General features: G+C 32.4%; 5 protein-coding genes across 8 annotated transcripts in view; 2 read left to right on the forward strand and 3 right to left on the reverse strand.

Moving 5' to 3' along the window:
* Positions 1-13,912: 13,912 nt before the first annotated feature.
* On the reverse strand, positions 13,913-14,365 carry LOC116033273 (phytoene synthase, chloroplastic-like). Its single transcript, XM_031276025.1, has 2 exons — positions 14,162-14,365; positions 13,913-14,074 (listed from the first exon to the last, which is right to left on the reverse strand). The coding sequence occupies exons 1-2, from the start codon at positions 14,363-14,365 to the stop codon at positions 13,913-13,915; spliced, it is 366 nt and encodes a 121-aa protein (XP_031131885.1).
* A 1,723-nt stretch (positions 14,366-16,088) lies between these two features.
* Positions 16,089-22,287, reverse strand: LOC116033515 (programmed cell death protein 2-like). The gene is made up of 11 exons (XM_031276261.1): positions 21,982-22,287; positions 20,282-20,535; positions 20,101-20,184; positions 18,724-18,857; positions 18,534-18,631; positions 18,186-18,274; positions 17,951-18,047; positions 17,394-17,539; positions 17,249-17,319; positions 16,958-17,072; positions 16,089-16,428 (listed from the first exon to the last, which is right to left on the reverse strand). The coding sequence occupies exons 2-11, from the start codon at positions 20,528-20,530 to the stop codon at positions 16,267-16,269; spliced, it is 1,245 nt and encodes a 414-aa protein (XP_031132121.1). The 5' UTR covers positions 20,531-20,535; positions 21,982-22,287; the 3' UTR covers positions 16,089-16,266.
* A 6,424-nt stretch (positions 22,288-28,711) lies between these two features.
* On the forward strand, positions 28,712-31,180 carry LOC116033680 (pyrrolidone-carboxylate peptidase-like). Of its 2 annotated transcripts, none has more exons than XM_031276436.1 (5): positions 28,712-28,842; positions 29,453-29,774; positions 30,086-30,190; positions 30,278-30,325; positions 30,795-31,180. In XM_031276436.1, exons 2-5 carry the CDS (start codon positions 29,508-29,510, stop codon positions 31,032-31,034), a joined length of 660 nt encoding a protein of 219 aa, XP_031132296.1. In that variant the 5' UTR covers positions 28,712-28,842; positions 29,453-29,507; the 3' UTR covers positions 31,035-31,180. The 2 variants fall into 2 exon arrangements, with proteins under 2 accessions (XP_031132296.1, XP_031132295.1); XM_031276435.1 differs by having other exon boundaries at positions 28,832-28,946.
* A 740-nt stretch (positions 31,181-31,920) lies between these two features.
* On the reverse strand, positions 31,921-39,590 carry LOC116033679 (shaggy-related protein kinase alpha-like). The gene is made up of 13 exons (XM_031276433.1): positions 39,431-39,590; positions 36,787-36,944; positions 36,601-36,693; positions 36,068-36,127; positions 35,667-35,939; positions 35,046-35,120; positions 34,514-34,570; positions 34,256-34,396; positions 34,125-34,175; positions 32,853-32,948; positions 32,675-32,758; positions 32,493-32,595; positions 31,921-32,395 (listed from the first exon to the last, which is right to left on the reverse strand). The coding sequence occupies exons 2-13, from the start codon at positions 36,898-36,900 to the stop codon at positions 32,313-32,315; spliced, it is 1,230 nt and encodes a 409-aa protein (XP_031132293.1). The 5' UTR covers positions 36,901-36,944; positions 39,431-39,590; the 3' UTR covers positions 31,921-32,312.
* Positions 39,591-52,269: 12,679 nt separating this feature from the next.
* LOC116031345 (ATP-citrate synthase alpha chain protein 3) overlaps positions 52,270-53,931 on the forward strand; it is a 7,868-nt gene continuing 6,206 nt past the window's right edge. Inside the window, exons 1-2 of one of the 3 annotated variants that reach the window (XM_031273503.1) lie at positions 52,270-52,418; positions 52,561-52,676. In XM_031273503.1, coding sequence (XP_031129363.1) covers positions 52,578-52,676 — 99 coding nt within the window. In that variant the 5' untranslated portion in view covers positions 52,270-52,418; positions 52,561-52,577. Of the gene's footprint in view, positions 52,419-52,442; positions 52,677-53,931 lie in introns of those variants that run through there. The other 2 variants (XM_031273504.1, XM_031273502.1) reach the window with 2 other exon arrangements.

The raw sequence follows: 53,931 nt of genomic DNA on the forward strand, positions 1-53,931 counted from the left end.
CATCTGTATTATTTTGACAATTGACAGTATGCTTCCAATATAAGGTTATTCGTTATTCATCATTTTGAATTTAAAAATTCTGTTTTTTTTTTCGGATTTATGTTTTACTTATTACTTCGTAATGCAATTGTATATCTTTTTTGTGTATGGATTTTGTCTCTGGCAGTATTTATTTATAGAGGGTTTTGAAAATTTGTTGTGGTTTTTTTTTTTTCTTATTTTTATTTTTATAGGATTTATGTTTTACTAATTACTGTTCGCAATTCAATTGTATATCTTTTTTGTATATGGATTCTGTTTTGTTCTGTTTTTTTTGTTGTTTTTATTTTTATAGGATTTATGTTTTAATAGTTACTGTAAGTAATTCAATTGTATATCTTTTTTGTATATGGATTTTGTCTCTGGCAGTATTTATTTATATAGGGTTCTGATAATTTGTAATAATTATTTGTGGGTTTTTGAGTTCCTGAGTCAGTAATGATTTATAGAGGGTTCTAATAATTCGTATTAATTGTTTGAGGGTTTTGGAGTTCCTGAGTCCATCGGGACAGTCTGCTTTCAATATAAGGATAGAGGGTTCTGATAATTCGTATTAATTGTTTGTGGGTTTTTGAGTTCCTGAGTCCATCTGTATTATTTTGACAATTGACAGTCTGCTTCCAATATAAGGTTATTCGTTATTCATCATTTTGAATTTAAAAATTCTGTTTTTTTTTTTTCGGATTTATGTTTTACTAATTACTTCGTAATGCAATTGTATATCTTTTTTGTGTATGGATTTTGTCTCTTGCAGTATTTATTCATAGAGGGTTCGGAAAATTTGTTCTGTTTTTTTTCTTATTTTTATTTTTATAGGATTTATGTTTTACTAATTACTGCTCGTAATTCAATTGTATATCTTTTTTGTGTATGGATTTTGTTTTGTTCTGTTTTTTTTCTTATTTTTATTTTTATAAGATTTATGTTTTACTAATTACTGTTCGTAATTCAATTGTATATCTTTTTTGTATATGGATTTTGTCTCTGGCAGTATTTATTTATAGAGGGTTCTGATAATTTGTAGTAATTATTTGTGGGTTTTTGAGTTCCTGAGTCAGTAATGATTTATTTATTTGTGGGTTTTTGAGTTCCTGAGTCAGTAATGATTTATAGAGGGTTCTAATAATTTGTTGTAGTTATTTGTGGGTTTTGGAGTTCCTGAGTTGATCTGGTAATATTTTGACAGTCTGCTTTCAAATACTGTTTGTAATTCAATTGCATATCTTTTTTGTGTATGGCTTTTGTCTCTGGCAGTATTTATTTATAGAGGGTTCTGATAATTTGTAGTAATTATTTGTGGGTTTTTGAGTTCCTGAGTCAGTAATGATTTATTGAGTTGTGGGTTTTTGAGTTCCTGAGTCAGTAATGATTTATTGAGGGTTCTGATAATTTGTTGTAGTTATTTTAATGATTTATTGAGGGTTCTGATAATTTGTTGTAGTTATTTGTGGGTTTTTGAGTTCCTGAGTTGATCTGGTAATATTTTGACAGTCTGCTTTCAATAGATAATTCGTTATTCATCTTTTTTGGTGGGGTTGTGTGCTTTGATCAGTAAGTGTTTCAGTTTTGGATACAACTTGAATAGTTATAAAAGATGAATTGTTATGGATTCTACTTAATGGGCCTGTGTGCTTTTGATAAGTTGTTTTTGATGTAGTGAATTTAGTTATGTTTTGATACATTCTGCCGTAACTTAAAGGTGAATTCTTGATTGAGGCCGGTGTGCTTTGATTAGTTGTATTTGATGTAGTGAATTTGGTTATTTGACACATTTTGCTGTAATTTAAGGTAAATTCTTATTGATTTTTTATGATGGGTCATGTTCTTTTATCATTATTTGTTCAAATTGTTTTTGATATATGTATTGAATTGGGTGAATTGTTAATGACTTTTGGTGGTTTTAAGTGTTCTTTTTATTTTTGAAATGATTTTTAGCGTTAAGTATTTTTTTTTAGTTATTGAAAGTGCTTCACTGTTATCGAACCTTATTGTTTTTGTTTTTTTTTTTTTTAAATATAGATTTATCTTCTTCTAAAGTATTTTAGTTCCAATGAACTGTAACGATTATTGGACATATGATAATTTGTAGTGTCTCTTTTGAATTCGTGATTCTGTTTTCTTGGGTTTATCTTTCCCTAAATATTGTTTGGTAAATTCAATTGTATATCTTTTAGTGTATGGGTTTTGTTTGTGGTATTGATTTATAGGGTTTTGTTAATTTGTAGTAATTTTTTGTGGGTTATGGAGTTCCTTAATTTATTTATTTATTTTTAAATATTTAATATAGTGTATCGTGCTGTTTTGACAGTATAGAATTTTTAGGTAGGGCCTTGTGTGCTTTGAACATGTTTTATTTTTGGATATATTTAATCGTTTTATTTTGATAAATTGTGCTGTAACATGAGGGGAATTGTATGGATTCTAACTGATTGAGGTTTGTGTGTTTGTTATTAACTCTTTTAGTTATTTTTGATGTAGTATATTGGGTTATTTTGACACATTTTACCGCGAATTCTTATTGATTCTTCTTGATGGAGCTTTGAGTTCTTTGATCATTATTTGTTCTATTTGTTTTTGATATATTGAATTGGGTTATTTTGACACTCTCCAGGTATTGTAGTGAATGGTGTATGGTTTTCAGTGGTTTCCAGAGTTTTTAGTTTTTGAAATGATTTTCAGCATTTTAAGTATTTGAATGTTCTTTTTAGTTTTTGAGATGATGTTCATCGTATTTAAGTGTTCTTTTTTATTTTCAAAATGATGTTCAGCATCTGTTTTGAATTGTTCTTTTTATTTTTTTTAAAAGTGATTTTAGTGTTTTAAAGCTTTTTTTTGTTTTTAGAATCATCCTCACTGTTTTCAAGTATTATTTTTAGTTTGAATGGATTCCATGATTATTCGACCTAATGATACTTTGTAGTAAGTCTGTTGAATTCAAGATTCTATTTTCTTGAGTTTATCTTTAACTAAAAACTGTTGGATTCAATTGTATATCTTTTTGTCTATGCGTTTTGTCTCTGTTGTTGAAGTGTTGATTTCTATTGTTCTGTTTATTGTATATTCGTAGTAATTATTTGGGGGTTTTGGAATCTCTTTGTTAACTTTTTTTTTTAATATAATTTGTATATATAGTGAATTGGGTTATATTGACAGTGTGTTAAAATATGATGTGAATTGTTATTGACTCTTTTTTGGGTCTTTGTGCTTTGATAATTAAGTGTTTCATTTTTCGGGGTGAATTGTTATGGATTTTTTTTTGATTTAGGCCTGTGTGCTGTGATCATTAATTTTTCAGTTGTTTTTTATGTAGTGAATTGGGTTATTTTGACACATTTTGCTGTAATTTAAGGTGAATTCTTGATTTTCTTGATGGAGCTTTGGATTCTTTGATCATTATTTGTTTCATTTGTGTTTAGGTATAAGTTGGGTTGGCACCCTGCCGTAAATAAAGTGAATTCTTCTTTAATTTTCTTCTTTATGGAGGCTTGGTAGTACATTTGTTTCACCTGCATTTAAATGTCTAGTAAGATGACTACTAAGCAATTTTAGGCATTTAACATAGCATTGCTTTTTGCAAAAAAAAAAAACTTAGCATTGCGTATAATATATAATCCATGTATGCGTATTTGCTAATTGTCTGATTTCTGGGCATTTAACTTAGCATTGCTTTTTGCAAAAAAAACTTAGCATTGCGTATAATATATAATCCATGTATGCATGTGGTATTTGCTAATTGTCTGATTTCAGGTTTGCAATTTTTTCTTTCATGTACAGAGTATCCATAGTTCATTCTCATAATTTTTTACTAGTTATAAAAAACTAGTGAATTTCTGGTTTGGCACGAATTTTACCCTTCCTAGTTTTTTGTTTTTACAGAGATTGTGGTTATCATCTTTCATGTGTTATGTGTAGAGGTGGCTTGTAAGATAGAAACGGTATAGTTTTATATGAATTGAAGTAATATTATACTTGTGAAAGGCCTTCCTCAAAAAAAAAAAAAAATACTTGTGAAAGGCTTGTGGTCAATCAAGTAGTATAGTTGTGGTTTCTCAAATGAGAGGTCTTAGGTTCAAATCTTAGTGCGGGGAGCCGGGGACATTGACTCTATTTTAGTAGGTTGAGTCAATAGTACTAAATACAAAAAGTAAGATTATGCGTACTTAGTTTCTTATTCATTTTTATTTTTCCATTGACATAAGTGGCATATATGTATGTTATTACTCTCTTAGCCTTTTCTTCTATTAATAATAAAAACACAATGCAATTTAAATTAAAAACGAACTACGACCATACAAATTAAAGATGAAAAAGGGAAAATAATAAAGGAGACATTAGAAAGGATGATTTCAACAGCGATGTCACTTAACCAAAACTAGAGAAGACGAGACGGGCATTGCTTATTCGGTTTTTGAGCTATATATATTCTATATATTCTATTGTGCGATATTTGTAAATTCATATTCTCAATGAGATGGTGGTGATATTCCACATTCACTTTATTATGCTTACTAATTAAAGTAACATTATAATGATCGATATCAATTATACTGCTTTTTGGAGACTACAAAATTTTAAGTATATGTTATGATGTGGGCCCACAATTAAAGTGACATTATAATGATTGATAGAATCAACCTAAGTTCTATGTACGTGGTCTCTTGAAAATTCCTAACTTAAAAGTTAGGTAAAATTAAGTTTTATCGAACATGTAATCATCTAGATATACCACTTATATGTTTTGCACTTATTTTGCACTAACTTATCTTTCAGATTTACCTTTTTAAACAAATCAAAACAAAAATAAAGTTTTACTTTAATGGATAGCCTGCCATACATCAATAGGTCATAATGCATTACCCATGTAATCTACGAAGTAAACTATAACTGAAACGGAACAAGAAACAAGAAACCCTACTCGACCGTGAAAGCATTTCTAATTTATGGATTTTTATTTATTTTATTTATATGCAAAAATTCTTGGAGCCCTTTGTATTGCTTCTTCTCCACTCCTTCAGCTCCGGTGGTAGCTCCAACTCCATGTTCTGCACATGCATCGATCAAAACAGAACTCCCAATTTTTTTACTTTAATTGTTTGTGTTGAATTTAGTAGTATATAGAAGGGAAGGGACTAAAAATTAGAGAAAAGGATAGAACAAAGAATGTTTTATTATGAGAGGTATCATCTTATATGTGAAATGTGTGGCGTAGCTCATACAAATAAAAACAACCACGTCTTATATACTGAGGTAAAAAAAATTATAGACAATACGATACATAAGGATGATAATAAAAGAAAAATAATAAAGGAAGCAATTAATTTAATTTTAATTTTTTAGCATATGTTGGATAGTGATAGAGTTAATTCAATACAATGATTGATTTAAGACTTTAGGAATTTCAATTATAGTTAATTCAATTAGAAATATAGCATACCACTAATAATAATGCCCAGATGCTGCAACCCCAAAGATTATATATGATTTTAGTTTCTACTTTAATTTCTTATACTGTAGTTCCTACTTTGTAAAAAATAAATGATGCATATACTAAATTAATTGAGAAATTTTCACGACGATGAAGAGTTTTTACTCCCCATGTCAATATTGACAAGCGAAGGAAGAGAGCATCCTTGTCCTTAAAACTCAAGGATATAATTAGTTTGCAAATTAAATCATTGCACATAAGAGAGATAAATCATGTGCAACATATCAGATTCCATAAAAACTCATATATACAATGCTATGACCTTAGTGATACTGATATGTGGGAGAATAATTGAGTAGTGGAGATTGGGAGGTAAACATCTATTTATATCAAATGGAAAACTTAATATGCAACTTTAATTTATGTAAGTGATGTAATAGAATGCTTTGGAAAGTCACAAGTCTAACAGCTAAACATGATAATATCCTTATATAGATCAGACCTAGATTCTAAGTTTATTATTGTTCTCTAGCTTACTAGTTAGGTAGAATGTTCTATTAACTAAGCATCAGGTTGTAGATCGAGATTAAGCTAGGAGCATCTCAGCTAGATCCTTCATGATTGATCCTAGATTAACCTAGCCAATTGGTTAAAGAAATGTATTATCGAAACAATTTTAATATGGTTGGTTATTGAAAAACAAACTAATACCATATATAGATGGTTAGAAATAATTGTTTATAGATTTTGATGATGATATATAATTACATGTATTAGAGATAGTGGAGCCCTCAAACTTTCATTCTTGTAAATCACAAATTTGTCTCATTTTCTATCGGAAGAATCTCAGTCGGAAGAAGGTGTGTCCGAAGAAGCTAAGTTGTACCGAAAAGAAGTGCATTCAAAAGAAGCAAGTCAGAAGGAATGTATTTGACACAAATGGAGTGAATATCTTTTGACCTGTCGACACACACACCACTTGTCAAAAGAACATCTAATCCCTCAATGCATAATGAATGAATCAATCTCGAAAGGAGTTAATAAAAAGAGTTGTTAGACCCATTCTAAGTTATTTGACACCTATAAAAAGAGTTGTTAGACCCATTCTAAGTTATTTGACACCTATAGCTTTACGTTAAAGGCAAGTGTGTGATAAGAAGCAAACAGACTTTTTAGGACTAAAGACCATTTATTACATAGATAGGGAAATGATATTTACCTTATGGTCCATGGCATGAATCAAGGATTGTGAAGGTGTCTAGTAAGGATAAAACTAATATAAATTTATACGTAGTGACGTACCTAATATTATATATACAAACCTCTAGTTTCTTATTGATCATGTTTTACTCACAGTATATATGGTATGTTTTAGTTCATCCAAAAATAAAAAAAGAAGTGAAAATCAAGTTATATAGGATGAAATTAGAAAATTTCCATGAGATTGAAATATTATATTTCATGTGTCATCATGTGAAGGTCCCTCCTAAAGATAAAAACGGTATAGATTTATACATAGTGAGGTATGTAATATTATCCAGGCTTCTAGTTTCTTATTATTCATTTGCATATATGGTATGCTTTAGTTCATAAAAAAAAAAAAGAGTGAAAATCAAGTTATATAGGTTGAGAAAATTTTCATGAGATTGAAATATTATCTTTCACGTGTCATCATGTGAAGGTGCCTGGTAAGGATAAAAAATGGTATACATTTATATGAAGTGGCGTACGTCATATATAACTACTTTGAAGTGCATCAACTTTGTGTCTAACACGACGGCACAGTTTCAAATCTCATTTGGTGGGTGAGTATGTTGGCCATGCTCGCCATCAACTATCATGCACTCAAGGAAGTTAGTTGAGCTTTGCCATCGAGCAACATTGGTAAAACAGGGTCACATCATAGGCTCGAGCAACCACCATAAAAAAAAATGAAATTGAATTTTATTAGCATGTAATCAACTAGATACCACTTATCATGCACTTATTTGACACTTAATTTGCACTAGCTTATCTTTCACATTTACCTTCCAAACAAATCAAAACAAAATTAATATACTTTAAAAGGAAGCCTTCTTGCCAAAGGCCTTGTGTTTAAGTGGCATAGTGACATGAAGTGATTCTCCCAAGTGGGAGGTCATGGGTTCGAGCCTCAGTGGGGGCAATGTTGACTTTGTTGGGCTTCAATAGGTGGGGCAATGCCCTAGCTAGCTAACGCTTCTTCTTCTCCACCCCATTTTTTAGTTCTCTTAATTGTTTGTGTTAATTTTAGTATATAGAAGGGAAGATGCTGAAAAGAGAAGTAAGACAAGAAAAAAGGAATATTTTTTTATGAGATTGAGGTAATCTTACATGTGCAATGTGTAAACGTAGCTCGTGCAGATAAAAAATGAATGGGTTTTATATATTGAGATTTAAAAAGTAATATATCAAGGAAGACCAAGGAATTAATTGTTTTCAAATTTGAGGAATTTATTTTTTTATCGAATAATTATCCATCAACTAAATACATATTTTCAGTTAATCAAACGTGCCATAAAAGTTTTGACCTTTGCTATATAATTATTAGTTTGCAAACTACTGTACATAAGAGAGGTAATCGCATTAGGAAGATTATGTATGTGAAACAGATTTCATAAAAACTCAGATATACGATGCTTCTTCTTCTCCACCCCATTTTCTGCACCATTTTTTAGTTCTCTTAATTGTTTGTGTTAATTTTAGTATATAGAAGGGAAGATGCTGGAAAGAGAAGTAAGACAAGAAAAAAGGAATATTTTTTTTATGAGATTGAGGTAATCTTACATGTGCAATGTGTAAACGTAGCTCGTGCAGATAAAAAATGAATGGGTTTTATATATTGAGATTTAAAAAGTAATATATCAAGGAAGACCAAGGAATTAATTGTTTTCAAATTTGAGGAATTTATTTTTTTATCGAATAATTATCCATCAACTAAATACATATTTTCAGTTAATCAAACGTGCCATAAAAGTTTTGACCTTTGCTATATAATTATTAGTTTGCAAACTACTGTACATAAGAGAGGTAATCGCATTAGGAAGATTATGTATGTGAAACAGATTTCATAAAAACTCAGATATACGATGCTTCTTCTTCTCCACCCCATTTTCTGCACCATTTTTTAGTTCTCTTAATTGTTTGTGTTAATTTTAGTATATAGAAGGGAAGATGCTGGAAAGAGAAGTAAGACAAGAAAAAAGGAATATTTTTTTTATGAGATTGAGGTAATCTTACATGTGCAATGTGTAAACGTAGCTCGTGCAGATAAAAAATGAATGGGTTTTATATATTGAGATTTAAAAAGTAATATATCAAGGAAGACCAAGGAATTAATTGTTTTCAAATTTGAGGAATTTATTTTTTTATCGAATAATTATCCATCAACTAAATACATATTTTCAGTTAATCAAACGTGCCATAAAAGTTTTGACCTTTGCTATATAATTATTAGTTTGCAAACTACTGTACATAAGAGAGGTAATCGCATTAGGAAGATTATGTATGTGAAACAGATTTCATAAAAACTCAGATATACGATGCTATTACCTTAGTGATATACGATTAATCGGCGTCTAGACGCGATTTTTGCAACACTGTTAACTAATCATCCATACTACTTTACTAAAAATCACAACCACTCACAACTTACATAAAATTACAAATCAAAACTTGATAAGTTCAAGACTTCTGATGCATGAAAAATATTACTTTCTATAAATCTTTAACTTTTAAAAGCCTATTCAGCCCCCCTAGAATTTTACTTGCTTGGGACTGGCATGGATCGAATGATAAGAAAAATAATAAAGCAATGGAAAGGAAGATTTCATCGAGTGATATCACTTCACCAAAATTAGAGATCATATATGCATTTGACGGTTGCAAACTTATATTTCCAATGAGGCGGTGGTGGTGTCCCATTATAACTATGTATATCGGTGAGTTGTGATGCTTTGGGGGGAGGGGTGGGGGGTATATGAGAGAATGTAAGGATAAGAAAGGTTACAAAGTTGTATATACGCATGTATTGCCACCGCCTTCAACATTACCAGAAAGAGTAGTGTAAGCTTTCTGAGAGTTTCTCTAAAATTTGTGAACTTAATTAGATGACAACAATCATGATGTGTTGCTTTACAATCTAAGCAGAGATTACTTCCCCTGTATATATGTGTTTGATGCAAATTAAATTTACCTTATTAAAACCCAACAATGAATTGAATCACTTTGGAAGATAATAATAAGAAGGCTTTATCCAATAAAATTAAACATTCATCCATCCATGATAGATATCTCAAACTTTAGCCATATAACTCCAACAAAAAATGTTTTTTCCCCCGCTCATAGGGTGACTGAGACATCAATCACATAAATATAATAACATCATTGTTTGTCAATATGAATTGCTAAATGTTTGTACTTACTCCAACAAAAAACTCTTAGTTGGAGAAACAACTTAAAACCAAGGTTAATTACCAAGCATCCTTAATTATTTATTATTTATTTTTTGAAAGTGATGGATACGACATTATATTCCAATTAAAGTATATTGGATTGATAAATACTTCAAAACAATTGTAATTTCTAATACACTAATAACAATCAATTACTTACATAAATTATACCACACAATTCAACCAAACACAAATCTTTAATTTAAGATTAAGCAAATTATATTTTAAATGAATGATATATACCTCCAAAACAACCACTTTTTGCTAAATTAGAGGGAACCTTCAACAGTATATAACATTATTTTTCATCTTCCAGAATCATAATTATTGAGAGTGTTGAACATATAATATATAATATAAATATATAATCCAACTATTAGCTTAGTCTTTTAGTTGAGATGAAATACATGCTTCAATTTGGTATCAGAGTCAATCGCATACCAAAGGTCATGGTTGGGTTCAAATCTCTGCGTCACCCAAAAAAAAAGGCATATATATAATGTAGCATTTGAATACTATAGTAATGGAAGTATCTAAAGGATAATTTGTGCAAAAGGGATTGTTGAGTGGATGAAACATGAGTCTTATATCTAAATGTCACAAGTTTAATTAGTTCTAGTAACGGTTCCAAGCTTTTTTCTTTATTAAAAAAATAAAAGAATGGCTGCAGGCTGGAAAATTTTCTATTAATGACAGCTACTAAGATTTTCTTTAATATAATATTTTAGTAAATTAAGGAAAATCAGTTACTGGTTTTATATAAGGTTATTACAAAATAATGTTTCGGAGAATTCCACAATAGTTGTGTTGGATATTTCTATGTAGGAGTAGAATATAATGAGTTTGTATTGGGCCATAAGGCGTAACTAAATATACTGTGTCCTTGTTTTTTGTTTTGTTTTGTTTTTCTATTTTTACCAATAATCATGTAATTAAGTGTATGTATGTATGTATGTATGTATGTATATATATATATATATATGTAGAGAGAGAGATGAGATCTGGTGCGAAGAGTCTCCTAGGTGAAACATGCGGTGAGATTTGAGCCATTGATCAAATCTAGATTAACAGTTCAAATCAAAGAAAATTAAAAAAAAAAAAACATTCGTCCGGGAAGGCAGAAGCTATGCGTAAAAATGACGCACTTTAATTAAGTGTTAGAAAGACGCTCCTTAAGTGTTAGAATTACGCACCTTAAGTGTTAAAATTGCGCACCTTCAGTGTTAAAAATAGTGCGCTTTAAGTGTTAAAATTGCGCACCTTCAGTGTTAAAAATAGTGCGCTTTAAGTGTTAAAATGACGCATCTTAAGTGTATAACTGTAGCACCGTAAATGTTAAAATTTCTTAGTTGTGGAATTATATGGAATGGTATTGAGTTCTCATGTTCATTCTGTTATATTTCTTGCTAATTGCATATCATCTTCTGTACATTGGTGCTATAAAATTTTCTTTTCGATTGATACACTAGTCATGCCCTGAGGTGAAATGTATTGTTAACTGTTAGTTTTGGAATTTTCAGGCTTGAATTGAGTAAAATCTTCTTGCGGTGCAAGTTATGAATAGTCTTTTTAATTAGGGTTTGTATTTTCTCTACACAAGCATAGTTAAGATTGTTGACGTACTTGCAGTGGTGCTACTCCAATGAAATATTCATGTTTAAAGGATTGGCAATTTTTTGGGGCACCTAGGGTGTAATTAGATGCGGTTGTAAGGTCCATAGCAAATATTTTGTTGACATGTCAAATAAATAAATCTTTAAACTACTCACTGCATTTCTATTCATAAACTAACAATGCTGGAATTCTTAGGTTTTGTAATTTTTCCACATGCAATTCTACTTTAATGTTGGTTAAGGTTTGATTAAATTTTGGGACATGGGGTGTAGTGAGAGACAGTTGTGTTTTATGATTGGTGTGTTATAAATCAATCTTTAAATTAAACCACTTTCTGCATTTCTCTTCATGAATTATATTGAGGTTGTTACAAGTCCTAAGGATACTTTTGTTGAAGGTCGACAAGTTACCAATATAATCTTAATTGTGAGATCTTGGTGTTGCATTGAAGTAGGCACAATTTAGTGGGTGTTAGCCGAATGTTGACATTGAAACTGCAAGTTAGCTCCTAGGAGAGGGGAGCCAGATGAGGCAAGGCAGGTGAGCTTTTCTTTCACTTCAATCAAGAGTTGGTGAAGCTGGCAATTAGATTATATTGCTGCTTGCACACAGTTAGTTCTTTTTGTTTCTCTTCACTGTCATTTTCGTATATATTGTCGCGTCTTGTAGGAAACAAACATTTTTTTCCTTAATATTTTGATCCTCTGCAGGAGGATGACATTGGCTGCATTTTGTAGAGAGAAGATTGCTCGCTGTTATTTATTTCGATCTTTTTTTTTTTTTTTTATCATATATGATCTTGCATATTTGCTTCACTTTACACATGGTAAATCCTTTTGATGTTCAAATAATATTTGATTTAATGATTTTTAATTTTGATAATTTCAATTATTCGATACTTGAAGAGCTCAATGTGATTTGTGGATGTGACATGATGTTATACTGGAAAAATTTATGGATGTAATATTCTATTTATATACTGTATTTTTTACCACACTTATGGTAAATAATTCATATTGAGTATCACTGGTTGAATCGAAAAAAATCTAGTACAAAAAGAGTTATATAGTTTCCAAGGTTGAAAAAATTGCTAGGCTTTTCTCGGGTGTGTGGGAGCTGCTTAGGCGTCTTTTTTTTTTTTTTTAATTTATTTAAAAGAATTATTTAAGACTTGTTAATTATAAACTATTTAATACATTAATAGTTAGTATTAAAATATTAAATATTAACTTAAAAACATCTAGAATTGTAAATTGTATAAAGATTTAAAGAATCAAAACACAATACAAAGTATTAAGAGTAATACTTGTGTTAGACTGTCTTATGGGTTGGATATTTAATTGGGTTGGATATTTAAATATTTAATTAATAGGTCAGATCTTTGGTCTTATTTGAAGATTCGATCCGTCTCACACAAGTTTTTGTCAAATATTAATATTAGAGTTCCTGATTTTGAAAATTTTTATTATATTTATTAGGATTTGTGATGGATTTGAACAGTTTAAGGTTATTTCACTAGAAATGACATCGGTTTGAGCGAAATAATAAAAAAAAAAAAAACAAGAAAAATTAGCTAATCGGCAGTCTAGATCTTTGAGACGTGTCGGATCTTTAATTAATTGGTCGGATCTTTGGCCTCATTAATTGAAGATCCAATCCGTCTCACAAAAGTTTTTGCCAAGTATTAATATTAGAGTTCCCGATTTCGAAATTTTTTGTTACATTTACTTGGGTTTGTGACTGATTTGAACAATTTAAGGTTATTTCATTAAAAATGATATTATTTTGAATGAAATAACTCATTTAAGAAAACACAAAAAATTAGCTAACTGACAAGTCTAGATGTCCGCCTAGTCCGCGTTTAGGAGGGCAGCCGCTTAGAACGGCGATTTCGCTAAAATTTTACGTATCCGGCCACCGTCTAGCGCTTAGGTGCAATTTTTACAACATTGATATTTTCTATGTCAAGGTAAGATAGTTGTGTTTTATAATGCATTTTGTAAAAAGGAAAAAAAAACACTTGAATTATAGTCCTAAACAAAAAGGTGTAGTAACTAGTAACTAAAATCAATATTAAAGAAAATTTTCAAATATTTTGAGTGAAATACTCGGTATGGTATAGAATCACAACCTTGAAAGGGCAATAGTTAGTGTAAGAAATGTATTAGGTAATAATTAGTCTATGATCTAATTAATATCACTGTCATTCATGTGAACACTCACAAGAAATAAATTTTGATTTAATTCAACTGTAAAATTTACTTTGATCCCTTAATTATTAGAAATTACTAATTATTAGAAATGAAAAGGAATGGGAATGATTTATATGTATAAATGTTTACTTACAGCCATCTAACTACTACTAAAATGCCAAACTGGGCAAAGATTGAGCTCTACTATAAGCTAGAGGCAAAGTAACAAGCTTTCCCAGCCTCCCAACATATGCCCTCTTAGTCAAGTTATCATACTCATTCTCCTCAATGGCACCAAGAATCTTTCTGTACAACATCAGGGATGCCCAAACCTGCATTTATTATTTTTCAGTTTAAACTTTGAGTTGAGACGAAACTAACATACACATCCAATAATATTTAGGACTTTTACTACTTACCGGCAAATGACTAGCCTTGTCAAGGTGAGAAGCACCCTCCTCAGCTAGATTAAAGTAGAATCTTGCCCTTCTGATCTGCTCTTTCATGAACTCTCTCCATTTATCACTCACTTTCCCTGCGAAGATATCCTCGTCGCTCAATCCAAATCTTGCTAGCTCATCTTGAGAATTTACAGAGAGATAAACAATTATTGGGAAAAACATGCATTAACGGCTTGTTTGTTTGGCGTGAAAGAATTAATAATGAATTTTTGACACGATAATTCTCATTGGCAGAAACCTGAGCAAGTGAGCATGTTAAATACAAGCTAAATGTTGATGCGTTTCTTCGTACTGATACGAATCATACGGGCTTGGGCTGGGTTCTTCGAGACCATCACGGCAATTTTATTTCAGCATGTTCCTTGGTTCGTGAAGGTGCATTACAGCCTAGAGAAGCTGAAGCTCTTGCAGTTCGGGAAGCTTTAAGTTGGCTTAAGACCAATCATTTGGATGGTGTCATTGTGAAGACTAATGCTGAAGTTTTGATTACAAATCTCAACATGCCGAATCTTTCTCCAATCCTTTCGGTCTGGTTTTAGAGGATATTAATTATTTACTATTAAATTTTTAAGATATTGTGTTTCGTTTTGTGCGTAGGTCAGCCAATACGGTTGCTCATCTGTTAGCTACGTTTGCTACTCTTTTTTTTGAAAGTTAAATTGTACTCCCTTCGTCCCTAATTGTTTGTCTCATTTACTTTTTGCACGGTTTTTAATACAACACAACAAATGATACTAACTTTCCAATTTTGCCCTTCAAAAGTAGGTGTTATTTGTACAAAGTACAATTGTACATTTGTACTTATCTTATTAATGGTCTAAAAAGTTGAAAAGTCAAAAGGGTAAATTGGGAAATGTAGAATGATAGTTATGTTCAATTTTAAAAAGTGGATACTATTTTGGGACAAACTAAAAAGGAAAGTAAGACATGTAAAATGGGACGGATGGAATATTAAAATAGAAAGCATATTATATTAGCGGGTTTGACCAACGCATTGTATCAATGATTAGTAAAATTAAATATTTAGGTTAGCGATTAATATGTAAAAATAACTTTAAAGGTATACATATATTTCAAAATAATAATAATAATAATAATATTATTATTATTATTATTATTATTCTTATTCAATGACAAAAATAAAATAAAAAGAATTAAAAAAAAAAAGGGTGGAGCCGAACTGGTTTGGTTCGCGAAAAATATTTGAAGGGAAGTAGAAATGAAATTCCATGGAAAAGTAGATACCAGAAGATAAATTCTATTGTTTGGTTGGTGGAAAAGAAGTTGTTGGGAAGATAAATTCTATTGTTTCGTTGAATTTAGAATGATAAGGAATAATGTGTATAAAGACCCAAATGCCCCTATTATTATTATTATTATTATTATTATTATTAATTTATTATTATTATTTGAGGCCCAGTAAACCACAGCCCACAACGCCAATTAGGTTTCCTTCATTCTTCAGGCTCCAATTAACATTCTTCAATCCTCAACTCCTCATTCTCTTGTGTGCGAAGCAGTGGAGCAAAGCCAGAGGCAGAAACCAGAGGGCAGAAGCGGCGTTGCGGTGGGGCAGAGGCGCGGCGACGAGGTGGCGCTGCAGCAGGAGACGAGGCGGCCGGCAGCTAGCAGATCCACCGATTTGGAGGAGGTTCACCGTCGCAAGCACTGCTTGAGTTCTAGCTTTCCAATTTCCAGTTTGGTAGTGAGGAAGAAGCAGCAAAGAAATGGGCTGGAGAACCAAAGGGTATAATAGTCCTAGTATCTCACTTTTTGTTCCCAACTAACCCGGAAAAAGAAATACCACCCCTCCCCTCAGATTTTGTTTTCCTGTGAAATGCGGAACTCTAGTTCCATTGGAATATAAATTCCAATCAACCAAACCTAGGAAAATAGCAATTTCTTTGATTTTGGGGAACCCACTTCCCATGGAAAATCTTTTCCTGCCAACCAAACATGCCCTATGTGAAACAAACATGCTTTTCATCTTCCTGTCTTCTCACACAATAAAAAAGTACTAGTCTGCTTCATCCCAATAAAAAAGTAGTATGGATTCTGTTTGTCTAAGTATTTGACTGGGATGCAACCTGAACCCAAGCAAATTCCTCCTTGTAAGCCACGCTTCCTTCACACGAAGCTTCACACGTGTATACAGCCACAGTTGCCCAATCCAGAGAATTCACATCATTTCCCACATCGAAGTAGTACAGAAGTTGTGGCAAAATCTGCAACAGGAAAGACTACATACAATGAACAAGTGCAAAAAGAAATTTTTTTATAATGGCAATTTAAAATTCTGGGCATTATTAGTTCAATGTAGTCAGAAAAAAGGAGGGAGCAGTTAACAAATGTAATAGTTACAACAAGAAAGTAGTAACTGGCTATATAGCACAGAGAAAATCAAATAAATCGAGTTAATGCCATATAGGCCCTCCGAGTATAGTGATTTTGTCACGTTTAGTCCTAAACGTTTAAATTAACCACCCGTGGTCCTTCGAATTTCAAACTGTTACCATCTGTGGTCTAAGTTAACTATCTATGATCTTTCAATTTTCAAAATTTAACCAGCTGTGGTCCTCCTGGAAAGACCATGGCTGGTTAAAATTTTATAGTTGAAGGACCATGGGTGGTTAACTCGGACCATAGATGGTAACAATTTGAAAGTCTAAGGGCCACGGATGGTCAATTTGAAAGCTTAGGATTAAACATGGCAAAATCACTATACTCAGAAGACCCCAAATTGTATTAAATCACCTGAAATTCAAAGGCTCGAGGGCCACCACAGTAGTTGCACTTTGGGATGTCACTGTTCGATGGCTGGCCACTCGACATGGGCCACAAGGGTTTAGCTTTGGCGTATCTACAATACCTATTTATAAGGCAATCAAGAAAGTAAACTAGATATAAATAGAAGCGGTAGCATGGCTCTTAAAGAAAAAAAAAAAAGGCGGAAAAGACAAAACTAAATTTTACACTATATTTATCAAGATTCTAAGTCATAAGTGCCTCCAAAAAAGAAATTCTAAAAATACACAGGTCCTGTACCTCAATACTTGGTCAGGGGCTCGCATTATCCTCTCCTGGAAAGAAGCCCAACTCTTCTTGTCATCATCCCCCTGTGACCAAGTAACCATAAAAATGATACTTCTATAAAATGTTATTTCAACATCAATGGGATACTAATGGCTACCTCAAAGCTATCCAACAGCGAATTGTATGTTTCATCTGCTTGGCTTGCAGAAACCAAGGATGTGGAATGGGCATGATCATTAGATACCTCATCACATTCATCCTCATTTGAGATCTCATACTCTGGCCACAAAGAATTACTCACAACTGTTTGCAAAATAAAATTTACCCGAGTGTAAGCATAATAATTTATAATTGCGCTAAAGAGTTTTCTCTTAATGCAAGATTATTTGACACTAATCACACCATACACATCAACAAGAATTTCTTATACTCCAGTATTCTTGGTATCGACTATTATCCAACCACAAAGAAAATGGAATATTGGTAATTTGGTATGTTTACTTGTGCTTCAGTCTCACCCTCAGGCTCATAGTAAACTCAGATCTCAGCTCAAACAAATGGTGACAATGACTGAAAATATAACATTTCATAAATTTATAGACAATCCTATCACTACTCTACAAGACTAACATGAAGAACAAGGGCCCAATGCAAAAGAAAATATGTATTACGTTATACTCTGAACTTGCCATTGTAGGTATCTATGATGATTACCTTTCAGCATCCTTGCAGCTGTGCCATTAGAGTTGGATTCATTCAGTGAAATGTTTGAGAAACAATGCTTCTTATGACCAGATTTCCAATGAACAGCCTGAAAATGAAAGCAAGGGTCTTAGACTCTTAGCAATTAGCATTCAATGGTGATCTACAATAAAGACAACCCTCCCCCCTCTCCCCCAACCATTAAAAAAAAGGGGGCAGAAAAGCAAAGCACATGATATCAACTGACCTGGTGTTTCTCAGAGCAGTAACGAACTGTTTTGCAACCACTACAAACTTTATCTCCTCTCCAGGTACCACACCAACTACAAAGTGCAGCTGAGACACACACCATAGCAAAGACAAAATACAGGAAGAATCAACAAAAGTTTGGCACAATATATAAAATCATTAATTCTTAAAGACTGGCAATCTATAAAATTCCCAAGCACTATAACACACCATTGGCAGCCAAATGAATTAAAGCAAGTGGAAGCCAGCACAAACTCTGAAGCCTGGATACCAGCTCCATTAATTTATAACATATGCTAGAGATGTTAGACAATGAAGTGATTGTTCATGACAAACATTAAATTACCTCCATCTCCGGAAGGTTTATCTGTCCCATCATTTTTTGGAGGTTCACTTGAATAAAAAGAGTTGAGGCGAGGCAACTGACAGCGAAAGACCTTGACACTTTAGAAACAGTAAGAAATCAGAGTTAGAAGATAGGAATAAGAAGCATAATGAAACGCTTATATAGCACAACACTAGATTGAAAATGATACCTTCGCAATGTAGCTCCTGGATGTCGTTTCCACTGTTCATGCTGGTCTCGAAGGAGACAAGACATTGATGGACACATGAAGACAAACACTGTGCGATGAAATGTTGAATCCTTCTCAGTTAGTGGTGCATAAACCTACACAATGAAGTTAAACTCCAGTCAGGCTAGGAAAAAGCCTGGAATCAAAACCTTACACAGCTAAGCAAGAATAATAACAATAAGTCAATAACATTAGTATCTTTTTTTCTCTTTGTTTCCCCAACAGTATGCCAAATTGTAGTACGCCATGTATGGTTGAAATAAGAGGCAATAAAAGACATAAAAATGGTGGGAAAAAAAGAAAACTTGAACGGATAACTAAGAGTAATAACTTATAGCTGCATTTTTTTGGGAAGACGTAAAACACAAGGCCTACCTAGTCTCTCGACTAAACCTAAAACACACTCATATTTAAAATATAATGTGCCTATTGTTGTTCAAGAAAGGGTGTGTACAGTATTAAGAGTTTACGCCACCCTTTACACAAGAAAGAAAGATATGTTGAGATCCCTAAAGGTTCCAGAGGAAGCAAAGATCTAGGTTGTTTTGATCAGTTAATGTGAAGGATAACTCTCTTGGATCTGTTAAGATCATAAAAGCAAACCATCTAGAAGATATTGGAACTAGTTTTTGCAAATCCTGAAATCACTTCACACCAAGGAAAGTGGCAAAGACTTTACCTAGCATGATAACTTACTAACGAAATATAGAAGTCATTTCCAGTAATGATCTGCAGTAACCATTCAAGTTCCTGCGGCTATGTATTAAATTATTGGGCATTTTGCAGAAGAAAAATACTTTTAGGACTTAGTAGCATATAACAGCAGAAAAGGGCAACCATAGAAGATAAGCTTAGCAGTTTCTTCTTCATCATTACACAAAGGGGAAACTAGTAGAAGAGCACCATTTAGAATTTAGAAACTACGGTGGATATGGAAAAGTTAGTCTATCTGAAAAGCAACCTTGGAAACCTCCATTTTAACCAAACCAATGTGTATGGAGTACCAGGAGCAGGAATTCTAACAACTTCCAAAAGGCCAAAATTTAGTCCATCTAATGATTCCTTGCTGGTGGAACAGGAAGGCAATAATACAGAGTACAAATTTATTGAAATCATAACTAGTTCTCCTTCCAACATGTGAATGCCATGTATGGCAATTAAAATTAAACTAAAAAAATAAAAATGGTTCAGGTTTTCAATTAATTCAAAATCAGAAATTTTTAAAAATAAAAAATATCAATAATAAATTCATAGGGAACAAACTATGCATAATATTCAAGGATAGCAATTAAAGAAAAAATCAAACAGAAAACCACAAGAAAAGTAAGTTCATCATACTTGGAGCATGAATTGCAAAGGCTCACCACAAAAGTCACAAAGACAAGACCTCCCTGATGGCAAGTTAATTGGTTCCAACCAAGCCTGTAATTGCAAAATCCAAAATTATAACCCTCAAAAATCAAAATTTCCCATTAGAAAATTCAACTATTTTTACTTTTGTACAAATTACAAAACATACAGGGGTACCCCCAGCTTTGCTTGGGAACAACTGTCGAAGCAGAGACCATGAATTCCTCTTCTTCTCGACAAAGCCTAATGCTACAGGTACTTTGTCTTCATCATCCTCATCATCATATAAATCATCATGTACACTGTCATCAATTAGAACTTCATCTTCTTCTTCCTCGTCATCAAGAGATGATAAATGCAAACTCCTAAGTTTTTCATAAGCATCTCCACTAGTTCCACCATTTAAATCTTCTGACATTTTTTCTATAATACAGAGAATGATAGGCAAAATTTAATAGAAAAGCTTTAAAAAAAGGATGACTAATTACAAACAGACAAAATAAACCTATAGTCATACGCAGACAAAATAAACCTATAGTTATTCACAGCCATGATGATGGTTGACAGAAGACAAACCAGAAAGTACAATGCACCAAAATATGATAATACATTAATAAATGCACATATATATTGTAATAAATTCAGAATGTGATAATAAAGCATGCCAACTAACATTTTTTAACAAACTAGCAATTTCAAGATCAAAATTGAAAAATCAATTTTCAGGCATATAAAAACAGCAGAAGTAGCCTAGGAAGCACATGTATAAAGAATTGGGGAATCAAATGTAGTAGAAGACTAGTAGTTGTAATAGTAGCATCAGCAGTACAAACTAGTAGCCATATAGTCAAATGTATTAATATCTAATGTTGGATTACATTTTAAGAGGCATTTCAAATTGTTGTGTAAACATAATATCTCATGAGGCATTTTAATAAGGACATTTTTTAAATGGACCATGCTACACACCCTAATTTTACCGTTCACAGACCAACCACTCCATGATGTGGCAAAACCCTAGACATTAGTAAATTTAAAAAAAGAAAACTAATGCCTAGGATTTTGCCATATCATGAAGCAGGGTTGGTTTGTGAGTCGCAAAATTAAGGGTAATTAGCATTCTCCTGATTAAATATCCTATTTTCATAAAGATATATAATGATGCGACATCAATGTTGATAGGACATGATGAGGTCATGTGGATGACATAGTAGGTAAAAATGATATGATCATAATACAGTTAAACTACTGACACTTGCATTATGTTGCTCCCTGACATGCTGTCAAAGGACATGTCAACCCCGAGCAGGCTATTATGGTGCAAGTTATAAAGTCCTTTATGGATATTAAGTGGTAGCATCATTCAGGCATACTACAGCAAACTCTACAGAAATTCAAGGCAATATTAAGCATACTGCTATGCCTGGAGGCTAAATACTAATTGTACACATATATGATTTATGTATGAATATTGTATATGTTTTTATATTTCACTTACATTTCGGAGCTCTGCCTAGTTGTTTAAATTGCATGAGATATATTACTTTTTCTTCTTTGAAAATATATATGGAATTTATATAGATTGCCGTGACAGATTTGCAATATATTTAGTATGCATGCATATATGAGTTTTTGCAATTCACTATGCATATGAAATTCATTATGAACATGCGTGTATATGTTGACAGTATTAATTTTTGAGAGTATGCACATTTAGTATATATTTATTTTTCGAACTATACATATCGTTGAAATATTTATTTTCGAAAAAAATTTATAAATATTTGAGATGTATATATATTGGTATTTTCATATATACATTTCAGAGTATTTCAATATTAAAAAAAAACATTTATTTTTTTTAAATACCTTGCGGATTTTGGTTCCTGCCGGAGTTCTCTGTTTTTCTGCCTTGGTGGGTTTCCTGCCGGCGTCGCGTTGAGCGCCGTCGTGGGCTGCAATTGGTGTCGCTCGACGCCGCAAGGAGCTTCGTCTGGCGTCACCAAGTGATTCGCTGCGCGCTGCAAGTGGCGTCGCTGAGAGCTGCTCAAGGCAGCGCTTAGAGGCGTTGCGTTACCAGTAACTGGCGTGCGGCGGCTGGGCAGTGCGGCTCGGCGGCGGTTGTAAGCGTTAATGGCAGTGCTTCAGAAGGGAAACGGCAGAATGGGCTGTGAAGAAGGGGTTTTTCCTTCTTTTTTTTTTTTTAAAAAAAAAATTATTTATGGACCCTGATTAGGGCTGTTTGGTCCAGATCCAGAAACTAAAATAATAAAATAATAAAATAAAAATGTCACTCCGCACCATGGACCATTCTAGATTATTTATTCTGCACCATGGTTAGGACTATCAAAGCGGGCCGGCCTGCCCCATTAGGCCCGCCCTACCGCGGGCCTAATCTCTGGCGGGCCGGCCCGTTAGGCCAGCGGGCTAGGGTTTTTTTATTTTTTATTTTTTTAAGAAAAAAATTCTTGTTGAATTCAAAGTTCGAAACAATAAGTAAAGTCTATAAATACTAACATTGCGAATTTGCAATCCAAGGGTGTGTTTGGAAAGGAGGAAAATGACTTCTGAAAAATGTTTTCTGGAAAATGACTTATTTTCCAAAAAATGAGTTCATTTTCTGTGTTTGGATATACTCTAGAAAACTGTCTTTAGGTGTTTGGTTCATTTTCCGGAAAATGAGTAGAAATATATAATTATATAATTATATTCTTTTATTTAAAATATAAAAAATATATAACCTAATAATATTTATTATAACTAATATTTTAATTTTAAAAAAAAAAACCCACCCCCCGGGTTTCCAGCGGAATCAGAGCACGCATGCTCTGATTTCCGGTGGAAACTAGAGCTCTGGTTTCTCGCCGGAAACGTGGACTTGCGTAAGATTTCGGCGCTTGCGTAAGAGAATTGATCGGCGGAAAATGACTTCCGCCTAATTTTGGCGGAAGTCATTTTCCGCCAAAATGACCTTGTTTTCTCCATTTCCGTTGACTGGGTTTTCCAGTGGTTGCCAAACAGCCCAAGCCCGGAAAATGATTTCCGAAAATCATTTTCCGGGCTTCCAAACACACCCCAACTTTATAATCTAACAAAAGTTAATATTAATTCAAAGTTTAAAAAAATAAGTAAAGCCTACAAGTAATATTAATTTTTTTGTGTTTAAATATTTTAAAAATTATATTATATATATTACACAGCAAGGCAGTACGCTGCCTTGCTGTGTAACATATATATTATATAACATAAATCATGTTATATAATATATATGTTACACAGCAAGGCAGCGTACTGCCTTGCTGTGTAATATATGTATAATTTTTTTATCCTTTTTTATTTAGGGGCTTGGCCCGCACTTTCGCGGGCCATTATTCTTGTGGCCCTAACCCGCTCCATCGCGAGGCGTGTGCGGGCCAGCCCGCGGACTTCGACCCATTTTGACAGTCCTAACCATGGTCTTTAATAAGTGATTATTTGAGCCATAAATTAATTTTTTTACGCCTAACCTTTTTTGTAGATTTTTCGGTATACAGTATGACAATATGACATGTTGCCGGTTTTCATGTTATAGTTGTTAATGATTTGGCTTTAATTAAATGAGATGGGGTCCATGTAAGATTAAATAAATAATAATAATAATAAACTAAGAGTCCGGAAACAATAAGCCCTAGTTCTTTCTATTGTCTGAATCGACGACACCTAACAACCAATCCTCGGGCGAAATCAACGTTACCCAAACATGCCCGAATCGACGACTTGTTAATCTTTCGACGAAATTGGCGAATGCACTCCTTAATCCTTCGAATCGACGTCTTTACTCTACTGCTTCGCTTCGATTGCACCCAAGTGTACTGCTTCGCTTCGACTGCACCCTTCGGCGAAATTATATCCCTAGGCTGAAGTCAGTGTCTAAGGTGGACTAAGGTACCACATTGTTGTTGTTCATATGTATTCATATGTTGTGAACTGGCAAATTATCCTTTTAACAAGAACTAGCAGTTCTCCTTATATATATTATAGAGTTAATTCCAACGTACAATGGTCCTCTGACTATTGTAGTTTTCCAAAATTAGTCATCGTCTTTTAATTTGGACAAAATAGACTTTTGACTATGAAATCTGTTCCACCATTGGTCCTTCCGTGAACATGGCGTTGGACAACTGTTAAAATAAAGGGTACAAGCGTAATTTCATTAGCTATGTATCTTCTTTCTTCCCTGCTATGTCTCTTCTTGTCCTTCCTGTTCGACGGCTTCATTAATTTCCTTAACCGCGGTGGGAGCAATGGAGCAGGGGCCGTGCCCGGTGGATTTGGCAAGAGATTAATCAGGGCGACGTCCTTTGCGATCGCCATTGATCTTTCTCGGAGGAGAATATCGCGCTTTATCCTTATGAGCTTTCTAGGCGTCCTCTCTAATCGACCGGTCTTGCTCTCGTTTCTCCAGGGCTTCTAGAAACTTCCTCTGCACCTCCTCCTGCTTCAAGATCACGTCTTTCATCACCTTCTCAAAGAAATCCTTCCACTACCGGTCGGGAGCGCATTGTTCGCTGCTGGAATCGACGCAAGCGTTGACCTCAACAACACCGAAAATGCGGAACTACTAGTGGTTTGCCCCGATGAAACTTAAAGATGTTCTTAAAGTTGGTGTTCTGACAGTTATAAGGCACATGTGTCTCCGGATTTTTCAAAGATTAGGAGACTGGTTCGACAGTCCAACTGCTTGCAAGATATGATGACTGCTAAGGAGAACTTGATTTGGGTAGTGAGAAGTGTGATGTGAATGGTTTTGATGATGATGGCCTTGGGTCTGTTTCTCCCAGGGATGATTAGAGTGAAAACCAGCAATGCTGCAAGGGAATGGGAATGTAAAGCGGCGACGAAGGGAAAGAGAAGAAGTGAAGAACAGATCCTAATTAAAATTGCTAATCGTAATAATACAGTACATATATTTTCCTACAATGCAATCTATACTTCTATACTATTAATAAAAACAATAACCTCAACTTTAAATTCCCGCCCAAAACACTCCTATACTATTAAGGTTTGCGTACTATTGTAACCTATGGTAATACAATTGCTATTCGTAATACAATTGTACATTAAAATATGGTAATACAATTACTAATAAAATATATATTCTTCCATACGTTCCTATTCGTAATACAATTTCTAGTTTGAAATTACTTATCGTAATAATACAGTACATATATTTCCCTACAATGCAATCTATACTATTTATAAAAACAATATCCTCAATTTTAACTTCCCACCCAAAACACTCCTATACTATTATATCTACACTTATAATAAGAGCCAATGCTGTTAGACCCCTAACTGGAACTAAAAAAATGTTGGTGTAATAGTCTGCTATAACATATTGTACTTTATGTTCTTCTTATTGTGCAACCTCCAATTAAATTCCTAATATATCCTAAACATTTATAATTTTACCAAATTCTTTCCGTTAAATATAACGGAAGTTTAACATTAAATTCTTTAGGCAATTTGTTTCATTATTACAGTTTTCAAACAAATTGGCAATATTCTATAATACAATTCTGTATAGATTCCTAACTTAAAATTAGAATATTGAAGTCTTAATAGGATTCTATAATACAATTTTGTATAGATTCCTAACTAAACCATTATTCTATCCAAAACAACAGTATATAAACCCCTCATCTTCTCATTGGTATTCATCACCCAAAACTAAACCTAACATATTCTGCAACACAGATGACATTCTATAGGTATGATTGTCAAAATATTATCATGCTAATTTTATTATTTGTATTTGTACTCATAATGATATCGATTTTTTTTAATCAATGATGGTATACTCATTAATTAGTATAACTTCAATATCGTTATTCAAATATATCTATTGTATAATCTGTTCATCTATACTTGTATCCTTGTATGTAACTATAAAGTACTTGACCACAAATACAATTACACATGGATTTTAAATGGTCAGACCGGTGTACAAACAAGTGGCAATGATGACACGTCATTTGCTCCCATGTAAGTGGTTTATTTGTTTCTACTCACTTTAGTTGCAATTTAGCTAGCTATTTACAATTTCGTTATGTTTTATTAAAATATATAAGCATCGAGACTATTTCTTTGATTTTTATTAATTTAGCATTTTTTTCTCTCTCATTATTATATGACTACTTTAACCAATTAAGGAACACTAATTTAAAAATATGCATTGGACATTGGTTTAATCGCGCAACGCGCGTGTGATAACTAGTACTATTAATAAAAACAGTATCCTCAACTTTAACTACCCGCCCAAAACACTCCTATACTATTAATGTTTGCATAATATTATAAAATATGATAATATAATTCCTATTCGTGATACAATTGTACATTAAAATATGGTAATACAATTCCAAATAAAATATATTCTTCCTTACGTTCCTATTCGTAATACAATTTCTAGATTAAAATTACTAACCGTAATAATACAGTACATATATTTCCCTGCAATGCAATCTATACTATTAATAAAAACAATATCCTCAACTTTAACTTCCTATTCGTAATACAAATTCTTAAATAGTTTGAGATTGTATGATTTTCTTAATCATTCATTGACATCAATTAAAGGTCGGTGCATCTGTTATGTTATTGTGGAAGATACACCATTCTCTTGGTCTTTATAACGGTACGCGACTCATCATCATAAGATTGGCAGATCACATTGTTGAAGCAAGAATAGTTAATGGGACACATGAAGGAACCAAAGTTCTTATCCTTCGAATGCCTCTCACTCTTTCTAATACGAGATTGCCCTTCAAGTTCCAGCATAAATAATTCCCATTAATGCTTGCATATGCCATGACTATCAACAAAAGTCAGGGCCGAACATTAACTCACGCTGGGTTATTGCTGAAAAAACCAGTTTTTAATCACGATCAATTGTACATGGCTTTCTCCCGAGTCACCCATCCTGATGATATCCTGAAAGTGTTAATTAGTTCTAGACGAGGATGAACAAGATTGTGTTGCTACTACCGATGTTGTCTACAAAGAGGTTTTTAATAATGTGTAAATACAACCGTTGATATTATGTTTTTTTTTTCAAGATGGAAAAATTGCTATATATCTACACAAAAATATATCTTCATATATATGAGTTAGAATAACAATTGATTCCTATAACTGAGTTACTAGAGAATGAACATTTACCCAATTTTAAAAAATCATAAACAATGATATATAAAATCTCTAAAATTCCAGCAGCGCATGCGTACTACACATTAGCTATTACTTAAGCAATTATTTGCTAGAATACAAACAAGGATAACATAATTACTTGCTATAATTCAAACAACGATAACATCAGAAAACATAATCAATCCAAAACATATCTTCAATTGTACTATATAATATTTAATGATATAATTTATATAATTATATATCGATCTAAATGTTCTTAATATATTATAATAAATCCATTGCGTGAGTGAAAATACTAATAATAATAATAATTGTACATGGATCTAAAAAACAAACACGAATATGATTATCCTCAAATTGTGAATGAATAGATTTTTTCTACATGCATATGAGGAGAATTTTTCCTCAATTTATTATTGGGTGCTTAATTATCATTATGCTAGATTTTTTTACATGCGGGAATATAGCATACATGCATATGAATAGATTTTTTTTTTTCAATTTGTATCTTCGAATAGTGATAATGTTACAGAAAAGTGTATCTATAGATCTAAAAAACAAACACGAATATGATTATCCTCAAATTGTGAATGAATGGATTTTTTCTACATGCATATGAGGAGATTTTTTTCTCAATTTATTATTGGGTGCTTAATTATCATTATGCTAGTTTTTTTTTACATGTGAGAATATAGCATACATGCATATGAATATATATTTTTTTTTCAATTTGTATCTTCGAATAGTGATAATGTTACAGAAAAGTGTATATATAGAATCTTTGTCTAATTTATGGATTAAAAATATGACTATAAAAGATAATACCGTTCACCAAGAATATATATATGTTGAACATTCATACTATAAACAATAATACTGTTCACCAAGAATGTTGAACGTTCATACTAATAACATAATGTCAAATGAGACATTTTCTAGAATAAATTATTGTATCGTTTCGATTCATGGGTGCAATCAATATATGTAGATATAATAAAATAAAACGAAAAAGACAATAATGGAGAGACATGAATATATGAAAAAAAAGAAATTTTATTAATATTTATAATATCATGTACAATAAATCAATAATGTACAAAGATATCAAGATCTCGCTAAGGTAGTTGAGTCCAACAAAGCCTTTTCCCCTTGCCCCTTTTTTTTTTTTTTTGAATACTACTAACTCTATTACAATGTAGTATCTGTTCATAACTACTTTCTTAACCTATTGAAGCACAAGAGTAAGCATTGCTTCCATTGAGGCTCGGGAAGGGTTTGATGTCACTGGACTACAAGGTCTTGGCCCTTAGAAAACGAATTTCCATTTATACAAAGAATGCTCTATAATATCTTAGAAGTTAGAAAACGGCATAGCACTGCGTGTCTTTGTTGTCTACTTATCCGAATTTTTTTTTTCTTCTATCTCATCTATACAAGGACACTCAAATCAGCGTCTTAGTCCACAGACTTTTATCAATTTTTGTAGATAACATTGGTGGCTGAGTCATTCCTTCATTGTCGCTTTCTTGAACCCTTGAGGTAAGCAAAACTAGTATACTATTAAAACTCTAATCTTTCTTCTTATTTCTTGATTCTGATGCCTTCGAGTTGTGTTCAGTTGTAAAAAAGATCGTATCTTTAAGGTATATTTCTGGGTCCTTACTTCGCGTGAACTATCAGTTGTTTTTATTCTGTTCGGATTTTAGTTTTGGTTTTTTATTCTCTGATGCCGTTTGTTGGGAGTTTTTGGTTTGTGAAGCACTCATAATTATAGGGGTTTCAGCTGTTCTAATAGGAGGAAAATCCTGGGGTTTTAACTTTAATTGCTTATCTGAGTTCTTGATTGATCTTATTCTTGTTCTAAGAAAGCGTTTTATGCTATCCTAAATCTACCATATTGCACTATAGGTTGTGTTTTTGCTATGCTCAAATCTTTTATTTGTCTTATTGGGCCTATCATATTCATGCAATTGATTCTGCACACAAGTTCTTCTATTCTCTAGTATGTATATCAGAACTAATGAAAATTTTAGTAATGGTTGGCATAGAGGGAAATGTTTTTGTAACGAATTCATGATAGATGTAAGAAGAGTTGGTGATTTTCATTCTTGCTTAGAATTTTGATGGATTTTCTGTGTTATGTATTCAGACAGTACTTGCATTTGATTCTTTGACTTTGGTGAATTACCTGTGACTGGTAATAGATGGGGTCTGAAGGGCCATCTCCTGTAGCTATCCATATTACTGGTTTTAAGAAATTTCATGGAGTAGCGGAAAATCCAACCGAAATAATTGTAAGTAATCTTCAAGATTATATGAAGAAAAAGGGTACTCCCAAAGGGCTTATCCTCGGGAGTTGCAGTGTTCTTGAGACTGCGGGCCAGGGAGCACTGGTTCCTCTATATCAGACATTACAGTCTGCTCTGAGAAACGATGAATCTGAGCCGTCACATTCCAGGAGAGTTATTTGGGTAAATCTGTTGCTTTCTTTGTCCTCTTTTCCTATCTTTTCCTTTCTATTGATTTCTCTTTTTTTCTTAAAGACAAAAACTGTTAGTTGGCCGGTAGATAAGTAGGTTGGTTTATAGGTGTGAAAACGTCAATAGGGTTAATGGATAATAATCATCCAACTCTTAGTCTACTTCTCAACAACCGTAGCTGATTTAAGAATCTATCCCATAGAAAGAAATGTAGTCCTATGTGATCTTAGGTAGATTTCTATAATCAACCCATAATTTTTCTCATTTATCGAGGTTATTAACCTATATTGATCTATTTTCAGTTGCATTTTGGAGTTAATAGTGGCGCCTCAAAGTTTGCCATAGAGCGCCAAGCTGTCAATGAAGCTACCTTCCGATGTGCAGATGAGATGGGATGGAAGCCACAGGTCAGTATAAAACCTTTGAAATTCCAGGCCTAGATCCTACTTCTTCATGTCTTAAGATTTAATCTAAACGTATCTTTTTATTTGCAGAAAATTCCCATAGTTCCCATGGATGGTGCAATTTCACGAATAAGAGAGGTGAATGCCTATTTTTTCGTAGTCCTATTTTAGTTCATACTCTCTCTACCCCATTTTATCTGTCATGCTTACTATTCATTGGTCAAACCAACTCTTTCTTCTTTGTTTATTTTCTTTAGTATTTTTTGCTTATTTTTAAGTTTGATTTTTTGTGTTTAATAGTACTTTTAATGTAGTTTCTAAATATATAAATTTTGTATACTAATACTGAACTTAATATTATGAAAAATTAAATTTAATATAACTTCAAGCCTTGTTAACCGAACCAGACACATAAAATAGGGCGAAGGGAGTACAAAGTAACTTTTCTATTTTTCTAGCATGAGAAGCATATGTGAACTTCTAATTTCTTTTCTCACTTCTATTAGCACTAATGATTCACCGAATGTAAATTTTCTTACTAGGAACCTCATTGGTCCTCCTTAAACTCATTTCTCATCTTTGAATTTCTTTTACACTATCTATCTAGACTTCTTTTCCTGTCGAGGAGATCACCAAAGCATTGGCAATGATGGGCTATGAAGTGACGACCTCCAATGATGCAGGCCGGTTTGTTTGCAACTATGTTTACTATCATTCGTTGCGCTTTGCGGAGCAGTATGGAATAAAATCACTATTTGTACATGTCCCCCTCTTCTCAACAATAGATGAGGAGACCCAAATGCAGTTTGCTGCCTCTTTGTTAGAGGTACTTGCCTCAGTATCCTAGTATCTCTGCAGTGGTTGTCTTCTAAGTTATATCCAGTGTGGAAGTGCATTTCTCCTTTTGTTCTTGGGTGTTTGTATTAAGGTTGGTTTGGATGAACAGTTTTAAATGAATGGAAGTCATTTGTAATTAATGATGATTGGATCTTACTGTTGAGCAGAGTAGATTTTAGGGTGTATTCAATTATAGGAAAACTTTCAAAAAAAATTACATTTTTTTTTGAAAAAAAAAATTACATTTTTTGTCATTCAATCATATACTCGTAGTACAAACTAAACTTACTTTAGATGCGTGGCCATTTTTAATTACTAAATTATGTGCAAAGTAGTAATTTTAATATCTCAGAAACTGTTTTTCCCACCAATACGTTACGTAGTACTTAATAAAGTGGTAGATTTGATCCATCCGTCCATCAGAGACTAAATTCGTCACTTTGTGCATAATTTAAATGTTAAAAATGATCATACATATAACCAATTAGTGCAATCATTATTACATGGACCAGCTGTGTGGACCAAAAATAAAAAGTACATTATTTTTGTACTGAAGGTACATTATTTTTGTACCGTAGGTACATTATTTTTGTACTAAAGGTACATTATTCGATATATACTATCAAATAATGTACCTACAGTACAAAAATAATGTACCTTCAGTACAAAAATAATGTACTTTTTATTTTTGGTCCACACATATACCTTCAGTACAAAAATAATGTACTTTTTATTTTTGGTCCACACAGATATGTGGACCATGGTCCATGCAATAATTTGCCCAATTAGTGGCCGTGCACTCTCACTGCCTAAAACTGACTTCAAATTTTCAAATCCCCTATGGACTTAAAGGTGCGTGCTATAATAGAAATAAATTAAGTCTGTACCACTGAGTATAACTAGAGAAAAAAATATGCTATTTTTCCTACTAGCATAAATTACATCCTTTCAGGGTAGTAAATTTGAGTTTGAACCCAAGTGTCCCTATCATCAAATTTACCTAAATGAGAAATCTTGTTTCAGAATTCCAACCATTTGACATTCAATCTCAACAGTACATTCAAATTCCTTAAACCACATGATGTTACAACTACAGGTCATACAAAGACAGGATACATGGTACACCACAAGTTGAAGCCGAGGCGATTGTTGAACGCATTTCCTTACATCTGCGCTTTTAAGACAAGGCAATACAAAGATAGATAGGAAAATAATGGTTACAGACAGGAGAAAAAGAGCTTCGAAAGGAACGCTTGATTCATCATTTATCTGTCGTGCTCTTCAGGAATCACAATCCCAGAAAGGGGCATTGTTTTCTAGCGTGCTCAGGAACCAATTTCATTATGGTTTCGGTTGGCACACCCTTCAACTCTGAGAATAACAATCGAGCATGGATATAGTTCAATAAACTGGATTTCACATACGAAAGAAAGCATATTAAAAAACCTTGGGTCAGGTAATGCCATACCATGTGGCTTAAAGTTGAACAGCGGTGGAACAAAGCGTCCATTTGGGAGGCGAATGCTGGGGTCACGTAGCTCATCGAAGAAAGGGTGGGTCAAGGCATCCAACTGTATTCAAAAATCAAAATAATACAGTTATTAATGTGAACTAGTATGGAAGTATCCCAAGAAATATTAGTGTACTTACAGCAGAGCAGCGTAAATTTGGAGAGTACTGCAGAAGCCTAGAAACCAGGTCAACTGCTTCTGGTGGCATACGCTTATGAAATATCTGAAAACCAAACATGGGGTATGCAATCACGTGCTATAACTTCTTAAAGTATGACTGAAACAGGAGGAGGATGAATAGTTTGGATTGCATGTACCTTGTGCCATGGATGAGCTTTAATTTGTGGGAATTTGAACTCTGTATAGTTTGGATTCATGCATTTAATTTCTTCCCTGGTAGGAGTACCCAAGACCTGCAAAATAAGTGGATATGCATTTGGAAGCAGAATTCAAATCCAAAGCCATCAAAGGAGATGTAATCCCGCCCACACACCCACCTCGCCCCACCCCCTCTATCTTTTTTGCAATTTATTTGGGGTGGAGGTGGAAGCAAAAACATGAACTCAAAACTATGATATTCTAATCAAACTGCATCTGAATGGATCAAGTTTGATATGTCTTAATCTTGTATTTTAATCAGTAATTACTACCCTATGTACATAAATATGTATTGAATACTAAAAATTATCAGCTAAAATATTCATGGACTTCAACTCGGTGTTCCACAAGCTATAGAATCTCACAATAGAAAGACTCCAAAATTTTGGAGGATGAATTTGCAGTAATTCTAGAAATACTTGGAAAGCAATTCCTACTACCCTACATCCGAAGTTTTAAGTTTTCTAACAAATTATAAATCCAAATCCTCCAATGTTCCTAAAACGCAAAGAAGATGAAGGCTGCATTTAATGGGAGAGGATGGCTTGAATGAAAGGAACATGGATTTTCACTTGTCACCAGCATTATCTTATCTTAGTAGTGAAGAAGTACTAGTCCAAATGAACCTTTAGCATTAATTAAAACAACTGGGCAAATACAAAGTGGACCAGCACATGAGCCAAACCACAATAAAAGACTGAATCCAATCAATTAGCTAGTCTAACCCATAGCATTATAAACCCATATGTTTTCTCTTATTTTATCAATGTGGGACCTCTTAATAGGTAAAAAAAAAAAAGATTTTTACTTAATTTTTTTTTTTTTGGTAGGTAGAATGGTAGATTGACTTGACTGGAAAGAAATACGAATAGGATAGGAGTATGTGTGCTCAAATTTACTAGCATTTGTTATATTCAATGCAATCTAGATGTAAAATCTTACACCATCCTCCCCTTCTGCAAAGCTTGTTAAATTTTCATAACTGAAAGGGTTCTATCCACCACAGCTTGATAGCTGGGAGAATAAGAAAAATGTTATCCTTCCTAAGTAGGAATCCCTATTAGAGGAAACAGAAATATATAACTTTAAATAAATGAAAAAAAAAAGAAAAAAAAAAGAAGAAAAGGCAACAGTGACCATGTCATTAGCACACAAGCTGGTTAGTAAAAGAAAGTGAGAGATCGTCCACATGAAGGAAAGTGGATAAATACCTTAATGATCTCTACAAGCTGGTCAACTCCACTTTCACCAGGAAATAGTGTCTTCATACAAAAAAGGACTATCAGATACAAGTCTTAACTAATACAAGCAGTTATAATGTACTGATAGAAATTAACTCCACCTGTCCTAGAAGCAGTTCAGCAAGGACACAACCAGCAGACCAGATATCAATGGCGGTAGTGTACTCTGTTGCTCCAAAAATAAGCTCTGGAGCTCTATAATACCTAGAGCAGATGTAAGAAATATTGGGCTCCCCTTTAACCTAAGTTCAGAAAAGAAAGAAAAGGAGTTGTTCATACATCAAAATGAGATGCAAATTAGGCTCAGTTTTTTATCCTCTTCTTATTTTTTACGGCTTTTGTAAGTACAGGGTGCATACCAGAACTTTCGCACTTCCAAAATCACATAACTTAACTTGATGAGTATGTGGATTCACCTGCAAAAGGTAATTAATAAATTGGCTGCAAACTTGCAAAGTAAAACTGATTTGCAGAGAGAACGGGAAAGATGGCATAAGGAAAGAAACAATTCAATACAATGCTCATATCACAAGATGAGACAATGTTTACATACTGAGAAGAATATCCTGAACTGTGTTGAAATAAGTTGAATATAGGAAAGTAACACGAGTTATAGCAATAAGGCTTAGCCCAAATCATAACTCGTGTATAACTGTAGATATAAATAGAGGAACTTCTGTAAATCTTTTATATACAATAATACAATTAAACCTTTGTGCTTTCACAAACTGTCAGTAAAGAGTGCTAAAATTTTTCATAGTTTCTTATCCATAAATTATAACAAAGCTCAGAAATTAGAATGCATACATTCCATACAACCGAACTACAAGAAAAGTAAAGATTGCACAATTAAAAAAGCAAAAAGAAGAAGATAAAGCCATGTGAATATACCAAAAGATTTTGAGGTTTGATATCCCTGTGGCACACTCCAATACTGCGATGGATATAAGACAATGCCCTGAAAATCTGTCATATATTAACAGCATGTTATACGATTATGATACAATGATCTCAACTCTCAAGAACCTCAAGCAATTCAGTATTATACCAAGTGCTTAAACACCAAGGTATTGAGTGATTGAGTAACTACATTTTTATTCAAAAACTAAGTATGACTAAAAAGGGGTCTTATAACTGGACTGGCATTTGACTCAGTAAAAAAAATACAGTGATTCATCCACCCTTCATCTTTCATGACTTAACATTTAAACAAAAACAGAAATAAAAGAAAACAAAGTTTCAACTTTCAAGCATCCCATGTCCCACTAGCCCCAAGTTGTGTTCTACTACCTACATACAGTTGAATCCCTAATCATGAACATCACAATCTCCTATCTGTCAACTTCCATCACCAAGCCTTTCTAACCATCCCTAAATGCTTAACAATTTAAACATTTGCTATGAAGTTACAAACACTTCACTATGCAAAAAGTCAGGGCTAGAGATAAAGACAGACAATGGCATAGATAAAGAGAACATATAAAGTAGATGTAGCAAGTACAACCACAATACCTGATATGTGTAAAGCTTTACCAATATCAATGGCATCCTTTGGCTCAACTTATTGTAGTGCTTGAGAACACGGTGTACAGTTTCAGGTACATATTCAAGAACCAGATTAAGATACAGTTCATCCTTATCAGTTGTAGAAAAGAAGCAGTGCTTCAATGACACTACATTTGGGTGGTCAAGAAGACGCATGGTCTGTAATTCCCGGTTCTTGTATCTTTTGTCTTGAAGAACTTTCTTTATAGCAACAGTTTCACCAGTTTCTAAGCATTTAGCCTGATTAGTACAAGAGAGCAGCATATGAATACATAGAAGATTGCTCTTAAAGGGGAAGCAGGGAAAGGGTATCAAGAAAGACAGTCCACAGGCATGCAGTGGTTAACATAAAGATAACATAATCATACCTGAAATACTACACCAAATGATCCATGCCCAACAATCCGTTCAGCCATGTAACTTATAGTCTGCAAGTATAGGACCCAGAGGAAAATATGAAGTATCATGCCAATAAAGGAAGAGGCCATTTCTCAAAACTAGAACTGTCATACAATAAAAGAAGCCCCCATGTCTGGCAACCTTCATTACGCCATCAGACAAGTACATAGATATAAAGCAGTTAGAGCATCACAAGATACAAGTAATAATCTTGACATAAAGATATAATAGAACTAATGATTATACTTGAATGAGCACAATCACATAGAGATATTTTACTTCTATTTTATTCTACATTTTTTTTATATCTTCCAAAGGAGAGAAGGCTAGGAGCATTGTATACATCACATGTGAATATTTTAAGTTACTAAATCCATCACAACCAAAAACCATACTTATAGTTTTTTACTTTAGCCTCATATAATAGGATTACTGCTTTATTTAACAAAATCATGAGCTTTTTAACAAGCAATCAAATACCAAAAGAGACTAACTAACTTACCTGTTTTGGTTGACCATTTTGACCACCAATAGTTGTCACTATTATGTGACCTGCCTCAGTCCCATTACCATCAACAACTGCTGCTTCCATATCCTATAAACAAAACAAATTTATTAAAGCAACAAGGGATAATATATGGAGAATAATAATCACAAGAACAAAAAAAAAAAGATGGCATAAGCAGACCTTATCATCCCTGATTTTCATGTCATTCATCTCCTCAGGCAAACTATCAACACCAACAGTGTGATCACTGGATTCTCTCATACCAGAAGCAGGTGGTAAACCCACTGATGCCATTTATTAGGAACTTTCTTACTATATCACCTCAACAAGTCATTCATCTGCAAACATCAACACCAAAATCTACTTAGATTCTAAAACGTTATTTAAATGCATCCCGTTCATTGATCTATTAGTATTACATATATCTGCAATAAATGACCTGTGCAACCTATTATGGGTGGCAACCCCCCTAACTTAGTGACAATTAATGGCATCTGTGCTTACTTAAACATTTTATGCCCAAAAAAAAACAAAAAAAAAAAACAAAACAAAACAAAAACAAAAACAAAAACAAAAACAAAAAACAAAACGAAAACAGAAACCAGAAACCAGAAAAAAAAAATACATTTATACTTGTCTCTACAAGAAAGAGGCCAATGCACCTTATCTCAGAGTAACAAAGGCATCAATCAACATTACCAATAATATATAAATATCTGAAAAAAGGCCCATCTAGGAAAATTGGAATGCACCGCAAAACAAGGAAAGGACAAATTAACTCACATTTATTTATATTTCATAAACGAAAGAGTAAAAAGACAGTGAAGGAGCAAGGGTCAAGACTAAAGAACTTGAATAGACATAAAACTAGGCTACATGGTAGTGGCTGTGGAGGTTCGTTTATCTGAGAGGAGCACAATGCTAAGTATGATGTGGAAAGTGGCGATGAACAACCAAAACCAGTGGTTTCCTCACATACAGTGGAGTTGTCTAAACAGAAAAGGATTGGAAAAGTTCTGAAAAGATACAAAATTCTAAGTAGGAAATGGGAGAACAATTTGGTTGTTGTAAGATTGGTTCATCAGTCACACTCCACTCAAAAAATTTAATACACACACACACATATAAAGGGCCTATAGATTTCTAGATTCGATGATTTGTCAATAAGACAAGATGTCCAGAACAAAGTGGGAGTTTCTTTGAGCTCAATTAATCTATACAGTTCAGTGCCTTGAAATGCAGAAACTTCACACAAGCCAATGGTGAAGACATTTTGCTAGCATCCTCTCATATGCCATACTAAGGCAGTAACTATACCATCACCAAGCAGTTGCAAACATATTAAAGGCAAAATAAATAATAATAATAATAAATAAATTTAAAACCCTCAAGACTCATGGATGCAAAGTATATTCCAGTATTATCATATGATGCAAATTTTAGGCCTAAAGATAATGGAAAAGACAAGATGAAAAGGTGAGTTAGATGGACAAAGGTGGTGCTGCTATTATAACTCCATTACAAGTTTTCTATATGTAGGCCAATCATTTGGGTACAAAGATGCAGAGAAAAATCCCAAGATGCACTTTTGTTTTCCCTGGTCTTGAATACAATAGAACTTGTATATGAACAGGTTAAAGTAAAAAGCTCCTAGCCTTGCTCTCCAGTCTCACATTTTAAAGGTTTATGGAAAGTAGGCTTCCAAATGATTTGAAATCACCACAATCCTATCAGTTTAATAGTTTATTTTTTGTGGATAGGAAGGAAGGGTGGGGGAATGGTTTTGGTTAACAGAAGTAAAAAAAATGGGAGGTTAAAAGAGCAATAAGTCCCAATAGAATAAGAGACTGAGGCCACATCAGTAGATATCTTCTAAACAAGCTCAATACCAAAAATGGGAGACTAAAAGGGCAATAAGTCCCAATAGAATAAGAGACTGAGGTCACAAAACTCTGACCCTGTTAGAAGCCTTGCACACTGTTCCAAGCATCTCCTCCATATCTTAATAAGTATCTCTCTTAGTTAAAAAGAAAGAAAACCAGAAAACACTATGCACTTTCCAAAAAACATATATATAAAAGAGTAGAAGAACTCCCCAGAAATTGGTGATGTGTCTAAATTTTTCAGAGCCGCAGCTTAAACCATAAGAGTATTCCACAGTAACAAATACAGCTTTTGCCTCAAAGTTCAAACAAAATCCTAATCACTCAGTACAACTTATGTGCCAAAGATGCATCTTTTCACGGAAATGGTTGTCCATCATAGCTTACTCAAAATCAAACAAATAACCCAAAATCTAAAACATAGAGAATAATGATACAACTCTCATTCCCACCCCTCCATTGCTTACTACAATGAAGCGAAAGAGCAGGCAATAAGATTTTTACACTTAGTCTTATATAAGCACTGTTAAAATGTCTTTCACGCAGAGGAAACATAAAAATTAGAAAATATTTAGCAGAACTTCTACAATTGTTTATAAATTCTTATTCATGAATGGAGAAATAATTATACGAACATAATTACAGTAGTCAAAAGAGATATAACCATTAATCTACCGTATCGAATTCAAGGTTCCAAATTAGGAAAAAGACCATAAAAGAGTAAAATCTGGTTCTTGAAAAAAAAAATCCGTTAAAACAGGCTTAGAAATACATTTACGCAGCGATCCTTACAGATCCATATTTGAAGATGATCCATGTAAAATCAGAAGAAATATTATAAATATCGGAATCACCAAAAAAAAAAAGAAGAAGAAGAAGAAGAAGGAAAAGCTCATATTTCTTTACAAAAAGAAGAAAAATTGAAGAAATGAGAAGCGTACCTATGAAATTAGAATCTTGAGGAGATCGACAACACAGCGATCACCAGCGGCTGGGCTTGATTGTTTGTAGCCGAGATGTAAGCGTTAGAGAGAGAAGAACAGGAGAGAGAATCTGATATTGATAGAAGAAGAAAGGAAGAAAGAAGAAGAAGAAGAAGAAGAAGAAAGAGAGAGAAAGGTTGTTTAATTAATGTTGTTAATTTTGGTTATAGCATTTTCCTTTTGGTTATCTGTCAGCTTTTCTTTTACTATTTTCGCTTCTCCTTTAATTTTCACTTCTTTGTGTTTATTAACTCTTGATGAAGGATTCTCAAAAAAAAAAAAAAACTAAAAAAAAACTAAAAAAAACTCTTGATGAAGGATAGTTTTTACTTTTTAGTTTTGAGTTTTGATCCATCATTTATACTTTCATTTTATGCTCAATTTTTTAATTTAAAATGTTTTCATTCATTGATTAATTCTACCAAATTTTATGTTTTTGAATTAAAATTTTTTGAATAAATTAAATATTAAAAGTATAAATTATGAATACAAACAATATAAATAAGAATACTTTTATACTCATGAGATTAAAAATAAAATAAATTATTATTATTTTATTATAATAATTTTTTAAAGGAATAAAGGTTAAATGGATAGAGATGATAATTTCTCCCCGAGATTCCAAAACACTGCACCAATGAAAACGACAAATGGGGAAGGGAAACTATATCCTTTCTCATCGAGAAAGAGAATGGGGACATGAGTGTCTCTCTCAGTAGGGATGGCAATTCTACCCACATTTGATGGGTTCCTTCATCTCCGTCCTAGCGGGTATTAAAATACTCGCATGCATGATTTGGGTAATGGGTGTGGAGATGGGGGGGGGGGGGTTTTTTTTATATCTGCATGGGTATGGGGCGGGTACATGGGGATTTTTTTTTATATATGTGATGATTCACCTGCGAAGAGTCTCCCAAATGAAAGATGGGGGTGAGATATGAGTTGTTGATCTAATCTAGACCAGTGTTACAAAAATATTGCCTAGGCACCGATTAATCGACGCTTAGACGCTAGGCACTGGCTGACCGCCTAGCGTATTATCATAATCGGTGGTCTAGGCGATTGCCCGACTAGGCCGCCTAAGCGCCTCCTAGGCGCCGACTAGGCCGCCTAGGCACCGATTAGGTCACCTAGTCGGCCGATCAATAATTATTCCCTTCTTTTTAAAAAGAGTTATTTCACTCAAAATGACATCGTTTTGAGCGAAATAACCCTAAATTATTCAAACTCTAAATGTTTTTAAGGTTAATATTTAATATTTTAGTATTACCTATTAAAGTATTAAATGTTTTATAATCATCAAGTCTTAAAAAATTAAAAAGAAATTAAACATATTTTTAAAAAAATAAAAAATACACGAGCGCCTAGGCGCTAGGCGCTCCCCGAACACCCGAGGAGCGTCTATCGATTTTTTCAACCATGATCTAGATCAACGGCTCAAATCAAGGAATTTTTTTTTAAAAAAAATGTGATTCCTAGGAATTGCATTCTCCTCCTACCATTGTTGAACTAATGGACCTTAAGGTTCAAATTATGCACCTTAAGTTTCAAACTGACGCATTTTAAGTGTCGTGTTGACGCATCTTAAGTGTTGAATTGACGCACCTAAAGTGTTAAAATGATGCAATTTAAGTTTAAAACGTATGCACCTTAAGTGTAGAACTGACGCACCTTAAGTATCAAATGGACTCACCTTAAGTGTCAAACTCATGCACCTTAAGAGTTAACTGATGCACCTTAAGGTTCAAACTGATGCACATTAAGCTTTAAATATACACACCTTAAGTTACAGACTTGCGCACCTTCTTACACTTTAAACTTAAGCACCTTAAGATTTAAACATAGGCATCTAACACAATAAACTTACGCACCTTAAACTTTCAACAATACGCAAAATTACTATAATGCCACCGTGTTTATTTTTTTTAATTTACCTTCATTTTGAGCTGTTGATTTTGGCAAGATCAATGACTATGATTAATCCGCATGATTCACCTGGGAGAAGTTTCACATCTTATCCCTATATATATGTGTGGGTGTACATATATATACACACACAATAAACTTATATATGTATATAAGGCCAAGTTCCAATGCGGCCGTGTCTTAACGTGCGGTCACACCATAGTGTTAGGAAACACACAACAAAGAAATACACCAATGCACCACACCATTATATAGAGAAAATGGTACTTTTCCCCCCTATGTTATGTGCATATAGCACTTTTCCCCTCTATTTTATTAAAGTGGCAGTTTTTCCCCCTCAGAGGGAAAAAGTGCATATATTAGTTTATTATAAATATTTGTATTATTAGTATTCACTTATTTATATACAAGTGATTCAAATGCATTAGCATCTCATTGTCTTAGTATAGTTTTTAAATTTTTATGAATTTTTATTTGTATGTTTGTGTATGAACTACGTGATGAACAATAATTTGTAATCATGTGATTTGAATAAATTGAAAGATAAAAAGTAATCAAATTAATAATTTATAATAAAAAATATAATATTATTATAATCAAGGGATCAAATTACAAATTGAATCAATCTTTTTTCAAAAGTTATTACATGAAATAAGGTTTTATGTTCGAGCCAAAGACCTTGTTGTCAAGCGGCATGAAGTGACTTTCTCAAATGAGAACTCATTGGTTTGAACCTCAATGAAGGCAATATTGACTCAATAATACTTAAAAAAAGGTTTAATGTTCGAACTATATTGATATGTATATGTATAATGTTCAAACTAAAAAAAGAATTCATGCAAGATGTGAGTTGGGTATTACCGGCACCAGCAAAATCCCCGCGGGGGTAGGAATGGGGTAGGAATTTCATTACCCGCGCGCCGGGATTGTGGTGGGAGTGCGGGTACAGGGGCGAGGAACCCCTGCCCCGCCCCATTAGTGTGCTTTGAAAGGCAAAACATTGTGCTTTGAAGGATGCAACGTAACATTGTGCTCTGCAAGAAGTAAAAAATGCTTTGGAAGACAAAAAAATTAACTTACTTACACAAAATTACCATAATGTCACCGTTTTTTTAATTGTTTCATTCTGGACCCTTGATCTGGACTAGATCAATGGATAAGATTAAACCTTATTTTTCACCTAAGGAAAGCTTTTCACCTGATCCGCTATATATATAGATAGGTCCTTAAAACAAGGATATGAGAATAAAGATATCAGTCCTTGTATCTTCACTAAGAAATCTCTTGATAGATTTTGTATTATATCCATCTATGTAGATGATATAAATATTATAGGAACATGCAAGGATGCCAAAATGGCATGCTTATGCTTAAAGGAGGAATTCAAAATGAAAGACTTAGGGAAAACCAAGTTCTGTCTCAACCTGCAAATTGAGTACCTCCCTGAATGAATACTCATACATCAATCCAAATACACAAGCAAGTTATTTGAAAGATTCTACATTGATAAATCTCATCCACTTAGTACTCCAATGGTAGTCCGATCACTTGAAGTTGATAAGGACCCATACTGACCTAAAGAGGACAATGAGGATATTCTAGGACCAAAAGTCCCTTACTTAAGTGTCATAAGAGCACTTTTATATCTTGCCAACTACACTAGACCGGATATTGTATTCTTAGTAAATATGCTAGCTCGATTTAGTGTGGCTCCAACCAGAAGGCATTTGAATGGCATAAAACATATCCTCAAATATTTACAAGACACAAAGGATCTTGGGCTTCTAATTAAAAGAGACCAAGACACCACATTAGTGGAATATTCGGATATTGGGTATATGTCTGGTCCACGTAATGCTAGATCCCAGACCGGATATGTATTCCTTTGTGGAGGTACTGCTATCTCATGGAAATCAATTAAACAAACACTGGTAGCTACCTCATCAAACCACTCTGAAATCATTGCTTTATACGAGACCTCAAAAGAATGTGTATGGTTGAGGTCACTAATACATAATATTCAAGACACGTGTGGAATAATGAGCATTAGAAAGACCCCCACTATCCTGTATGAGAACAATGCAGCATGTGTTGCACAAATGAGTAATGTATATGTTAAAGGTAATCTCACTAAACATATCGCACCAAAATTCTTTTATCGACATGAGCTCTGGAAGAGTGGTGAAATACAAGTCCAAAAGATTCAATCTAGTGAAAATCTAGCAGATTTATTCACTAAGTACGTCCTTACCTTACTTTTGAAAAGTATGTACATAAAATTGGTATGTGTAGGTTAGGAAGGTTGTTGTCTTCAGGGGGAGCAACAGCATCTCGGTGCACATAAATTATCGGTCCAGAAGACCAACGACTCTTAGATTGAACCAGAAGGTTACGGTTGTACTCTTTTTCCCTTAACTGAGCTTTTTTCCCATAGGGTTTTCTCAGTGTAAGGTTTTTAATGAGGCAATCGAAGCAACACATGCATTACCCATATATCATGTACTCTTTTCTCACCTAGATTTTTTCCACAGGATTTTTCTAGTGAGTTTTTAACGAGACATGAATATGGTTGAATAATGTCCAAGGGGGAGTGTTATAAAATTATATTAAATGGACATAATCATAGGAATTGTAACAGCTATGTTGATTTGTAACAGCCACCATGATTATGACATTAATTTATAATATTTGTACTATGTATTGTGGAATGAAAGGCTAATGTAGTGTTGTTCTTCTGCATATTATTCTCTATACTCTCTTACTCTCTTTTAATGTTCCTACTTTATTTTATATGAGTACTATACAATACACCGGTTAGGAGCTAACGGACAACAAAATTCAACAGTGATCATTTATTAGTGCAGAGTCCTTTACTTCTGAACTTGGAGCAAATGTAACTTAAAGCCTGTCAATTTCTTTTTTTTTTCTTCCTAACTTTATAGGTAGATTTTGAGAATAGCTATTTTGATTGTATAATATATCAATTTTTTTGCCTTATTTTGAAGAACGCAAATCCATTTTGACTTGATGCAATCAGAAATAGACCCACATATATTTGTACCACAAAATGACCGCTCAAAATGTCAATTTGCTAATATTTTTTCAAAAATTTATTTTGTGTAACTTTCACTTTTTCTTTTAATCATAATAAAATTCCCTACATATTTAATCAATTTTTTATGTTTAAAAAAATCGTATTCATTATCTGAATATGTGTCATGGATAAATCAACAATGTGATTAATTGGTTCTGGATGTTAAAAGCACAGCTTTTTTAAAGCCTTCCAACTAATTATAATTAAAAAGTACAAAAATAGAATAAAATTTGTAGAGAAATCTATTACATACCTAGGGTGTGTTTGGAAAGCAGGAAAATGATTTCTGAAATCATTTTCCTTTCTTGTGTTTGGATGCAGAGCAGAAAACTGTCTTTGTGTGTTTGGTTCATTTTCCAGAAAATAAGCAGGAAAATGAACATAATTCTATAATTACGTATTTTAGTATATTTGTTTAAATATAACAACATTTATAATAACAATTTTCAGTATAATTAACAAATGACTAATAAAATATCAAAATAACTAACCAAAGTATTACAATTGAAAATAACAAACCAAAATAGAGTTGATCATTGCATCCAACGTCTTACAATCCAAAATAAGATATCAAAATAACAGTCCCTAAATAACTAGTTGATCATCCCATCCAAATTTTACAATCCAAAATTAGATATCAAAATAACAAACTAGCAATCCAACATTAAAGTCTTACAATCCAAGAGAAAGTCATAAAATCCAACATAACCAATATCTAACTCAAAAATGAAATAAAGCTCTCAATCCACTTTCTCTTCAAGTTTGAACTCTTCACCTTGAAAATTCTAGCTTAAACTTCATTTGTCATTAGAAATTCAAATGCATTGCACAAGTCATCCTCGTGAAAGTCAGCGCCTATTGTCATCACTTGTTGATACAATTCACTTTTTTGTTGTTATAAATTATTTATTTATAACAACAAAAAATCACAACATCTCAAAAACATAATCAAACAATACATAAAAAAAATCTCAAAATTGAGAAACCAGTTCGTGGTTTGTGCACCAGTCCTAGGGACTGGTTTCGCAAGCCAGTCCGACGGGACTGGTTTCAAAAACCAGTCTGTGGGACTGGTTTCACAAATCAGTCTGACGGATTGGTTGCGAAATTAGTCCCCTTTTTGCTCAGAAATAGGCAAATGTTTTCAGATTTGAGAAATTCATACAAATTATAAGGAAAAAAAAAAAGAAAAGTACCTTGATGATAGGAAGAAGAAGAGCAGCTGGAAACCAAATGGAGAGAGCAAATGAAAAGGACAGTAAGATGCAAGAGGAGTGGCGAGAGAAGTGAGAGGCTAGATCTGGAAAATGACTTCCCAAAAAAAAAGGGGGAAGTCATTTTCCTCCAAATGAAGCTCATTTTCCATTGACTGATTAGTTATTTTCCTTTGACCATGTTTTCCTTGTCTTTCCAAACACCACAAACCCGGAAAATGATTTCCAGAAATCATTTTCCGGGTTTTCAAACACACCATTAGCTGATATGGCATTCCTTCTTCACACAAGACATGCTCGCCGAGTCACCACTGCAGCAAAGTTAACTTTCCTAGTTCTTAAACAAAAAAAAAAAAAGAATCCTTGCAAGGGTATCCCCACCTAAGATCCCAAAAAAAAAAAAAACAAAACAAAACAAAAAAAAAACAAAAACAAAAACAAAAAAAAAATCATTGTAAGTAATTAATCTCAATTTTAGCGTGGTTATAAATTGTGTGATTTTTGTAGAAGTAGAGAGCATTTCCCTCTCTAATTATCTGTTCGCCATGTCAAGCGGTCAGCGAATTATGCGGCTCATGTTCTTACAAGGAAACTGGTTCTTTGTCTGTCCGGGCCTCCGGGATGCTTGGGATTTAAACCCTCCTGATTGTATTGTTGTTGTTGTTGTTTTTTTTTTTTTTTTTTTTTTTTTTTTTTTTTTTTTTAAAAAAATTTTTTTTTTTTTTTTTTTTTTTTTTTAAAAAAATTTTTTTTTTTTTTTTTTTTTTTTTTTAAAAAAATTTTTTTTTTTTTTTTTTTTTTTTTTTAAAAAAATTTTTTTTTTTTTTTTTTTTTTTTTTTAAAAAAATTTTTTTTTTTTTTTTTTTTTTTTTTTAAAAAAATTTTTTTTTTTTTTTTTTTTTTTTTTTAAAAAAATTTTTTTTTTTTTTTTTTTTTTTTTTTAAAAAAATTTTTTTTTTTTTTTTTTTTTTTTTTTAAAAAAATTTTTTTTTTTTTTTTTTTTTTTTTTTAAAAAAATTTTTTTTTTTTTTTTTTTTTTTTTTTAAAAAAATTTTTTTTTTTTTTTTTTTTTTTTTTTAAAAAAATTTTTTTTTTTTTTTTTTTTTTTTTTTAAAAAAATTTTTTTTTTTTTTTTTTTTTTTTTTTAAAAAAATTTTTTTTTTTTTTTTTTTTTTTTTTTAAAAAAATTTTTTTTTTTTTTTTTTTTTTTTTTTAAAAAAATTTTTTTTTTTTTTTTTTTTTTTTTTTAAAAAAATTTTTTTTTTTTTTTTTTTTTTTTTTTAAAAAAATTTTTTTTTTTTTTTTTTTTTTTTTTTAAAAAAATTTTTTTTTTTTTTTTTTTTTTTTTTTAAAAAAATTTTTTTTTTTTTTTTTTTTTTTTTTTGAAAACAATATTGTTGTTTTGTTAAGTTCTTAATGAAATTATTCTACTTTGTTTCCAAAAAAAAAAAAGGCATTTCCCTATTAATATTATCATTACTATTGACTCGATTTTCAATTTTAGGCAATTTGTTTTTTTTTTATGGAAGGTAATTTGTTAACTATTAATAAATTCATTTTTTAACTACTAAACTAATAAATATTAAATTATTTTTTAATTACTAAATGCTTAATAAATTTAAGAAAACGATTGAACAAAAATAAAAAATAAAAATCGCAAACTGTACCAATAAGACAATGCCACTTAAGCCATGCATGCAAACTCTTCCTTTATTAGTAAAACAACATTTAAGCGGACAATAATTTCTAAAAACAAAGATTATTGAATTTTTTTTTAATAGAGAGAATGGCCATTTTAGTTTATTAGTTATATTTAAATTGTAGACTCAGTTCATGAATTATTACTCTGCACAAATTTTTTCTTTAATTATGTTGAAAGTGACAAGTTTCAATCCATTATTTATAGATTTTGTTAAGGAAAATGATTGTTTTAGACTCAGCCCATGAATTATTACTGCATACAAAATTTCTCCTTTAATTATGAGCGGGGAGTAAAGTGGTACTGTGGTAGTTTTAGTACACCACTAACAAATTATGTTAATATTAATAATGTATTTCAAATTTCTAAATTATTGAGGGACACCTTAGTCATTTTTTATCTATACCATTTTGTATTAAATAATTAATTAATTGTTGAGGTTGACATACATTTTTATTTTTATTTTTGTCATTGGAGTGTAGCTAAATTTTAAAATTGTATTGGTTTTTAAATTTACTAAATATTATTACTGGTTGAAATAAATATTATGAATTTAAGTACTTTGTTATTTTTATGTCGATAAGTTGGAGTAAGTCTTCAATCTATAAGCACTTTTAATTCATATGTCATTTCCATTTTCTTTAAAAAAAAAAAAAAAGAAAAGAACAATAATGATTCTAGCTACCAGTTTTCAAAAAATAATAATAATGATTCTACCACAATTATATTAGACATCACAAAAAACATGAATATTAGATTATTGAAAGATATTTAAAAAAAAAATTGTTATGAAATAGTTTGCTCACATAGAGAAATGTTAATATGAAAAATTGATATGAATATACATATTATAATTCACAAATTAATGTATGGTATTTGAGCATCTATTTTAATTTGCTTAAATGCTCTTCAAGAATCTATGTAAGACACCAAAATATTACAAATAAGACATACTGGTTATATACTATAGCAGTAATATGAAATCAAGCATATAAATATCACCTTGATTATTTAGAAAAATAAATTCATTTTCTAACTAGTAAATTGGCATTTAACCTTGAAGCTAAAGATAAGTAGATACTTCATCCGTCCCATTTTATATGTCTGGTTTGGTTAGCAAGTCTTTATTGAAGTTAATTTTTAATTCGATTTTTCATAATATTATTAAGTTTAGTCTCAGTATACAAAATTTATACATTTAGAAACTACACTAAAAGTACTATTAAATACAAAAAAAAATTAAATATTAAAACAAGTAAAAAAAATACTAAAGAAAATAAACAAAAAGAAAAAGTTAGTTTAACCAATGAATAATATGTAGGACAGATAAAATGGGACAGGAGGAGTACATGTTTCTAAATCTTAAAAAACTAACAATTCTTCATTATGAATGAAGAGAATCAATATATATATGAAGATTTAGTTGAGAGAATTTGAGAAAACTTTATGAAATGACTAATATGTCCTTCCATAATTTGATAATTAGAAGTGCAATGTTAATTTTAATAAAATTTGTTAGTAATGGATTAGAATGGTCACTTTACACATAATTAAAGGGGAAATATGTATATTGTAATAATTCATGGACTGAGTCTACAGTATATGTATAATTAATGGACTAAAACCATTATTTTTCCTTTTATTAACATTAACAATTTATTTTGAATTTCTAAATTATTAAAGGGCATATTAGTCATTTTGTAAACATTTTCTAAAATTTCTTCCATGAATCTTCATATATACACTACTCTTACCACATAACCCTTGCTAAATACTTGTCTATCTTGATTGAGAAGGAATCTGAGAAGCAAAAAATGACAAGTAAGATATTACTTAGGATTGAAGATAGACCGAATTATAAGTTTAATATATGAGTTTGTTATAATTTTTCCTTTTGTTGTATATAAATTACTATTTTTGATATCTCATTGAGTTCATATCTTAATGAGTAATATATACAATTTAGTTATTAACATATTAAAATAAGTTTTTAAAAAAAATCATTATGTAAGTAAAAAATAATTTTTTAAAAATATTTACCTCAAAAATCTAGTAGTAAAAATTCAATGTCGTTTCCCTTAGAATCTTCATCTCTAGTCCATCTCATAATTCTGCTCCATCAATAACATACAAGTTTATTAGTAAGGAATAATAACTAACAGGAAATTGGTCAAATAAGCCTTCCAACTTTACACGAAAGTGCAATTCACTCCCTAAACTTTTTTTGAGAAGAACTCCCTAAACTTTTAAAAAGTGCAATTAAACACTTCAACTAACTATTTTGATGCAATGAAACCCTAAAATTGATTAATGACCTACAATAGCAAGTTACTTGCAGGTCATTTAGATTTCGGCGACCGAAGGCTTCATCATATCGGAGCATAAGGCAGCCACATCTTGGTCACCTCTTGTCGGGGAAAGATCGCCTTCTCACAGAGAGGGCGATCATTGTTGTCGCCTTCGCTTGGAGAAAGTGACCACAATGGTCGCGTTCTTCAACAAGGTCACCGACTCACCGGTTACCGTATTTTCTTTGATTATTATCATTAATGGCAGTCCATGGTAGTCAAGGGCAAATAATGACGGTCAACGATGACTTATTTGCAGGAAACCTGTTGGTTACCGGTAAAATATGCTTATTTGTTCCAATTTACTAAGCTGAAGTGTTTAATTACACTTTTTAAAAATTTAGGGAGCTAATTGCACTTTCATGTAAAGTTGGAGGGCATATATGACCCTTTTCCCTAATCAATATAATGAATACATTTTGTGATAAAAATAAAAGGAAATTAGAAGTACCTTTTTTTTTTTTTTTTTTTTNTTTTTTTTTTTTTTTTTTTTTAAATATAATTGTAGGTAAGCAAAATAAATTGGAGAGCCAAGCTACAAAATTAAGGTCTATCTTCAATCATAAGTAATTTCTTGTTATTTTTTCTTCTTAGATTTCACCTTAATTAAGATGGACAAATATTTAGCAAGGGTTTTGCAGTAAGAGTTGTGTATATATGAAAATTCATGGAGGGAATTTGAGAAAAAATTACAAAATGATCAATATATTCTTTAATAATTTAGAAATTGAAAATAACTTGTTAATATTAACAAAATTTATAAGTAATGGAATGCCACTTTCAACATAATTAAAGGGGAAAAGTTATATATATAAGATACAGAGTAATATAATTTATGGACTAAGCCTACACTTTACTTATAAATAATGGGCTAATTAAAACCATCATTTTGCCTTATTTTTATGTGCATCAAATTAATAAATTTTATCTTAGTTTCTTTATGTTTTATTCTAGATTAAATATAATAATAATTGTTAAATTACAAATTGAATGTGTTTTATATACATAATAAAACCATTAATTGTATTCAATTCTTCTATTAAATTAATAAATATTAGATTAATTTGTTTTAATCATTAAATGTTATATATATATATATATATATAGGTTCTAATTGCCATTATTAGGTCCATAATAATTCCTTTGCTTATTAGGTCTCATATAGGCAAAGGAAAGGTGTGCAATTCTACTCCATCCCTCTTCACAATGCAATGAATCATTTGGGAGTTGTGGCTAACCACCTCCATGGACATTCTATCAAGACTCCAAATCCAGAGAAGTCCTCTTGCAAAATCAAGTGGGTCAACTATAAAGTAATTTGTAAAACACAACCTGTTCTCTATTTTAAGAAGTTTTTCCACCTTTCGCGACTTGGTTTCAACTTTCAACAAAGCAAACCGCACCCAGCTCCGAATCAGACAAAAGTTCCTTGGCATGCCTTATCGTCGCCTGATCCAACCCCCTACAGTTCCAGGAGTTCACATTCATTGGGAACCACTACAAGCTGATGGAATTGTACCACCGATTCCCCTCTACGTGTTCATCTTATCCACCACTTGCATTCCCCCTCCCATGTTTTCACTGGAAAATAGGCATGGCTTGAAGCTCATCCAATCCCTGCAAAATAGCAAAGGAGTTCTCATCATAAGAATTCTTGTAAGTTGACTTACCTTTTCCCGACGGGTTGTTCCTCATGTCGGTAGGATTCCGATTTGATTTTGAGGGTTCAACGCTTCTCTTTGTCGTAGGCCTGATCACCTTGTTTGTTTGAGCATGACTCCTTCACTATTTCGTGGTGAAGTTTCGTCTTCCCATTAATGTGACGATTTGAATCCTTGGATTCCCTCTCAGGTTTCGTCTTGTTTAGTTTTCTTAACCCAATCATCCATGCCCCATATTTCGATTCGTTGGTTTTCTCCGGGGTTTCATGTTCATGCCAACCACCATTCGTGTGCATATTAGTGCCCTTGTTTGCATCCTTCTCCACTTGTTTCAGAGCCTTGCTCAACGGGAACTCTGTCGATCTATGTCTCACTGTGCCACATTCGAAGCAAATGGTGTGAATGCCCTCTAACAAATAAAGAAATTAAAACAAAAAAGACATGGACAAATTAAGAAATATTGGTAATATAATGAATGAAGGACAAATATGAAATATTGAAAAGTAAATACTTAAGATTTGCAAGGTAATAAGATTAAGTAAGATATTATCCAATATATCATATGCGACAATAATATCATATTACTTTAATTTTCAAATTACTTAAATCAAACAAGAAACATAGTACTCCGTACTATCTTTCTCATATTATGAGAATAATCTTACATTACTTAAACCAAATACTCTTTAACATATTCTCACATCCAATTTTCTGTGAATCAAATGTGGGATAAATGCTAAGATATTAATTAATATTAATAATAATAATAAAGAAGATAAACCAAATAGGAAGTGAATCAAAACAATAAATAATTATTACTAACAAAAATCAGCAATAGACACAACGCACAAAGACAAGTAACAGAAACTCTCACTTTGCCTAAATCGCCCAACTACTTACTGACAACTGACCCCACAAACCCCACCCGCCACTGACCTCATTAAATTCTTGCATCATCGTTCTCTCTCTCACTCAGCTGTGTAGCTGTTGGAGTTGGGTGTCAGGTAAGCCTATACTTGACTGCAAAGCAAAGCCCCTCTGTTTCTTTCTCCTTTTCGATTGGGTGTGTGCGTGCCAAGTGTTTGTATTTATGTGCGTGTAGTTGTTGCTGCTATCGTGTATCTGAATTTTGGCATTTTGGGGTAGCGGCAGGGCGCAGTGATATGGCAAGGAAGAAGATCAGAGAGTATGATTCTAAGAGGCTTCTGAAGGAGCATTTGAAACGTCTGTCTGGCATCGACCTCCAGATCTGTTCTGCTCAAGTACTCCTCTCTTTCTCTGTGTCTTTGTTATACTCTTGATCTAATTGTCATTGAAACTTGGGATTGAATTTCTGCTTAAATTGATGAACTGAGTCTAGATCTTTGTTGTTTGCTGTTTGATCAATGCAATTCAAATCTAATATGGGTATGTTCTGTATATTGAAGTATTCTGATATGTCGTTTCATTTTGGTTCCAGTAAAGTAATGATCTTCATGTACCAAACAAAATGATAAAGGCCTAAACTAAAGGGTTGATCTTATGTGATTTTCATGTCAATGGCAACCATTATGGGCAAGTATAGGGCTCAATTGCCACAGCCAATCTTGTTTGGTAATTAGTGGCAATGATAAATCAGCAGCTTAGTAACTTATTCCTGCAAGATTTTCTGGATCAGTTCATCTGAGTTATTAGTTCTAGCTTATAACAAATTGGCCTTAAATGCCTTTCAAATCTATATTACTAACTCCATAACTTCTGTCAGACAATCACAAATTCACAGCTCAACCAAACCAAGCCTTAACCACATACTAGTTGGTTAAATACATGCATTGTATCCAACCATTCAGTTCTGCTAAGCACTGCACCTTTTGTAAGCCGCTAGCATATCTTTCTTAATGATTTCAATCAAAGTACTTTTATTCATTTCATTTTCTATATCCTATTGCTGTTGTATCCAACCATTCAGTTCTGCTAAGCACTGCACCTTTTGTAAGCCGCTAGCATATCTTTCTTAATGATTTCAATCGAAGTACACTTTTATTCATTTCATTTTCTATATCCTATTGCTGCCATCAGTGCCATGTAATATGGTATCTCGCGCTATAACCAGTTGCATTCATCCATCTATGCTGAGCATCACCATATTAGCTAGTCGAATTTATCTTAATTCGTTCTAAAAAGGAACCACTTGTTCCTTAATTTCTAATAGAATCTTTTGTTGTATTCCCACATGTCCATGTCAGCACTCTCATCACATTAACAGTTTTTAAACTACCACTGAGACAGTCTCCTCCTGAGACTGAAAAGGTCTTTCCCCTCTTTAGCATGGTTGCAGTAGGTGCTAGGCGCTAGTCGGGCGGTAGACTAGCGCCTAGCGCCTAGGCGGCGACCTATAAAAACAAAAAAGTAGTGCATGTGTGTGGGTGTATCATGTATGTCATATATTATATTATATATATATATATATATATATATATATATATATATATATATATATATATATATATATATATATATATATATATATATATATAT

This window comes from Ipomoea triloba, chromosome 10 (assembly GCF_003576645.1).
Source record: "Ipomoea triloba cultivar NCNSP0323 chromosome 10, ASM357664v1".
NCBI lineage: Eukaryota > Viridiplantae > Streptophyta > Magnoliopsida > Solanales > Convolvulaceae > Ipomoea > Ipomoea triloba.

Excerpts from the sequence above, each read along its gene's own strand:
- LOC116033679 (XM_031276433.1), bottom strand. The coding sequence starts at position 36,900 with ATGGCATCAGTGGGTTTACCACCTGCTTCTGGTATGAGAGAATCCAGT. Across the intron at positions 36,694-36,786 it reads TGAAAATCAGGGATGATAAG|GATATGGAAGCAGCAGTTGT; the intron begins GTCTGCTTATGC and ends TTTTGTTTATAG. Across the intron at positions 34,397-34,513 it reads TTGGAAGTGCGAAAGTTCTG|GTTAAAGGGGAGCCCAATAT; the intron begins GTATGCACCCTG and ends TTCTGAACTTAG.
- LOC116033273 (XM_031276025.1), bottom strand. The coding sequence starts at position 14,365 with ATGTTTTTCCCAATAATTGTTTATCTCTCTGTAAATTCTCAAGATGAG. Across the intron at positions 14,075-14,161 it reads ACAAGGCTAGTCATTTGCCG|GTTTGGGCATCCCTGATGTT; the intron begins GTAAGTAGTAAA and ends TAATAAATGCAG.
- LOC116033680 (XM_031276436.1), top strand. The coding sequence starts at position 29,508 with ATGGGGTCTGAAGGGCCATCTCCTGTAGCTATCCATATTACTGGTTTT. Across the intron at positions 30,191-30,277 it reads AGATGGGATGGAAGCCACAG|AAAATTCCCATAGTTCCCAT; the intron begins GTCAGTATAAAA and ends TTTTATTTGCAG. Across the intron at positions 30,326-30,794 it reads CAATTTCACGAATAAGAGAG|ACTTCTTTTCCTGTCGAGGA; the intron begins GTGAATGCCTAT and ends CTATCTATCTAG.
- LOC116033515 (XM_031276261.1), bottom strand. The coding sequence starts at position 20,530 with ATGTCAGAAGATTTAAATGGTGGAACTAGTGGAGATGCTTATGAAAAA. Across the intron at positions 20,185-20,281 it reads GCAAAGCTGGGGGTACCCCT|GCTTGGTTGGAACCAATTAA; the intron begins GTATGTTTTGTA and ends TTGCAATTACAG. Across the intron at positions 16,429-16,957 it reads CTCGAGCCTTTGAATTTCAG|ATTTTGCCACAACTTCTGTA; the intron begins GTGATTTAATAC and ends TTCCTGTTGCAG.